Below are 72,089 nucleotides of genomic sequence, written 5' to 3' on the forward strand. Positions count from 1 at the left end.
CAGAATGTGGTGGTGTGGGTGTCGTAAAATCACAGCTGACTAATGATGTGTACGTGTGCCGTCAAGTCACAGCTGATTTATGGTGACCCCCATACGGTTTTCATGGCAAGAGATGTTCAGAGTTGGTTGGCCACTGCCTGCCTCTGCATGGGTTGAGAGAGTTCTGAGAGAACTGTGACTGGCCCAAGGTCACTCAGTAGGCTTCATGTGGAGGAGTGGGGAATCGAACCCAGTTCTCCAGATAGTCCGCCGCTGTTACCCTCTACACCACACTGGCTTATGATACAGCCTATGAAACCAATGATTGGCAAACTGACTTCTAAGCTTCCTCTGCCTTTCAAGATCTACCACTACAGGACCACAGTAGGGCTGTGCATATTGGCTTTACCGAACCAAAATTTATTCTGGACACAAAAAAGGGGGAATCCCGGCAAAGCCAGATAGCCCCTTCCCTAAATAGCCTGAATCCATATTCAGGTTTTTCAGGATTTGGCCATTCCTCCATCTGTCCTGTGAGCCTTCTCTGGAATGGAGAAAGCTCACAGCATAAATCTAAGCGAAGCCCACACTGTGCAGCTTCCCTGGAGCCTGGGGAACTGCACGGGATAGGTTTTTTGGGGTTTTCCAGCATTTGTTTTGGCTTTGGGTTTATTTACATGGTTTTTTTGGGAAAATTCAGGTTTTCTGGATTTTCCAAAAATTTCTGGGTGTGATAAAACCTGAAGCCGAAAAATACTGAAAAACCCCTCTGCACAGCCCTAGGCAGCAGGCTGCTGGCTTTGCAGATCCAGGAAGCTGATCTGGGTGTTGGGCGCACTCTCTTACACCAGAGGGGAGCTGTGGGCTGGGTGTGAGCTGAACTCTTGGGAATTAATGGAGGAACAGATAAGAACATAAGAAAGGCCATGCAGGATCAGACCAAGTTCCATCAAGTCCAGCAGTCTGTTCACACAGTGGCCAACCAGGGGCCTCTAGGAAGCCCCCAAACAAGACGAATGCAGCAGCACCATCCTGGCTGTGTTCCAAAGCACCTAATATAATAGGCATGCTCATCTGATCCTGGAGAGAATAGGTATGCATCATGACTAGTATTCCTTTTGACTAGTAGCCATGGATAGCCCTCTCCTTCACGAACATGTCCACTCCCCTCTAAAAGCCTGCCAAGTTGGCAGCCATCACCACATCCTGGGGCAGGGAGCTCCACAATTTAACTATGTGTTGTGTGAAGAAATACTTCCTTTGATCTGTTTTGAATCTCTCACCCTCCACCTTCAGCAGATGACCCCATGTTCTAGTATTATGAGAGAGGGAGAAAAGCTTCTCCCTGTCCACTCTCTCCATACCATGCATAATTTTATAGACCTCTATCATGTCTCCCTTTAACTGCCTTCTTCCCAAGCTAAACAGCCCTAAGCATTTGAACCAGTTCTCATAGGGCAGTTTCTCTAGCCCCCTCATCATTTTGGTTGCTGTTTTCTGCACCTTGATCGAAAGAGGAGATGAGGAAGGAGTGTGGGGCGCTGTCCCCTCCTCCTTTTCCCTTTCTGGGGAGGAAGCACACCCACAGCTTCTTTGCCAAGCTCAGGAGTTGGAGCCTCATGACCCAACTGTGAGAGAGCCTTGACCCTCTTTTCATTCATGACCCACCACTGGAGAACCATGGGCAGTAGTCCAAACTACAAAACATCACAGTCAGAGCATAATAGCCAGCATATATTTTACAGGCAAGCCTCAATCGCTGGCTACCCAAGCCAGCCTTTCAACAAAGGTCTTTCTGTGTGTGTGTGTGTGTGTGTGTGTGTGTGTGTCTTCCCAGGAAGCCATTTAGCAGACTACACTTGAAAGAAAATGAGTTCACCCCATTGTCATCCTCCTAAATCAACCATATCTTTCAGGCAAATATTAAATTGAAATCTTGTTCAAAACATCTATTAGCATTTCAGATGCCTGATCCAGTTTGTCATTCAATGGGAAGGACAGAGCAGAAAAGAAACAAGAAGAATAGAGGCTGGCAAGGGGCATAGTGCGGTGGCTAAAATAAATTGCTAGGAACCAGGAGGCCCCTCGTTCAAATCTTGCCTCTTCAGTCAATTGGGTGGTCTTAGTCACTCTTCCTAAGCAGCCCCCTATCTGTCAAATGGGCATAATAATGCTAGCCTACAGGAATATTGAGAGAGCCCCGCGAAGCAGAGTGGTAAGCTGCAGTACTGCAGTCCAAGCTCTGCTCACAACCTGAATTCGATCCCGACGGAAGTCGGTTTCAGGTAGCCGGCTCAAGGATGACTCAGCCTTCCATCCTTCCGAGGTTGATAAAATGAGTACCCAGCTTGCTGGGGGTAAAGTGTAGATGACTGAGGAAGGCAATGGCAAACCACCCTGTAAACATAGTCTGCCTAGTAAACATCGGGATGTGATGTCACCCCATGGGTCAGGAATGACCCGGTGCTTGCACAGGGGACTACCTTTACCTTTACAGGAATATTGAGAGGATTATAGCAAAATAATCTACATGGAGTTGCATTGAATATTGACAGTGCTGCATAAAAGTATTATGTTGCAGTCGTTTTGTGATTAATTAGCATGGATAAAAATATTGTGCGATCCAATCACTGGTCTGCTACATTGTGTTCAGATAACATCAACTAATGACTCTTTGGAAGAGCCCTGCTGGGTAAACCAAAGATCCATCCAGTTTAGCATCCTGTTTCCCCACAATGGCCAACTAGATTCCTCTGGAAAGCCCAAGCAGGTCGTAAAGGCCACGGTCTCCTTGTTATTGTCCCTTCTAGCAACTTCTGTTCAGAGATACACTACTGTTGAACCTGGAGGTTCCATCAGGCTATTATGATTAATAGGCCATCACTGGGGCTGTCCTTCATAAGATTTAATTCCCTTTTTGAAAAACAGCTAAACCAGTGGCCATTGCTACTCCTTGTGGCAGTAATTGCAAGTTACGTCAAGGGAAATTCGGTCTTAGAGCCAAACTGGACGTTACATGGGACGCAAGTTGAAACGGTGGGCCCGACCGAACCCGCTCTCACACAGAAGAACTGGGGGCATTGCCTTGAAAGTGCTCCATCACTACATTTGGCTGTGAAGCTCTGCAAAGGGGGAGCAGAGGCTTCTGGCTTCCCTACCGTGCCATTTTCGCCAGTGGAAATGGCTGTGGTGGGACCTGTTTGTCCCTTTCTCTGGCCTGCAGCCCTTTCTGCCAGTGAAAACTGTGTGGTAGGGAAGCTTCTGGGCATGGAGTAGGGGTCACTGGGGGTGGGGGGTGGGAGGGAGGCAGTTCTGAATGTCCTGCTATCATGATCCGAGAGAGAGACTGCTTTCCAAAATTTTCTATTGGAGTTTTAAATTTTCTCCTTAGTCCCTTTACTTATTTGACCTCAACAGAAATGAGACACTAGAGTGCTTTTCAAGTTAACAACCAAGCAACAAAGATTTATTCAGCACTGTACAAGGGATGAACTTGGAGGGAAAACGGCAGGTAGGGACGGCATAGAACCAGAGCTAGTTTATAAGTTTTACTACAGAGAAGGCATAGATCTTAAATGGCTTAGTTAGTACAAAATTACAATTCTTAAATAAAGTTTCCAAATTCAGTTCACAGAACTTCCTAAGGATGTTCCTATTCAGACTCTGCTGCCTCGCTAACAGGGAAGTATGGAGATTATACAATCTCTCCCCACCAGAGATCAAAGAAGTATGGAGATTGTTCCTCAAATCTCTCTTCCAGTTCTCTCTATAGATCTACCTCACTTTTGAACACATGAACACATGAAGCTGCCTTATACTGAATCAGACCCTTGGTCCATCAAAGTCAATATTGTCTACTCAGGCAGTGGCTCTCCAGGGTCTCAGGCAGAGAGGTCTTTCACAGCACCTACTTGTCTAGTCCCTTTAACTGGAGATGCCGGGGATTGAACCTGGGACCTTCTGCATGCCAAGCAGATGCTCTACCACTGATCCACACCCCCTCAGTGATCCCTTAACCAAACCCTGTATCTGGAATATCTCCTTCCCAGAACCTGTTCCCTTTCAGTGACCTGAGAAAGTGTCCCTTTCCTCCCAGTCTCTGCCTGTCACTCCACAGGAGTTGTTTCACAACTGCTTAGGCAAATCTGAACCCTCAGGTTCCCAGAGTCAAAATCAGCTACTGAACCAAAAACGGACTCCCTCCTGTTTTTCAGAAAAGAGAGAGTGAGCTCCTTAGCTCCACCCACTCCCTGCCAGTTTTTTCCCCTGAGCTTCTCTCAAAGATTAACTCTTTGTTCATCATGCCTGCTTTGTGCAGGGGGTTGGACTAGATGACCCTGGAGGTCCCTTCTATGTTTCTATGATTTCTAAGCTGGAAGCCCCTCCTTCCTCCTCGCAATGCCCCAGAGCTGAACAGAGCACCTTCGAGGTAAGTTCCACCATTCATACGCGTGCTAGTGAGTTGGGTCAGGCTCCTGCCTCCCGACTCATTCCACACGTAATGTCTAGTTTGGCTCTTAGTTGAACACAGGAACACTGAAGCTGCCTTGGTCCATCAAAGTCAGTACTGTCTACTCTACTCTGACTGCCAGCGGCTCTCCAGGGTCTCAGGCAGAGGTATTTCGCATCACCTACTTGCCTAGTCCCTTTAACTGGAGATGCTGGGGATTGAACTTGGGACCTTCAGCATGCCAAGCAGATGCTCTACCACTGAGCCACGCCCCCTCCCCTAATTCTTATGCTGTGCTGTCTCTCAGCTTCTCTCTCTGCAGACCAGTGGCTGACCAGCTCCTTCTTGTGTTTTCTTAGTGCCTCTTCAGCAAGAGTGCGGCCAGCGAAATGCCATCCAGCGACATTCGCAGTCAGCCTCTGTTTGTGAATAAGTGTGAGATAATACGAGTGGCCAACCCAGCCTGTCCGTGGGGAATCTGTGAAGGCAAAGGGCTGAGATGCAAAGGCAGAAACGGAAATAAACAAGGGGGGAAACTGCAGAGAGAAACTAAACAAAAGCTTTGCAAGTATTTGTTGCAGAGGATGCAATGAGCAACCCACACCTGAATGCATCTCCCCAGGTAATATATCAGAAGCAAACTCCTGTTAAGGAAGGGTGACAAAGGAGATGCTCGGCGATAATAACTCAAAGAGGATGGATGACTTGCGACTGGATGTTCTTTAAGCACTCAAATGTGAAACTTCATAACTATTAACAAAGAGAGAAGTAGTTACATTTGGAGGACTAGCTGGAAAAAGCCAGAGGGACCACAGTCCTGACAACATCATGTCCCTCTGAAAGTGGCAGAAGCTGGACTTCAGGGTTATTTTAAGCCACCTGTCCTCAATCCATGCAAGCTGCCATGGTGAACATAGAGATACAGTGGATGTTTTTCTAAGTGACATGAAGGAAGGGAAATCTCAGAGTAGGACAAGAGAAGGAAGGAGGGAAAATATGAAAAAGGATGAAAGAAGGAAGGAAAATGAAAGAAAAAGATGTAAGCTCTCATTCTGATGCCCTATTTTTTTCCATCTTTTTTTTTTTTTTTTTTTTGCATCCAGTTCTGTTCAAGAAACAAATACCAAAATTTATGTCCCACTGCTATGGACACTCTAGCACTGTCCTCCCAAAACTCTATGAACAACCACAGAGTTTTTTTAGGTGGGAGTACTAGAGCATCCCTGTCATAATGCTGGTGCTTCCGGAGTAAAACTGGAAGTGATGTCATCATGCCACTTGTGCAGATCGCTCCCCCCCTCTCAGCTGGCTTGCTTCCACCCGCCAACCAGCTGAGGTTCAGTGGGCAGCCCAGGCAAATGGGAGCCCTACCCTCTGCACAGTTTTTCTTCTGCTGCACAAAATGTGCCCAGTTGCCTTTAAGTCCAAACTGTGGTAGACTCAGGGCCAGTTGTAGAGAAAGAACAGCTAATTGAACGAGGCCCATGGAAACCAACAAGCTGGATACAGGCAGATGATCGAAGAAGAAGAAGAGTTGGTTTTTATATGCTGACTTTCTCTACCTTTTAAGGAGTTTCAAACTGGCTTACAATCTCCTTCCCTTCCTCTCCCCACAACAGATGTTGGGGGTGGATCCTGGGGAATGCAGGATTTGGGGAGAGGAAGGAGCTCAGCGGAATATAATTCCATTGAGTCCACTCTCCAGAACAGCCATTTTATCCAGGAGAACTGATCCCTGTAGCCATCTTCAGGCCCCACCTTAGGGTTGCCAGGTCCCTCTTCGCAACAGGCGGGAAATTTTGGGGGCGGAGCCTGAAGAGGGCAGAGTTTGGGGAGGGGAGGGACTTCAATGCCATAGAGTTCTATTGCCAAAGCGGCCATTTTTTTCCAGGTGACATGATCTCTATCAGCTGGAGATCAGTTGAATTAGCAGGAGATTTCCTGCTACTACCTGGCAGTTGGCAACCCTACCCCACCTGGAGGTTGTTAACCTTATATGGTGATGTCCACTACCTTTAAAATGGGTTCAGATCAATTCACAGAGAAGTCAATCAATGGCAATTAGCCCTAATGGTTCAGAGGTTGTATTCCTGATAGGGTTGCCAATCTGCAGGTGGTGGCTGGCAATCTCCCACTATTACAACTGATCTCCAGGTGATAGAAATCAATTGCCCTGGAAAAAATGGCCACTTTGGCAATTGCGTTCTATGGCATTGAAGTCCCTCCCCTCTCCAAACCCTGTCCTCTCCAAACCATGTCCTCAGACTCCACCCCCAAAAGCTCCAAGTATTTCCCAACTTGGAACTGGCAACCCTAATTCCTGAGGACTCGGCCTCTGTGGCTACTAAGTGGTTCTCAAGGGTATTTGGACAGCCATTACCTGAAACAGAATGCTGGACTTAGTGGATTTGGCCTGATCTGGCAGTAGGGTTGCCAACCTCCAGATTCCCCACTCCTCCACATGAAGCCAGCTGGGTGACCTTGGGCAAGTCACATTCTCTCAGCTCCACCTACCTCACAGGGTGTCTGTGGTGGGGAGGGGAAGGTGAGTGTAAGCCGGTTTGATTCTTCCTTAAGTAGTAGAGAAAGTCGGCATATGAAAACCAACTCTTGTTGTTGTTGTTGAGGGACCATTAAGAGGAGCTCAGTAAGTCCTTTGAAGGAACACTCTTCTTAACCTTCCAAACTGTTTTGGGGCGACAGCAGCTTGAAGGTCTGCCTTCTGTTGGCAACCAAGGAGCCCCTTCCCATTTTCTGCGCTTGACTCTGAAAATACTACCAATTGTGGACACCGCTCTGCTGATCTCAAAAGAGCTCTCCTGGTTTGCTCAAACTGCCTATTTTTATCCACAACATTCTGCAGAATTGTATGTCAGCAAGTGTTCCAGTCTTTTCCCGTAACAATGTCTCTCCAAGTCAGAATAACCTCGCTCATCTCCTCGATTTTCACCACAGGGTCAAACCATTGCATTGCTTGGCATCTTGTTTTGTTTTTCATTAGCATCTCCCCAAACCTATATGTCCACTAAAGACTCCTTCGGTCAGCCATCTCTGCCTGCCTTTCCCCTTTCTCCTGCTGTAAAATTCTGCATTCCAAACAGCTTGCTAAAAAAAATCATTCAAACACAATTAAGAGGATTACGCTCTGAGCAACCGACGTGAGGGAGTCGCAAAGATGGCGAATGAGATTCTTGGATTATCAGCTCTGCCACTGCTGGCCGGAATGAATAAGGAATATTCCTTGGCTTTGCGATAGGAGTCCTTGTTTTGGTTGTTGAAGGGCCTACGTTCAATTCCCGGCATCTCCAGTTAAAAGATCTCACCTAGCAGGCGTTGGGGAAGATCTTTCTCTGCCTTGAAGAGCTGCCGCCAGCTTCAGCAAACAATACAGAACTGGACAGACCACTTTGACACCATCAAATGCCCAATATCAAAGGTAAAAGCGGGCCTTTGCACCAAGCTGAATGCACACTGCCACCCATGGATGATTACCTGGAATTGCAAAAAGAGAGGAACATCAATACATGGATGTGTGTTAAGTGCCGTCAAGTCGCTTCCAATAGCTGGCAGGAAATGGCGGGTGAGCTGCGTGCAGCAAAGTAAGATTATAAATTATGCAGACTAGGGATAAAGCATTGGCAGCGCGGTCCTAAGATTTTTTTTATTTATTTGGCCTTCCAGTTGCAGCTGACTTATGACAAGCCCATGTGGTTTTTGAGGCAAGAGATGTGCCTAAGGTTGCCAGCCTCCAGGTACTAGCTGTAGATCTCCTGCTATTACAACTGATCTCCAGCTGATATAGATCAGTTCACCTGGAGAAAATGCCCTCTTTGGCAATTGGACTCTATGACATTGAAGTCCCTCCCCTCCCCAAACCCTGCCCTCCTTAAGCTCTGTCCCAAAAATCTCCCCCCGTTTGTGAAGAGGGACCTGGCAACCCTATATGTGCCATTCTTTGCCTCTGCATAGCAACCCTGGGCTTCCTTGGGGAGGGGCTGTGGCTCAGTTGTAGAGCCTCTGCTTGGCAGGTCCCAGGTTCAATCCCCGGTATCTCCAGTTAAAGGGACCAGGCAAGTAGGTGATGTGAAAGACCTCTGCCTGAGAACCTGGAGAGCTGCTGCCAGTCAGAGTAGACAATACTGACTTTGATGGACCAAGGGTCTGATTCAGTAGAAGGTGGCTTCAAATGTTCATATGTGAACTTCTATCCAAGTTCTAACCAAGGGCTGACTCCGCTTAGCTTTCGAGATCTGTCAAGAGGAGGCTAACCTGGGCTACACACCCTTATACATCTATTGACATTAATGGGCTTAGAAGGATGGAACTCCGTTGAGGAATGTGTTGTGAGGAGAACCTCTTTTGGAATGCTGTATAGAATTAATGGGTCAGCAGAACAGAGCAAACCACCCTAATGGGACATTGCTTCAGGTCGATCCCACCTCGTTACCTGAAGCTTCAGAAGGAAGAATGGGTTGAGCACCGCTTGTTCTCCTTCTGGTCCTTGTTTACAAGCTTGCTCTCACAGCAGTTCAATATGTCCTTCCTCAGTCTCCATTTCCACCTCGTAAAGGAAGCTGTCCAAACTGTGCCCATTTCCTTTCCCTTCCTTACTACTCTTCTTTTTATTCACTTTATTTTATTTACTTTATTTACAGGTTGAGCATCCCTTGTCTGAAAATACGAAATCCGAATGAGCCAAAATCCGAAACCTTTTGAGCGCCGACATGATGCCACCTGACCACATGTGATGGGTTGCAGTCAAAACGCAGGCAGACAGATTATTCAGTGTCTGCAAGGGGGAAAAAGCCCCCTGCGATATATCTTTTCCATGCTTATTCTCTGCTCAGTGGTGGGTGGCTGAGACAGTGACACCTTTACTTTCTGATGGGTCAATGTACACAAACGTTTTGCACAAAATTGTATAAAATTATCTTCAGGCTATGTGTATAAGGTGCATATACGTGTGGAAGAAAAAAGAGGGGAATAAGACCCAACCTAAAAACAGAAGAGGGGAATAAGACCCAATCTAAAAACAGAAGCTATATATTTATGTGTGTGTGTGTGTGTGTGTGTGTATAAATACTATAAATATAATGTATTGGAAGCACTATATAAAGGTTAAAAATATTTTTAAACATTAAAATAGCCCAATGGCATTTCCTAAGGTTGACGTCTGTAACCACAACCAAATGCGTTTCAGCCTAATGGGCCTTCATCAGTGGTTAATTAAAACCACTGCTCTACTAGGTTGATACCTGCACACATACTATATGAGAGACATATACTAACCAGTATTACAACTAAAACCAATCTGACCAGATGTCTGAGTAATTGGCAATAGATTTTACAACCTAAACACATGCCTGGTTGGGTTTGAACTATGTATATGTTTTTATTTATTTATTTCTGTCTGTGTGTAAGAAGCGAGCTCGTAAGTATTTGTTGAAGTAATCATATGTGTTTCTGATGATATTGCTTATTACAATAGCCAATCAGAATACTTAGAAGTAGTCACATGATTGTGTTTATCAGCTTTAGAGATTGATCAGATAGACAGATTTTCTTTATAAATATACTTGGTTGTGAAGAGCAAATTAGATTTCCTTGAACTGAGGCTCAGGAAACAGAGAGTGAAAAAAACCCTGATTGGTAAGACATCAGGACCTTTAGGCTTATTTGATATTCCTTAAGACCCCCGTGGTGCAGAGTGGTAAGTTGCAGTACTGCAGTCCAAGCTCTGCTCACGACCTGAGTTTGATCCCAACGGAAGTTGGTTTCAGGTAGCCTGCTCAAGGCTGACTCAGCCTTCCATCCTTCCCAGGTCGGTGAAATGAGTCCCCAGCTTGCTGGGGGTAAAGAGAAGATGACTGGGGAAGGCGCTGGCAAACCACCCCGTAAACAAAGTCTGCCTAGTAAATGTAACATCACCCCATGGGTCAAGAATGACCCAGTGCTTGCACAGGGGATCTTTACTTTTTTAAGAGCAATGGACAAGAAGACTGAAATCTGATATGTTTTAACTGTTACAACTAATTTTAATATGTATTACAATAATGCTAGGAATTCTAATCATGCTAGTCTGTATAACCACATTTTGTGTAGGTTCAATTATTTCACTTCTTTACTGTACCCTGTCTTGCTTAATAAAAAAGAATCTCCTCTTTTATCAATAAAAGAAAGATTCAAACAGGTGTTTGCTCATTTGTTGGCTGCTCAGATAAGAGGAAAAACAGGACACATGGTCCAAAAGTTTATACTGTATTCTCGAAAGTTGGAAAGGGTGATAACTTTTTCTGGCATGGTAAAGCAAGGATTGATATGAAGCTGTGAACTGTATCTAAAGCAGAGCTCTGGGGAATTTTCAGCTCATAATCTTTCTAAGTGTTGCGATCGGAAAAACCAAATGCTACATTGGTTCCCATCCCCAAGATATCTCATTATATATATGCAAATATTCCAAACATCCAAAATCCAAAATGCTTCTGGCCCTAAGCATTTTGGATAACGTGTTTATCCTGCCTTTTATCCAATGGGGACCCACAGTGGTTTACGCTATTCTCCTCTCCTCCGTTTTCTCCTTACAACAACCCTGTGAGGTAAGTTAGGCTGAGAGTGTGTGACTGGCCCAAGGTCACCCAGCAAGCTTCCATGGCACAAGTGGGGATTCAAACCTGGATTTCCCATATCCTAGTCTGGCAGTTTGACCACTACACCAGCTAGTTTGTAAACCAGTCCTTGCTCATTAATGGATCCATAGCTCAGGACTGGATGAATGTCCCTCTTTCTGTTCTATATTTGTTCCTCGGCTTTGCTGAACCAAGAGTTCCTTCCTTCCAAACATTTTGCTCTAACATTGCAAAGAGCAGCTCAGAATTCGCAAGATCAGCTCTCTCCCCAGCCATGGCTTGCTCTTATAGGTGATGTGTTCCAGAATTGAGTTGAAGAGGCCCCAATAATGGGAAATGAGGGGGCATCATTTTCAATTTGCACAGATCACCCAAGAAAGTTAGAGGCAACACAGGATAATTTTTAGTCTTCACCTTAAGTCCTTCTGAATTACAGGGGCTCATTCAGAAAGAGGAGGAGGAGGAGGAGGAGGAGAAGAGTTGGGTTTTATACCCTGATTTTCTCTACCTTTGAGGAGTCTCAACCCAGTTTACAATCACTTCCCCCCCCCCCACAACAGGCACTTTGTGATGTAGGTGGGGCTGAGAGAATTCTGAGAAAACTGTGATTGGCCCAAGGTCACCCAGCAGTCTTCATGTGGAGGAGTGGGAAAACCAACCTGGTTCACCAGATTAGAGTTCGCCGTTCATGCGGAGGAATTGGGAATCAAACTCGGTTCTCCAGATTAGAGTCCGCTGCTCTTTACCACTACACCACGCTGGCTCTCTAATGGGCCACCAAAATCCTGAACCTGGCATTGACCTAATTTGAAATCCAATGGTTGAGAGGTATGGTTGAGGCAGCTAATTTTACAATATGGTCCCTCAGACCCTAAATTCATTCTTTCTATTCACAGTTTCTTTCAGTTCATCTATACTTCCCTCCATCCAAATCCCTGCAAATTATATACTTCCATTCGCAGAAACGGAATCCTGGCTGACCCCTTTTTGGCATCCAATGATAGTCTTTGTTCTTTGGATTAAAGATATATTTAAAGAAAATGTGTTATCCTACAGTGCCATCAGCTTATTGATGAATCCTTCAGAAGCTGCGGTGTGTGAAATGGCAAGATGTGCTCTGTGTGATGCTGTAGCGTTCACGCATATGCATTTCCCCCAGAGATAAGATGCCTCCACCACCCATCAGAAATGTAACTTCTAGAGATTTGTGAGAAGGAGCTGAACCCAGAAGAATAACAACTCAGGTTTTTCACACTCATAAGATCTTTTTTAAAGTTTTATTAGTACAAATGGACAGTCAACAGTAAATATATACATAAATTAAACACAAATAGTCACATAATCACATGAAGTCCATACTTTACAACGCTGCATCGATAACCACTTCTTGCTTAACCGAAATTATATCTTATTATAAAATGGACATTTCAATTCTTTGAATGGTTCTTGTCTATAACAGGTCAACACTATTAATATCATTATTTTTTTGTTAAGTGGTTAGCTTCACTAAAATATATACCTCTTTTATTTTTGACAACCAATCATGTATCTTAGGGGAGGTTTTCTGGTTCCACTGCCTAGCAAAGATCATTCTAGCTGCAGTTAACATATGCAACTCTATTATCAGTTGGTCTCTCAGAATTTCAGGAAGATAGTTCAACAATATGATTTCTGGCTTAAATGGAATTTGTTTCCTCAACCCAATTGACATAATTTTTACAACCTGTTTCCGAAATATTGATGTCCTTATGCAACACACATATGAAAAAAAATCTGCATTGACTTCATTACAGAACCAACATCTGCTGGTACCTGTCTTATATATCTTTGCCATCCTCACACTCATAAGATTTTCAATAGGACATCCATGAAGGGTCAAAGAGAAACAAAGATTTACCAAAAAATCAGGACTGTCCTTGGTAAAAACGGGCAGCTAGATCTAACTCTGGGCTGGAGAGAGCAGAGTGGGGACTATTTCCCCAAGATGCTCCACTCTCTAAGCTTCTAGGAGATAATCGGCAACCTTCTGTGATTGTACATGCTCTCTCAAGCATCCAGGAGATGGGAGCACATTTCAGCAGAGGAGGTTATTGGATTATCAGACGATTAAATCCGCTAAGAAGCCACTCTTGCATAATCAACGTAGTCTATTTTGGCTGTCCTTCGGTGGTGACGATTAGGGAGGAGAGGCAAAGGTGGCACCACCGCTGAGCGGATGAAGCTGGTGTGGAGTTTTAAGTACCACCTGGAAGGCAGCGACAGAGGTAGTGCGTGGCACAGTGCTATGTGCAGCCACATGGCCGTTGTGGGGATGTGTGGCAAAATCTAGCATTCTAGAAGTAATCAAAAGGCATAGCATGTTGGGTTTTGCAACAATTAAAAGACTTTGGTTGGTTCTTGTAGGTTATCCGGGCTGTGTAACCGTGGTCTTGGAATTTTCTTTCCTGACGTTTCGCCAGCAGCTGTGGCAGGCATCTTCAGAGTAGTAACACTGAAGGACAGTATCTCTCAGTGTCAAGTGTGTAGGAAGAGTCAGAGAGGGGTTGGGTTTGAGCTGAGTACTGTCCTGCAGACATAATGCATTGTCCTGTAAGTATCAAGATAATGTACTAATGAGAGTGTGGTATGTTAATATGGAAGCATTGTATCCTGAAATGATCTGGTAATGTGTGAAATCTGCATGGCTATTGTTGACAGTAGCCTTTGTTAGTCTGGAGGTTTTTCAGGGTAGGAAGCCAAGCCTTTTTCATTCTTAAACTCTCCTCTTTTCTGTTAAAGTTGTGCTGATGTTTATGAATTTCAATGGCTTCTCTGTGCAATCTGACAAAATAGTTGGTAGAATTGTCCAGTCTTTCAGTGTCTTGGAATAAGACCCTGTGTCCTGTTTGTGTCAGTCCATGTTCAGCCACTGCTGATTTCTCAGGTTGGCCAAGTCTGCAGTATCTTTCATGTTCTTTTATCCTTGTTTGTATGCTGCGTTTTGTGGTCCCGATGTAAACTTGTCCACAGCTGCAAGGTATACGATATACTCCTGCAGAGGTGACGGGGTCTCTTTTGTCTTTTGCTGATCGTAGCATTTGTTGTATTTTCTTGGTGGGTTTAAACACTGTTTGTAGGTTATGTTTTTTCAAAAGTTTCTCCATCCTATCAGTGACTCCTTTAATAAATGGCAAGAATACCTTTCCTATGGGAGACTGTTTTTCCTGAGTTTTCTGATTTTTGTTTGGTTTAATGGCCCTTCTGATTTCATTCTTGTAATAGCCGTTTGCTAGCAGTGCGTGATTTAAATGATTAGTTTCTTCCTTGAGAAACTGTGGTTCACAGATCCGTCTTGCACGGTCCATTAATGTTTTGATTATTCCTCTTTTCTGTCAGGGGTGGTGGTTGGAGTTTTTGTGTAAGTAGCGATCTGTGTGAGTTGGTTTCCGGTAGACCTTGTGACCTAACTGAAAGTTTGTTTTACGGATGACCAAGAAAATACAACAAATGCTACGATCAGCAAAAGACAAAAGAGACCCCCTCACCTCTGCAGGAGTATATCGTATACCTTGCAGCTGTGGACAAGTTTACATCGGGACCACAACACGCAGCATACAAACAAGGATAAAAGAACATGAAAGATACTGCAGACTTGGCCAACCTGAGAAATCAGCAGTGGCTGAACATGGACTGACACAAACAGGACACAGGGTCTTATTCCAAGACACTGAAAGACTGGACAATTCTACCAACTATTTTGTCAGATTGCACAGAGAAGCCATTGAAATTCATAAACATCAGCACAACTTTAACAGAAAAGAGGAGAGTTTAAGAATGAATAAGGCTTGGCTTCCTGCCCTGAAAAACCTCCAGACTAACAAAGGCTACAGTCAACAATAGCCATGCAGATTTCACACATTACCAGATCATTTCAGGATACAGTGCTTCCATATTAACATACCACACTCTCATTAGTACATTATCTTGATACTTACAGGACAATGCATTATGTCTGCAGGACAGTACTCAGCTCAAACCCAACCCCTCTCTGACTCTTCCTACACACTTGACACTGAGAGACACTGTCCTTCAGTGTTACTACTCTGAAGATGCCTGCCACAGCTGCTGGCGAAACGTCAGGAAAGAAAATTCCAAGACCACGGTTACACAGCCCGGATAACCTACAAGAACCAATGAACTCTGACCGTGAAAGCCTTCGACAATAAAAGACTTTGGGTTTACAACTACTTATACTTTCAGGGAATACCTGGTATAGACCAGGTGTTGCGTACAGGCAGGGACCAGGCAGAGGTGCTTGGCTTCTGACTCCGCTCCCAGCAATGGAGAGTACTGGGGGGAGCAGAACCTGTCGCGGTTTACTCTTCCAGGTAGTGTGGGTGGACTGAGTGTGTAACCAAGGCAGCATTCTAAACAAGGAACAGGTCTACTCACCAGAACGAGCTCCTTTGAATCAAGGACTAGGCTCGGTCCTCCCAGGTTCTGCAGGGATACCAGAAGGGCACGAGCTGGTAGCTGGCACCTACGCGAGATAATACTGAGCACAGAGATCTCAGCACGAGCAGCAGCGCTTGCAGTAATTAGCAAAGTTGTTCCCACACTGACTGACTGGCCAGCCTAAGATTTATGGCTGTTCCTCCTCACTCCCTTCCCGGACCAGCTGTTCTGCATCACTCGCTGGTGTTGACTCCTGCAAACACCTACGACCAATTGCCTGCAATCTCGCGCTGCGACGCCTCTCCTGCAAACTGAGCCAAACCTTTGATCTTTGCCGGCTAACTGGGCTGGGCGAGTCTGGAGGTGATAACCTTCTCTGTTCCTCTGCTCCTTCCCAATATGTACCACCTTCTTCTGCAACTGTCGTCTTTGCTGGTTCAGACCTATGGTCCAGTCGCCCTGGTAAGACTTCCACTGGTGCATCACCCTGCTCTGCCACTCCTTCCTCCTCTTCTTCCGAGGAGAGTTCAGGCTGACTCATGACACCAGGGGTCCCCAACCTTTTCGAGCGTGTGGGCACGTTTGGAATTCTGATACGGCATGGTGGGCGCAGCAACAAAATGGCTGCCACAAAATGGCTGCCGCGGGAGGCAGAGCCAGCCACAAAATGATTGCCACAACTTTGGTAACACAGTGCAGATCCTTGTGCTGTGTTTAGCTGCTGTTAAAGCAACATCCCTGACCTGGATGGCCCAGTCTAGCCTGATCTTGTCAGATCTCAGAAGCTAAGCAGGGTCAGCCCTGGTTACTTGGATGGGAGGCCACCAAGGAATACCAGGGTTGCTGTGCAGAGGAAGGCACTGGCAAACCACCTCTGTTAGTCTCTTGCCATGAAAACCCCAAAAGGGGTCGCCATAAGTCTGCTGCAACTTGACGGCACTTTACACACACAAAGCAACATTTTAAAAAATCTGTACAGCCTACCTGGTCCACCCACTTCCTAAAAATGCTTGGCGGGCACCAGAAATGGTGTCAGTGGGTACCATGGCACCCACAGACACCATGGTGGGTACCCCTGTGGGACTATAGTCACACAACTAGGACTGTACCATGATGCCCCATGAAGGTATGCACAGGGAGGCCTGTAAGTCATCCAACACATCATGGAGAGCTCACATACCCATCTCTATGCAGAATTTTCAGTACAATTGTACTATTCGAGTCTTTCAATGTATAGACATAGCTATTTATGCATTCTAATCCCACCCTTTCTTCAAGGAGCTCAAGAGTCTCTCCTGCCACTCCACATTGTGTTCTCAAAACAACCTAGTGAAGTAGCTTAGATTGATCGTAAGTGTCTGGCCCACGGTCACCCAGTGTCACGGCTAAGTGTGGACTTGAACTCAGGTCTTCCAGGTCCAATCCTGCACTATGACCACCATACTACACTGAGTCCTTGCACCAAGTCTACATTGGCTGTGCTTACTCTACATGCCTTGACGACACGGGAGCTGTCTCCAGGGTAGTCTTCTTCATGCAACTTCCGTATGGAGATCGGGGATATTCCCAAGTCACTGCCTTCTGCTGGCCCCATCTGGATAATTTCCAGATATGCAGGAAGCTCTTTGGCATGAAGTCTGTTAAAAAAACAAAATAGCAGGAGCCATTATCACTGGGCTGCAATAAATCCTCTGAAGTAACACTTGCATGTATGCTCTTTTTTCGAAGAAGAAGAAGAAGAGGAGGAGGAGGAGGAGGAGTTGCTTTTTATATGCCAACTTTCTCTACCACTTAAGGAAGACTCAAACCGGATTACAATCAACTTCCCTTCCCCTCCCCACAACAGACACCCTGTGAGGTAGGTGGGGCTGACAGAGTTCTGAGAGAGCTGTGACTAGCCCAAGGTCACCCAGGTGGCTTTGTGTGTAGGAGTGGGGAAACCAACCCAGTTCACCAGATTAGAGTCCGCCGCTCATGTGGAGGAGTGGGGAATCAAACCCGGTCCCCCGGATTAAAGTCCAGTGCTCCAAACGGCCACTCTTAACCACTATGCTACGCTGGCCTGACTCATGAACAGAGCTGAGATTAAGCAGAATGCACAACACAGCTGTGAAAATCCTAAAACTGGTTCTGGGCAAGCAACGGATTTTCCCTCATCTATATTTAGTTCAAGGGGAAGTATACGAAGGCATTAGCTGTTCTGTGGAATGATTTCCTCTTCCTCATGTGGAACAGATTGCACTTTCATGCTACACATTTACCAATTGCCTCCAAATTACATTGTCTGCAGCCATGCCTGGCCACTGATGTTAAAATCCCTCAAGGCAGAAGAAGAGTACAACAGTGGGGCAACCTTCTATCATGCCAGGATTCAGCTCCAGCAGAGCACCCCTCAAGGGAGAAGAAGAATGGGGAGGGGCTATGGCTCAGTGGTAGAGTATCTGCTTGGCATGCAGAAGGTCCCAGGTTCAATCCCCAGCATCTCCAGTTAAAAGGGTCAGGAAGCATGTGACATCAAAGACTTCTACCTGAGACCCTGGAGAACTTCTGCTGATGGATTGATGGTCTGATTCAGTATAAGGCAGCACCATATATGTATGTAGGGATGTAGGGATGTATGTAGCAGAGCACCCCTCGAGGCAGAAGGAGAATGGGGAGGGGCCGTGGCTGGAGATGTCCTTTAGAATTGGTCCCACTGTTTGGATTTTATGCGGTTTTTAATTTTGCTTTATGTAGATTTCGTGGTCGACTGATGTTGTTTTAAGTATGCTTTTTTCGTCCTGAAACTTTTTAATGCTCTCGGCAATTGTTTGTCTCTTGCTTTCGGATAGTCTTAATAGTGTTAATTTGCTCTGAACTGCTGCAAGTCACCTTGAACACTTTTGTTTTGGAGAAACGACCAAGAAATGATCTACAAATAAAAGTAAAATAAATTCTTTCAGTCCCCACAAACAAAATGAAACATTTGGTGTCACATTTTTTTAAAAAAAGGAGGGGGGAATTCCTGCGCTCCCCAAAGGAGCGAAAAAAAGTTTTTTGAGACCTAAAATAGTGCGGTGACTGAAGCTTAATGGTTATAATCTTTTATTTTCATTGTTCCTCTTTCTGCTCGCGGGTTCTTTCTTGTGCAGTTAGTTATTCACTCCATAACCTTTTCACCGGCTTATCTGGTTGGAATAAAGTTTGATTTGGCTATCTGGTTGGCATGCTTTGTCCAGGGTAGATTCTCCTGTAGCAGTTTGGACTCAGATAAAGATACCTGAATGCACACAAAACATGCAGGTGGTGATGGTCACATTTATTTGCTCCTTGCTCTTCTCAAATTCACAGACGTGGGTGGCCAGATTCCCTTCTGGCCACTGCCTCAATATGAATAACACACACATTCACACTTCATAGTTGAGGCAACTCATAAGTATTGTTGGACGTATCCAAAACTACTGAAAGATCTAGTAGTAGGTGGTGTGAAATACCTCTACCTGAGCCATTGGAATGCCACTGCCTGTCAGAACAGATAATACAGGCCTTGATAGACCAAGGGTCTGACTCAGTAGAGTGCAGCTTCATGTATTTCATGCTGCAGACTACCTTGGATTCCTGGAAGTAGGGCTGTCAATTCGGTTCGGTCCGAACTGAAAATCAACCGAATTTCCCCTGATTCGGTGATTTTCAGTTCGGACGGATTCGAACTCAAATCTGGCGGGCAACGGGGGGGCCGAATTCAGCGAGTTCGGGAGTTCACGAATAAATTCGGCCAATTCGGCCCCCCCTTCAGGGCAGCCCGCTGAAAGGCGCGGGCTGCCCTTTAAACTGATCTGCGCCTCCCAGCTGGGAGGCTCAGATGAGTTTAAATGACAGCCCGCCCCCCTTCACGGCAGCCCGCTGAAGGGAGGCGGGCTGTCCTTTAAACTCATCTGTGCCTCCCGGCCGGGAGGCACAGATGAGTTTAAAGGACAACCCCCCCCCCTTCACGGCAGCCCGCTGAAGGGAGGCGGGCTGTCCTTTAAACTCATCTGTGCCTCCCGGCCGGGAGGCACAGATGAGTTTAAAGGACAACCCCCCCCCTTCACGGCGGCCCACTGAAGGGAGGCGGGCTGTCCTTTAAACTCATCTGTGCCTCCCGGCCGGGAGGCACAGATGAGTTTAAAGGACAACCCCCCCCCTTCACGGCAGCCCGCTGAAGGGAGGCGGGCTGTCCTTTAAACTCATCTGTGCCTCCCGGCCGGGAGGCACAGATGAGTTTAAAGGACAACCCCCCCCCCTTCACGGCAGCCCGCTGAAGGGAGGCGGGCTGTCCTTTAAACTCATCTGTGCCTCCCGGCCGGGAGGCACAGATGAGTTTAAAGGACAACCCCCCCCCTTCACGGCGGCCCACTGAAGGGAGGCGGGCTGTCCTTTAAACTCATCTGTGCCTCCCGGCCGGGAGGCACAGATGAGTTTAAAGGACAACCCCCCCCTTCACGGCAGCCCGCTGAAGGGAGGCGGGCTGTCCTTTAAACTCATCTGTGCCTCCCGGCCGGGAGGCACAGATGAGTTTAAAGGACAACCCCCCCCCTTCACGGCGGCCCACTGAAGGGAGGCGGGCTGTCCTTTAAACTCATCTGTGCCTCCCGGCCGGGAGGCACAGATGAGTTTAAAGGACAACCCCCCCCCTTCACGGCAGCCCGCTGAAGGGAGGCGGGCTGTCCTTTAAACTCATCTGTGCCTCCCGGCCGGGAGGCGCAGATGAGTTTAAAGGGCAGCCGCGCCTCTCCAGCGGGCTCCGCTGCAGAGGCGCGGCTGTCATTTAAAGTCATCTGAGCCTCCCGCCCGGGAGGCTCAGATGAGTTTAAATGACAGCCCGCGCCTCTCCAGCGGAGCCCGCTGAAGGGGGGCGGGCTGCCCTTTAAACTCATCTGCGCCTCCCAGCTGGGAGGCTCAGATCAGTTTAAAGGGCCCCCGCGCGCCTTCAGGGAATCCCTGAAGGCGCGCTTCGGCCGAATTTTCCCCCGAACTCCGGATCCCCCCGAATTACCGGGGATCCGAAGCGGGGGAGTTCGGACTTCGGACCGTACCGACCCCACAAGGGTCAAATTCGGCCGAATCCGAACTGTACCGAATTTTTTTTTTTTTGACAGCCCTACCTGGAAGTATCCAAATATCAAAGGGCCTTTACTCTTGCGTGTTTCAATGCCTTACCTTCAGCTCTCCTGGAAGGCAGGTATCTCCGTACTCCCTCTCATCAACGATTATGCCCAGGCAAAACAGAGAAAGTGGAAACAATAAAACATGTTCTGTTGCAATGTTCCTTCTACAATGACATAAGATCGCAGTACATTCTCCCCAAAATTGTCATTCTTTCCTGGGAGATTGGAAGAAGCTCAAGTTTCCCTTCTCTTAGCAGACTCCTCTCGGGAGATAACCACTCAAGTAGCCAAATTTTGCCTCTGGTCTAGTGGGATTCGTAAATGGCTGACTGAAAACCTTTCCCCATAGAAGATCTTTCCTCCTCTTCTTCAAATCATCTCTCACAGAACCATCAACTTTTATTATTTTAACCTAATTTTGATTTTTATTCAGAGCTGATATTGTATTGAAATAAAATTTGATTTGATTTGATGTATTTCATACATCTCTTTCACTGTAGCCGGTGTAGGCGGCTTTGTCCAGGTTGCAAACTGATTTCAGCCAAAGTTGATTTAAAAACCTCATGCGTCAATTCATCTCTAGGTGTTATCACCCTACAATCCCAGAGATATATCCTGTATTGGCTGGAGAGCAGTTATATAGCCTTTGCACCCCCCTGATGGCGTCTTCTTCCTTGAATTGCTGCAGGCTTATGGAGAGGCGGGTATTACAAAAAGAACGTTCAGTGCCAGCCATGTCCTTCAATCATAGTGGCTCTCTCCTCCACTAAAGTCAATGGGCTTGCTCTAGCGTGACCGAGAGGAGAACTGGACATGTCAAACTTACAGGAGATAATGAATCACGGAACACATCGAGCACGGTCTTGTAGCAGCCAAAAACAGCTTTGTGATGAGCGGTGAGAAGTGCTCCCTTTCTCTCTCACCAGAACACCATCATAATCTTTATTTTCTGCATCCCCTGCTGCCCAAGTCAAAACAGGGTGGCACACAATAGCTCCCCCTGGCATCCTAGGATAAGGAAATTCAAGTATTATATGGTGCACTTCCTGCCAAGGCAAGCAACAATTTCTGGGCTGAAGGCCTCCATACGTACTGTATGAAAAGACTTACATGTAATAATAGCACTGTTTTAGGGCTGTGCATGTCGGGTCTACCGTCCCAAAAATAAACCCAAAAATAAACCCAAAAAAGGTTTATTTGGGGGCAAATATTGAAATAGAAAATAAAGCCTAAGCCGAATAGCTGATTGCCGCATCAGCTGAATAGGTATTATTCAGCCTTCAGGTTCCCCAAGGCTTTCCTCCATGTATGGGGATTTATTTTGGGGACAGGGAGTTTAGTTCTTTGGGCCTCTGAAGGGGATGCCCCCTTCTCCATGGAAAAAACATTGTGAAGTTTTTTTTCTATGGAGAAGGGGGTGACCCCTTTGAGGGCCCATGAAATCAGACCCCCTGACCCAAAATTTACCAAACTTTGGGGTTCATGTAAAGAGTGTCCCTTGCGGCTAACTTGAAAATTTGGTAACTCGACTTCTAAAAATGTTCTCCAGACCTCTTCAAAAAAAATTTCCATGGGCTAAAATTGACCCTTTTTTGGGGGAAAACCTTTAAAAAAGCCAGAATACCCATTTACCAGTTTGGGTATTCAGCTTATTTCGGGTTCCTCCCCTCCCCCCCTGGGAAAAAATCGGGTCCAATAAACCCAAACCCTAAATTTACCAAGAATTTTTTTTTTGCAGAGCCCAACACTGTTTGTAGCTCAGTGATAGACCACAAGGGAGAAACCATTGCTTGCAGAGGTGTTGCCAGTTGTGGTAATAACAACAGCCTGAGACTACGTATGTATAGCTATTAAGAGCAGCAGCTAGGTAACAGCTTAGTAAGTATATTCTAGCCAGCTATGTCTTTATGTCTGAGAGCCAGCGTGGTGTAGTCGTTAGGAGTCTGACGGCACTATTTTATCTGGTTCTTGTTGATAATTTTATTGTAACTCTAAGACTGTTTTAACTGTTATATAGTTGTAAGCTGCTCTGAACCTGACCTAGTTGGGAAGAGAATCCTACAAATTAGAAGAAGAAGAATTGGTTTTTATATATATGGAGAGAGAATTCATTTATTTGTTTAGCCAAAGGCCATTACAAAATATCCTTACATATGTACAAAAAGCTTAAAAAGGGATAAAATTGCATCAATATACATTGCCTGGATAAAAACTATTTCAAGTTGGTTTTTATATGCTGACTTGCGCTACCACTTCAGGAAGAATCAAACTGGCTTACAATCACCTTCTCCCCCCCCCCCTACAACAGACACCCTGTGAGGTAGGTGGGACTGAGAGAACTCCAAGAGAACTGTGATTAGCCCAAGGTCACCCAGCTGGCTTCACGTGTAGGAATGGGGAAACCAACCCGGTTCAACAACCCGAACAAGCAAACACGTTTATGATATATTCTGAATGAACTAAATGATGGTTTTTCAATGGGGCGCATCCTCTCACTGGAATCCCGGAATCTCAGCTAAATGTACCGAACTGCTGGACATTTTCACAATGGGTAGCCTTGTTAGTCTGTCACTAGTAGTAGAAAAGAACAAGAGTCCAGTAGCACCTTAAAGACAACTGCTGGACATTTTGATCTTCCCCGTAGAAGGGTGGACACATACATGCTGTCTTTTCAGATTCTCTGTTGAGTCTCGCGCTACCAGGTTCTTCATCGAGAAGAATGAAAATGAGGATGCAATTACACCAACTAATGAACAGGCCCTTTGCTATATTGACGAGGGAGGGTTGGCAAAGCTCAGAAGAGGAGGCTTCTGTGGTATCTTCATAGCTCAACCTTGTTCTTAGGTGGCCTCATCAAAGGGACAGTCTCTGCTCTCAGGACATCATGGCCGCTCACTCCTTCCTCCTCCAGCACACATAGTTACTTCCGGTCCTTTCATGGACCACACAATTGCTGCTCGCCAGTCATTACCAGCCCCGGACAAGATTTTAATGAGGCCAGAGGTCCCTAGATGAAATAAGCATGAGGTCCCAACACCTTTTAAACGGAAGCTAATGAAAAATATATGCTTTCCCTCCTGCGCACCGGTGTCATTTTCACATCCCGCAAATTACCTCTGTTCATGCAAGCAGCGCCCTGCTCTTCAATGACTTCAGGCACTGAACTTTGGAGTCCTTTGTCACATTATCCGGCGCAGAGTAATTCCATACCAGAAGTCTGACATTTCCATTTGAGGGGGGGAAGAGAAAGAGATAGAAATTGATTAAAATTCAACAGGCATGGAGCGTTCGGCTTCTAAAGGTCGGAGAATCCAGCGGATGATCAACTGTAAAATAATTCAGCATTCAGAGAGGTGAGGAAGACTGGCGGTGTGGGGAAGAGGGAGACACCAGCCGATCTTTTGCCAGCCAGATAGGAACAGCAAAATCATAATTGCAGCCAATGCAATTATAATCGAAGAGAGAAGCTGCTCATTTACCTAGTCAGTCTGAAGTCTTCTGTTTTCTTCTAGGAAGGACACAATGGGAAGTTCTGATCGCAGACAGGAGAGAAAGTGTTCCCTGTTGACATTCTACGAGGGATAATTTCACATCTCTCTTCTCTGCTGTTTCACCCCCCCAGTTCCTGTTTCAATTCTGCTTCTCCCTTGTGCAAATAAACCCGTGATTCTTTATTTTCACATCATTTTCTGTTTCAGCGCGCTGAATGCGTCCTGAAAATGTATGCATTTTTCAACTTTACTTGTGCATCAATAAAATGGCATTATGTATTCATTTGCATCCTCCTAGGCAGCTCAGTCAAGTTGGAAGCCTCCCTCCAGCCTCCGGTGCCTGGCTGGTGAGAGCCAGCGTGGTGTAGTGGCTAAGAGCGGTGGTTTGGAGTGGTGGGCTCTGATCTGGAGATCCAGGTTTGATTCCCCACTCCTCCACATGAGCGGCGGAGGCTAATCTGGTGAACTGGGTTTGTTTCCCCACTCCTCCACATGAAGCCAGCTGGGTGACCTTGAGCTAGTCACAGCTCTCTTATCCCATCTACCTCACAGGGTGTCTGTTGTGGGGAGGGGAAGGTGATTGTAAGTTGGTTTGTTTCTTCCTTAAGTGGTAGAGAAAGTAGGCATATAAAAACCAACTCTTCTTCTTCTACTCGTTGCAATGGAAAGAGCAAATGGAGGCCTGCCTTGACAGTTCCCTCGGCCACTGATGGATCAAGCTTCTATTGGCAGTGGCTGTATGTAATGCAGCTTAATTGCCCCCCCCCCTTTCCCTGGGCACTGCAAGCTGCTTCTCGATCAACTTGCCAAACCTGCCATTTTCTCCAGGTGAACTGATATCTATTTGCTGGAGATCAGTTGTAATAGCAGGAGATCTCCAGCTAGTACCTGGGAGTTGGCAACTCTAGTCTGGAATAAGTAACTAGTATGACTTCATGCATTGTTGCAACAATTTTGTTTTGCAGTGTTTCTGAAATATTGGGGCACAGCAGGACATATACACTTCCAAGTTGCCGTTGCTATTCTCCAAATGATACAGGAAGATCTAGGCCCTAAAGAGAGACAGGAACAAAGTAAGCAGTTTGCTATTTGATTGCAACAGTCAACATTTGGCTCTAGACATACCTCGCCGTTTTCGAAAATAAAAAGTGTCGCAGCCATAGAGGTATCTTGGGTTGTCCTTTCCTTTATCCCTTAGAAGCTCCTTGATCCATTGATCTTGAGCAGCATATATCTAATGTTTGAGGAATATAAGGACTGAAACAAATCTTGCCACTGACAATGTAGCCTTGGGATCCCTGTCACTTAGTAAAAAAGGCATTATGTCAGACACAGAGGCATTATATTTATATGTTAAAAGGGGAGAGATATAATGTGATCGAAGTTCCTCGTAAAAGCGGCATTCCAAAAGGGCATGAGCTAATGAATCGATAGAGCCAGAAGAGCAAGGACAGGTCCTGTCTTGTTATGGCATATTCAAAATTCTGCCCTGCATAACCATAGAGGGGTTAGCATTCAGTCTAGCTAACCAGAAGGCTCTAGAAAGACGAGGAATTGTCAAATAATAAGTATAAGCAGGCAAACCACGTGGTGGTGGTATTCCAAAGAACTGGGATGGTCTCGGATTGTCAGGCTGTTGTTCTCGTGGTGGTAACAGCCCTGGGACTCGCTGTGGAAATCAAGCCCCAGTTCAGCAGGCCTTTGCTAACCATCTTTTCGAAAACCTTTTTGAAAACCAAGCCTGTGTGGATCCGGCGACTTTCCTCCTCCGTTTCCAATCCTCCCTCTGCTGGGACCGTTTCAGTATTGACAGAAGCCGCCATCTCCAGGCAGTTCTAAACACCAGGCCAGTTTAGAAAACTGCTCCGGTTTCAGCGGCGGGGAGAAGCCCGGCGCAAGGTGGCATTCGTCGCCCTCCCCGCGAGCTCCCTTCGCCGCTGGCAAGAACTTGGCATTCAATCAGGGATGCTCGGAGCCAGGACTTCAGAGGCACCCAGGAATGTGCTGGTTTGGAGAAGAAAGAAAAGCAATCAGCGGCGAGGCTTCAAGAGGACGGACGGCTCCGTGGGGGGAAATCTTCCTTGTGAAGAGTGAGCGAATTCTGCGTTCTCCAGTTGTCATGACAGCGGAGAGACAGAAAGGCCGACCACTTCAGCTGAATGCTTCTGGGCCTGACAGATGTCCTGGCAAGAAGTGAGGAGAGAAATTAGTATGCATTTTTGCATTTATGTTGCATTCGTTTTATTTGCATTTATGTTGCAACTGATATTCCACTCTTCTCCCCAATTGGGATTGCCAGGTCCCTCTTTGCCACTGGCGGGAGGTTTTTTTTGGGCGGAGCCAGAGGAGGGCGGGGTTTGGGGAGGGACTTCAATGCCATAGAGTCCAATGGCCGAAGTGGCCATTTTCTCCAGGGGAACCGATCTTTATCGGCTGGAGATCAGTTGTAATAGCAGGAGATCTCCAGCTAGCACCTGGAGGTTGGCAACCCTATCCCCAATGGGGACCCACAGCGGCTTGAAACATTATCCCTGCCTCCCTTTTATCCTTGCAACAACCCTGTGAGGTAGGCTAGGCCAAGCAAGGTTGACTGACTTCCATGGCAGAGTTGGGATTTGAACCTGGGTCTCTCTGATCTTAGTCTCATCACTATATCATACTAGCGTAAATCTTTAGGGTTGCCAGGTCCCTCTTCCCTACTGGTGGGAGGTTTTTGGGGTGGAACCTGAGAAGGGAGGGGTTTGGGGAGGGACTTTAATGCCATAGAGTCCAATGGCCAAATCGGCTATTTCCTCCAGGTGAACAGATCTCTATTGACTGGAGATCAGTTGTAATAGCAGGAGATTTCCAGCTGGTATCCGGAAAAACTTGGAAAAACTTGTAATCTTGTGTCAAGCCTTTTTTAAAGAAATATTTTTCCCAACACTACTACTACTAACATTTAAACCTAAACATATAAAAATATTCAATACAATCGTTACATTGTATTGGAGCTTACTTGAAATTATCCTTCAATTATTGCATTCCTAAACTTCTTTATCTCATCATCATATTTTTATAATATACATTTATTGTTCTTGAACATTGATGATTTTAACTTCTATTTCTTAGCTATTTAATTGAAAAACATATTCCATTTTTCATTCAATTCAAAAATCGATCTGTTATGTACTAATGATGTTAACTTTGCCATATTTGCATACACATTTAATTTGTTTATTTATTCATTCAAATCCGAATTTTCATCTGCTTTCCACTTTCCTGCATATAATACTCTTGCTGCTGTAACCATATACTTAAACAATTCATCCTATACTTTTGAGATATTGTTTCACATTGTGCCAAATCTTGTTCTAGGACTAAGGTCATGTGATCTTAAGAAAAGTCCTTGGATGCAGAGGAAACATGCATAGGTTTGCACTTTTTCAACCATATTTTTCCCCTTCTGAATTCTCCCTCTGCCCATGAGAAATTTTGCAAGACTTGATATACTACTTGAGAGCCATGTTCAGAAGTTGATAAGATAGGATGGAGCATGAAGCTAGATTTTATTTTATTCTCCTGTCCATGTGACATTAGAACTAGGGTTGCCAACCTACAGGTACTAGCTGGAGATCTCCTGCTATTACAACTGATCTCCAGCCGATAGAGATCCGTTCACCTGGAGAAAGTGGCCCCTCTGGGAATTGGACTCTATGGCGTTGAAGTCCTTCCCTAAACCCTACCCTACTACTTGGAGGTTGGCAACCCTAGATAGAGATCAGTTCCCGTGGAGTAGGGCTGTTGAATTAAAAAAAAATTCAGTATAGTTCAGATTCGGCTGAATTCGGCCCGTTTAGATTCGGGATATGCCGAAGTCTGAACTCCCCCACTTCGGGTCTGTGTAATTCAGCGAGAATGCAAAGTTCGGGAAAAAAATTCGGCCGAATAAAGCCATTAAAAACACAACCGCGCCTTTCCGCAGCTCTGGAAGGGCATTTTTGGGGGTAGAGGTCCCAAACTTTCAGAGGAGCTTCAAAGGACCCTTCTTGCCAGACCCCCCAAGTTTTGTAAAGATTGGGTCAGGGGGCTGAGATATGGGCCCCAAAAGGGGTCCCCCCACCCTTAATGTACATCTCTGAGCAGAGCTTGCTGCCCTCGCACAAAGCTCCCAGCCCCGACAAACAGCTGATGAGAGCAAGGGCGGGGCAGCTGCTAAGAACTTTGCAAAGCAACACAACTGCAAAGCAACACCTTTGCAAACATGCAAAGGGCGGGGCAGGTGTGAAGAATTTTGCAAAACAATACAACTGCAAAGCAACACAAGCACACAGTGCAAAGCAACACCTGACACCTGGGAGTTTGCAAACCATGGAAAGGGACAGAGGCAGCTAGCTATGCATAATGAGCAGGGGGGGTGGAATTTCTCCTTTTGCATTGGACTTGGGACCAGGAAGATGCATTCTTTAAGTCACCATTTGAAAACCAGTTTTGAGCAAGCATCAAAATAACCTAACTGATCTTATGAATGAGGGAAAACCTGAAGACATAAAAACGAAGCCCCCCCTCAAACCAGGGAGAGAGAGACTGGAGGGGGAACACACACCCCAGGCAGAACCAGCAAAAGCCCCCTTTGGCTTCCCCCCCCCACCCACAGAAACTGCTCCCTCCCCCCACACACACAGACTCTGCTTTCCCCCACACACAAACACACAGAAAAGAAAAATTACAGATTAAAGCCCCCAAAGGGGTCTTACTGTGGCTGTCTTCTGTTCCATCAGGAGGGGCTGGGAGGCTGGGTAATCCAATATGATTCCATTTGTATCCAATATGAGATCCATATGTATGCATCTCTCGAGGGTGATCGATTCATCCCAATAGGGAAAAGGGGAAAGCCCATATCTCGGGGGGCCCTGACCCAATGTTTACAAAACTTGGGTGGTCTCTTAAGAAGCCTTGTCTGAAGCTCCGCTGAAAGTTTGGGGTCGGCACACCCAAAAATGCGCCCCCTGCAGCCACGGAAAGAGAAAAGGGGGGAGCCGATATTTCAGCCCCCACTGAACCCATCTTTACAAAACTTGGGTGGTCTCTTAAGAAGGATTGTCTGAAGCTATGATAAAAGTTTGGGGGCTGCACCCCCCAAAAAGCGCCCCCTGCAGCCACGGAAATGGAAAAGGGGGGAGAGGAAAAAGGGGTGGAGCCCATATCGCAGGACCCCCGGACCCAATGTTTACAAAACTTGGGTGGTCTCTTAAGAAGCCTTGTCTGATGCTCCGCTGAAAGTTTGGGGTCGGCACACCCAAAAATGCGCCCCCTGCAGCCATGGAAAGAAAAAGGGGGGAGTCCATATCTCGGGACCCCCCGACCCAATGTTTACAAAACTTAGGTGGTCTCTTAAGAAGGCTTGTATGAATATCCCCTGAAAGTTTGGGGTCTGTATTCCAAAAAATGCACCCCCTGCAGCCACGGAAAGGAGCGAATGTGCACAAGTACCCCCGCACACACACACAAGGATTTCCCTCTCTCTCTCTCTCCCCGGCCGGGCCGCACATCAGCTGATTCCTCCAGTACTCAATCCTGACTGATTGGCTAGAAGAAGACCCAGCTTGGCCACCGATTGGCCGGGGGAGGAGAATTCTGCTTACTGAAGGTTATGCTGCTTACGGACGGCCCCGAATTGGCCGGATTTATTCGTGAACTCCCGAACTCGTTGAATTCGGCCCCCCCGGTTGCCCGCTAGTTTTGAGTTCGGCTCCTCCCGAACTAAAAACCACCGAATCAAGGGAAATTCGGCTGATTTTCAGTTCGGGCCGAACCGAATCAACAGCCCTACCGTGGAGAACTGCCCCATAATCTCCAGGAATTTCTCAACCCGGAACTGGCAACCCTATAAGGACGGCTGGCATTTATCAAGAAGAGCTCTTTCCGCACTGCCTGGTGTGCCCGGTTGACATTTAAGGCCCAGAGGCAGTGGCTGGAAATAATGGCTTTTTTTGCTGAGCTTCTTGCTAATCACAAGCCGCATTCATATTTGGAAATGAGTTCTGCTCAGGACTATTGATTTTGGCTCTTTGCTGTTTGGTATTTCACGCTGGCCAGGATGTTTAACCTTCCAGGGCTGGGATCTGCCACAACTCAGCCATCACAGGTTTTCTGATCTTAACCGTGAGATTTAATTACGGAGCAAAACAATCGGAAAGAGGAGGGGGCTGACAGAGGAAGCATTTCCCGAAAAAGCTGCAGGGGGGCATGAAACGGGGTGGGGGAGGTGAACCGGTAATTAAACTATAACTAGGCAACAACAGCAATGCTTAGATTTATTCTGACATGTCGCTGGACATGTTGTGCGCTGTAGGAACACAATTCTGGACTGTGGGGACTATGTGTTTGTGCAGTTAGCATTGGTAAAAGATAAGACTGCATCTTAAAAAGAAACAAAAGAGAGAGAAAAGGTGATAAAACAGAGAATGGTTGAAAATGGTTGAGAGCCAGCGTGGTGTAGTGGTTAACAGCAGTGGTTTGGAGTGGTGGACTCTAACCTGGAGAACCGGGTTTGATTCCCCACTCTTCCTTCCTTCCTTCCTTCCTTCCTTCCTTCCTTCCTTCCTTCCTTCCTTCCTTCCTTCCTTCCTTCCTTCCTTCCTTCCTTCCTTCCTTCCTTCGTCTGTTTTCCATCCTGTTAGAAGAAGTTCCAGGTTTTGTGCTTGCTCATGAGGAGGGGGAATGTCGAGGTACCTCTTGGTTCTGGGGCAGTGTGGGAGGAGCGGAAAATAAATTTAGAACATGATATGATGCCTATGCCCTGACCTGGATGGCCCAGGCTAGCCTGATCTCGTCAGATCTCAGAAGCCAAGTGGGATCAGCCCTGGTTAGTATTTGGATGGGAGACCACAAAGGAAGTCCAGGGTTGCTGTGCAGAGGAAGGCACTGGCAAACCACCTCTGTTAGTCTCTTGCCATGAAAACCCCCAAAAAGGGGTTGCCATAAGTTGGCTGTGACTTGACGGCACTTTACACACACACACACACACACAATTCCTATGCCTGGTATAGCATCTTAATATACCCAGTGCACATCCAAGCTGAAATAGGGGGTTAAAACTCTTCTGTTTCCATTTTAGTTTGTAATAAGGGAGCCACTTCTGAGTCCCTCCCGCTGAAAATGCAGCCTTGTTGCAGTTTAGTTGGAGGGGGCAGGCCAGCTCTTAAAGGGACTGCTCCCTGCTTTTGCAAAGCTGGGTATTCCTCCCCTCCTTTCTTCAACAGCTCCCTTCCAGGAGCTGCCTTCAGGCCTCTCTTTGGTTCATGCCTTCCTGCACATTTCATGAAGAATTTGGTTCGTGCCTTCCTGCACATTTCACTCCCTCTTTTGTGCTTCACTTTGAGGGACCAGGTTGGATGGGAGGGTCAGACATGTGGGAGGGAGAAGCCAGAATGGGTGTTGGGAGGGATACCCCAAAGTTAGGACTATGCATAGAAATGGCAGGGATTTGCCTCACTCTTGCTAGGGTTGCCAGGTTCCCCCTCTCCTCCGGCGGGAGGCTAGTCTACTATCAGGAATGTGCGTGCGCGCATGCACACGCTCTGACACATGCACATCACTTCCGCCTCGCAAGGGGCCTTATACCTCTTAATTTGAGTGGTAAAACAGCCCTTTACCACTCAAACTAAGAGTTTGAGTGATATAAGGCCCTCGCGAGGTGGCACTTCCAGTTGTAAACCGGAAGTGATGTGCGCGTAGTATGTACGCGCGTGTGCACGTTTGCCCGCCGACCCTCAGGTGGTCAGCGGGCAGAGGGATGAATTGCCGGGGGTTTGCCCACCACCAGCGGGCACCTGGCAACCCTACGGTCTTGCCTCAAAGCTGAACTTAAATTCGTTGTAAAATCCTAGAACTGTGGGGAAAGAACTAGGCAGGAGCAAAGTGACTTTGGAAGGTTGGTAAAATCATGAATAATGCAAAAGAAGCCTCAAAGCAATCCAGCAGGGATTGCGAGCTAAATACCCCAGCATAAATGGCCTATGAAGATCACTTCCCCTTGAGAGAATGGCTGTTTTGGAGGGTGGAGCCTTTGGCATTAAGTCCCGCCTTCCCCAGGCTCTTTCCTGAAAATGCCAGGAATTTTCCAACTCAGAGGTGGCAATCTTTGTGCTTTTCATGCTCATGGAAATCAGCGGTGTGGATTGCACTTGGGTTTGCTATTGCTTTGAAATGGTTTTATTGTTTTAAAGTCTATTTATTTTGAGAACACATCTGGTTGATAAATGGGTTCTTGACTCCCTGTGATAAATGAATGAATAAACCCAGGGGGTTGGGGATGATGCCACAGAGTTTGCGATGGCTGGGAAACCCTGCAAGCTGCACCGTTGCATTTTTGTTAAGGCAATTTCACATTCTCCTTTGTACCATTCCCAGTGGCTCATAGGACTGAGCTGTGATTTAGGTGATGCTGAACATCAATGCAAACAGCCTATATTTTTTCTCTCTCTCTGTATGCCATTTGATGTGCAAGGATTACAAACAGTTTTCAAATCAAACATGTGTTAAATGTCACCTTTTGGCTATACTCTGTTGCTAAAAAGATGTCTTTTTCTCCCTCTTCCGTCAGAGCTGAAATATAAACGAACAAGGAGATTTGGAACAGCGCACATTGCATGGCAAATTTCGGCTCATTGCAGGGGCTGTAAGACAATATCCAGTTTTCATTCTCAGATCAAAAGCTATTTGCACACCATTCATCTTTAGAGGGATGTAAACCGTTCCATGCCCTGACCTGGTTAGCCCAGGCTAACCTGATCTCGTCAGATCTCAGAAACTAAGCAGTGTCGGCCCTGGTTAATATTTGGATGGGAGACCTCCAAGGAATACCAGGGTCGTGGTGCGGAGGCAGGCAAATGGCAAACCACCTCTGAATGTCTCTTGCCATGAAAACCCCACCAGGGGTTGCCATAAGAAGAAGAAGAGTTGGTTTTTATATGCTGACTTTCTCTACCACTTAAGGAAGAATCAAACTGGCTTAAAATCTCCTTCTCTTCCCCTCCTTACAACAGATACCCTGTGAGGTAGGTGGGTCTGAGAGAGCTGTAAAAGAGCTGTGACTAGCCCAAGGTCACTCAGCTGGCTTCATGTGGAGATACTGCTGTTTTGGGACTATGTCTTGCTTTTAGGTTTTTGGGGATCATATTTTCAAATCTCTGCGCAGCAAGAAGAATTCTTAAAACCGCAGTCTGGTTCTGCAGATCAGAGTCTACCTCTCCAAACCAGTCTGGAGTGCCTGGAATCCTACTAATGTCTGTTCAATGGGGCTTTTATTTTTGTGCTGACAAGTGTCAGCCAACTCAATGACGACCTCATAGGATATTCAAGGCAAGAGACTTTCAGACGTGGTATGCCATTGCTTGCTTCTGTGTAGCAACTCTGGTCTTTCTTGATGGCCTCTCATTTAAGAACTAACCAGGGCTGACACTGCTTACCTTCTGAAATCTGATGAGATTAAGCTAGCCCGGCCGGGGCTTACGCCCAGGTAAATATTTTTCGGAAACCACTGTTAATGCTTGGAATTTTTGTATAGTCTGTTGCCAGAGGACAAGCTGGAACATGGACAGGGACAAGTGGGTAAATTTGGGCATGATTATGACCTGGAGTAGCAAGAAATGGGTAAACAAGACATAATGGTGTCTTATGTAATTTGTCTTGAAAAGTATAGTTTTCTCCAACTGGTAGCAGTTCTGCAGCAGAGGAAGGTCTTTCCCAACTCCAGCTATCTGAGATCATTGAACTGAAAATGTTGGGGGTCAAACAGGGGACCTTCTATATGCTAGGTTTGTTCTCCGCCCACTGCAATAATACCCCACTCTTGCCTACCCTACTTGGTGGCAGTTCTCCACGTTCTAGATAAGCAGTCTTCACATCCATCTTGAGATCATTTAATTGGTTTAACCTGTGTACCAAATGTGTGCTCTACCTATAAGGTTTACCTTTAGGGGTGGCTAGAGGAGGTGGGCCATGTAAAACCGCTGACGAGAAGAAGAAGAAGAAGGAGGAGGAGGAGGAGGAGGAGGAGGAGGAGGAGGAGGAGGAGGAACATGCCTATTATTTTGGGTGCGGTAGAACACAGGAAGGATGGTGCTGCTGCACTCGTCTTGTTAGTGGCCTCCTAGAGGCACCTGGTTGGCCACTGTGTGAACAGACTGCTGGACTTGATGGGCCTTGGTCTGATCCTGCAGGGCCTTTCTTATGTTCTTATGAGGAGGAGGTTTTTTATTTGCTGATTTTCTCTACCTTTTAAGGAGAATCTAACTGGCTTACAATCTCCTTCCTCTCCCTACAACAGACACCTTGTGAGGTAGGTGAGGCTGAGAGAGCTAGAAGAGAACTGTGACTAGCTCAAGGTCACCCAGCTGGCTTCATGTGGAGAGTGGGGAAACCAATATGCTTCACTGCTGCTCATGTGGAAGAGTGGGGAATAAAACCTGGTTCTCCAGTTTAGAGTCCACCACTCTAAACAGCTACACCACACTGGCTCTCCTACATTTAGAGGATATGGCTTACAGGCAGAAACATGGCATGGTCCACCACCAATGTGGGTGATGTTAAGCACATCTGGGGTGATTCAGTCCCTGTGTGGGAAATCTCCTGGGGATTCCATGCATACCCCCTGGAATTCAATGACTGAAGAAAGGTGGAACACCAATGCAATAAACTAGCTCTGATCTGTTTCAAAACGAAGCTGCTATGATTGCCATTTCACCATCGGGGACATGAGCTCTACATTTCACCTTCCTCTTTCCTTCACTGATCACATCCAATTCAATGAGTCACATTGGCGGTGTCATTACCCTCAGCGCTAATGATGAAATGATGACTTGCCGGCTCATCTTTCCCGCCAAGGCTGCCTGTTGTGCAGATGGCTCTTTGTATATCCAGGTAATAGATGCTCCTGAGATTTGGTCTCCGGGATAAGAGCATTTCCAAATATTAGGTATGGCTTTGCCCCCTTCCTTCTGTCTTGCCTTGCTAGATTACATATCCAAGCTTAGTACATGTGCAATTTCTGTTCCAAGATTACATATCCAGCAACAGAAGCTGCTGTGGGCTAGAGCCTGTTTCTCCAGGTGCAAGTCGTGGATCCTTGCTATGCAGACGTTTTAAGTAGGAAAGACTGTTTATCTTGAACTTGCAACTAATGTGTGTGCCGCCTCTCCTTACCCCCACACTGACTGGACATGGACAATCAGGACAATGAAGCGCAGTCACTCACCATGGAGAGGATTCTCTTTAGCATAAGTAGGCTCAGTACAGTCAGTGTATAAAACACCTCTTTACAAACTGTAAACAGGAGCTTCCATCACATGAACACATGAAGCTGCCTTGAAACTGAATCAGACCATCAGTCCATCAAGGTCAGTAGTGTCTGCTCAGACTGGCAGCAGCTCTCCAGGGTCTCAGGCAGAGGTCTTTCACATGGCCCATAATATGCCTGGCCCTTTTAACCGGAGAGGCTGGGGATTGATCCTGGGGCCTTCTGCATGCCAAGCAGATTCTCTGCCACTGAGCCACATAAGAACATAAGAAAGGCTATGGTGGATCAGACCAAGGTCCATCAAGTCCAGCAGTCTGTTTGCACAGTGACCAACCAGGTGCCTCTAGGAAAAAAAGATGACTGCAGCAGCATCCTGCCTGTGTTCTAAAGCACTTAATATAATAGGCATGCTCTCCTGATCCTGGAGAGAATAGGTATGTATCATGACTAGTACCCATTTTTACTAGTAGCCATGGTTAGCCCTTTCCTCCATGAATATGTCCCCTCTTAAAGCCTTCCAAGTTGGCAGCCATCACCACATCCTGGGGCAGGGAGTTCCACAATAACTATGCGTTGAGTCAAGAAATACTTCCTTTGGTCTGTTTTGAATCCCTCACCCTCCAGCTTCAGCAGATGACCCCGCATTCTAGTATTACGAGAGAGGGTGAAAAGCTTCTCCCTGTCTACTCGCTCCATAACATGCATACTTTTATAGACCCCTATCATGTCTCCCCTTAACCGTCTTCTTTCCAAGCTAAACAGCCCTAAGCATTTTAACCATTCTTTATAGGGCAGTTGCTTTAGTCCCCTGCTCATTTTGCTCTCTCTTTTCTGAACCTTCTCAAGCTCTGCAAGCCCTCACCATCATTCCCAGAAATTTCACTCTCCATCTGCCTGTGGTTTTTTGTTTGTTTTTTGTTTCTTAACACACAGCCTGAAGAAGAGTTCTGAGGAACCCAAAAGCTTGCGCTTATCGGGGAGGGGCTGTGGCTCAGTGGTAGAGCATCTGCTTGGCATGCAGAAGGGTCCCAGGTTCAATCCCCGGCATCTCCAGTTAAAGGGACTAGGCAGGTAGGGGATGTGAAAGACCTCTGCCTGAGACCCTGGAGAGCCGCTGCCGGTCTGAGTAGACAATACTGACTTGGATGGACCAAAGGTCTGTTTCAGTAGAAGGCAGTTTCATGTGTTCATGTGTTCAAGGTATTCTTTTCATGTCCCACGCAGTAGTTTTTTCTAATGGTTTAACAAAGTGACTTGTCCTTTTCATCTGCATCAAGGGACCCTGCTCTCACGTCTTTAGAGACAGTGCTCTTTGGACGTTCCTATGAGCTCCCCCCCATCTCGTCTGCTTGTTGTTTTAATCTTTCTGGCCTCGTCCTCCAGAGCATGAAGAGAAAACCTCTGATTGACAGCTTAACTGTCTGGGATCAATAGAAAGAGCACTCGGAGATTAAAGCAATTTAAACAAGGTGTTTATGTGGTTGGGAGCTAAAACTGCACTCGAAGAAAACGAGGCGAGAAGATGAAGGAAGCGGGTCAGGAGTGAAGCACGGGTTGTCGTGCCGGCAGAGGAGAGATTGCATAGAAGGATGAGCGAGGGATGGTTTTTTTCATCAAAGGAAGATCGCTGCCTTCCAGAAAGGAGCCCTAATCTTAAAATTGCCTGTGCTTTGGACTGATTGTTCCATCAATTTTAAGTACAACCTCCGTCCCCCCTGCCCCCTGCTCCCGATGTTCTCTAATTTCTGACACATCTTTGTCTTTCTCTCCAATCTCAGGATATTGTAAAATAGTTGTTGTGGGACTATTCATACCGCTGACTTTCCCCTTGGCTGGTCTTCTAACAGCAAAAGGCTCATTCTGGAGAGAGGGTGATCCAGAGTTTATACACTGCACTGGGAGGAAGGAGGAAGAAGAAGAGTTGGTTTTTATATGCCGACTTTCTCTACCCCTTAGGGAAGGTTCAAACCGGCTTACAATCACCTTCCTTTCCCCTCCCCACAACAGACACCCTGGGAGGTAGGAAAGGCTGAGAGAGCTCTAAGAGAGCTGTGACTAGCCCAAGGTCACCCAGCTGGCTTCATGTGTAGGAGGGGGAAACCAAACCAGCTCACCAGATTAGCATGCACCGCTCATGTGGAAGAGGGGGAATCAAACCCAGTTCTCCGGATTAGAATTTACTGCTCTAAACCACCGCTCTTAAACACTACACTGTGGACACCTGTGGTTCAGCTTCTAAGGTACACCTCTACCACAAAACTGAAGAGTTGTGATTGTTTATTGCTTAACAACCCTATGAGGTGGGTTAGGCTGAGAAAGTGTGATTGGCCCCAGCTCATCCAGCAAGCTTCATGATAGAGGTGGGCTTTGAACCTGGGTCCTAGTCCAACACATTAAATGTTACACTAAGCCAGATCTTGAGAGCCAGCATGGTGTAGTGGTTAAGAGCGGTGATTTGGAGCAGTGGAGTCTGATCTGGAGAACCGGCTGGGTTTGTTTCCCCACTCCTCCACATGAGCAGTGGAGGCTAATCTGGTGAATTGGATTTGTTGGCCAATCCTACAAATGAAGCCAGGCCAGCTGGGTGACGTTGGGCTAGTCACAGCTCTCTTAGAGTTCTCTCAGCTCCACCTACCTCACAGGGTATCTGTTGTGGGGAGGGGAAGGAAACGTGATTGGAAGCCGGTTTGATTCTTCCTTAAGTGGTAGAGAAAGTCATCATATAAAAACCAGCTCTTCCTCCTTTTCCTCCTCTTGTTGTTGCTGTTGCTGTTGCTGTTGTTGTTGTTCTTCTTCTTCTTCTTCTTCTCACCAAGCTAGTGATGTTGCATGAATAATGTGCTTGAAAATTTGAATGTTCCCCCACTTGTATGTTTCCTGCTCTCAAACCACTGACCTGCTCAGAATTTGAAATGAGCATTATTCTGAGTGCATATCTATTTGCACAGTTGGCAACATATACCACTACATGGGCAGCTGGCCAGAAGCTGTTGTTTACGATTGCTCAGAACTTACTGGCTTAATACAACATTATAGTGATGCGAGAGAAAGATAATTTTGGCTGGATTGATGTGTTTGGGACATGTGTTCTAACTGAAGAGTTAGACTCTCTGCTAAGGGCAGAACCAAAGGTCCATTTAGACCAACATCCTGTTTCACACAGTGGCCAACTGGATGCCCTGGAAGGCTCACTGTCGGGGCATAGAGGGCAAAGCCTCCACTTGCTACTAGTACCCTCAGCAATTGGCATTCAGAAGCACACTGCTTCTGAACATTCAGGTTTCGTTTACCGATCCTGGCTAATAGCTATTGACGGAGCTGTCCTCGACAATGATGTTATGGTCTCTTGGGGAGAAAGGGCTACAGAACTTCATGCAATGTATAATTCTGCCCTTGTAACCTCTGTGAAGACGGCATCTGCTTGCAAGAGGTTGGACTTGCCTCCTTTGATAAAGGCGCTTCCCAATCATAGGCATGCTTCCTTGGGAAACACACTGGCCGTTTATGCAGGGCTGTTTCCCCTCGCGGCCTCCCACCCTGATGACATCCTGCACACTTATCCAGCGAGCCAGCGTGGTGTAGTGGTTAAGAGCAGTGGTTTGGAGAGGTGGACTCTAATCTGGAGAACAGGGTTTGATTCCCCACTCCTCCACATGAGTGGTGGATGCTAATCTGGTGAAGTGGTTTGGTTTCCCCACTCCTCCACATGAAGCCAGCTAGGTGACCTTGGGCTCGTCACAGCTCTGATAGAGCTCTCTCAGCCCCACCTAGCTCAATGGGTGTCTGCTGTGCGGAGGGGAAGGGAAGGTGACTGCAAGCTGATTTGATTCTCCCTTAAGTGGTAGGGAAAGTCGGCATATAAAAACCTCCTCCTCCTCCTCCTCCTTCTCCTCCGCCTTCCCCTTCTCCTTCTTCTTCTTCTCCTTCTCCTCCTCCTCCTCCTCTAGATGACTGCATGGATATCCTTTCTCTGTTTAGACTCAGCCATTCAACTTTGCACCCTTAGGATAAGGTAATATTTTTTGTGTGTGGTGGGTATAACTATCCTTACTGATCCTGCCTCTCTCTTGTGGGGATTGCATGTTGTCTGAACTGTGGCTTGTGCCCCCCCCCAAAAAAAAACACAATTCTTGGGGAAAGAGTTTGATTCCTGTGCCTTTTGGATGGCTCCGTATTTGGGAGAAAATGACTAGGGCTGTCAATTCGGTTTGGCCCGAACTGAAAATCAGCCGAATTTCCCTTGATTCGGCGGTTTTTAGTTCGGGAGGAACCGAACTCAAAACTGGCGGGCAACCGGTGGTGTGCTGGGATGAGTGCGACTTTCTCTCAGGCTGTCCTGAGAGAAATCCAAGTTTGCGCTAATTTAGGGGTGATATATGCACCCCAATCCGACCCTTGCAAGTGGGTCGGACAGCAGGAATTCCCTGCAGCCCGCAAACGCAGTTTGACCTCCCAAAGACTCTGAGGGAGCTTTTATAAGTCCCCCAGAGCTTTGGACGCCGGTCCTGCGAGGGCAATTAGGGAAAGGAATCGCCAAAACGCAGCTTTGGCACAAGGCTCTACCCTCCACCACCTTAACACCAACATAAGGACTATTTTAAGAAAAGAACCTCACCTCTCGATGTCCAAGTGAGTACAAAGAACCCTTAGTTTTTTACTGGCATCACCGTATAACTGGGGGGTAGATGAAGATATTCCCAGTGCCCCTGCTCCTCCCTTATCTCAATCGGGAAAGTTTGATTCGTAAATTCCATCAGGATTAGCGGCAGGAGCCTTATCAGACAGATCAGCTTAAATCAAAACAAAGAGTTGGAAGGACGCTTAGATGATGGACTAAAATTTCCACCAATGAGAAGCAACTTCGAGGGAAGGGGAGGGTGAATTTCTTCCTGATTTTCTGGTGAAAAAGAGTTTCCTGCCACGTTAGCAGCAAGGGATTCATCAGACCGGAAGCCCCTCTATACCACCCTCTCTATCATCTGAGTCACAACAACAGGAAGCAAGCTGGAGGACCGGATACGCGTCGCACTTGAGTTACACAGAAATAGTTCCTAAAGGAAACAACCATCGAGATGAGGCGGTAGAAGGTCCACGGCAAATACAACTTCCGGAATACTTCCTGGTAGACCCGACCTAGAGCGTCCAATAAAACTCGTTGGTATTTCAAAACTTTATTAAGCTCTTTTTAAAGCCAAATTTAGCTCTTTTCAACCCGAAAAAATTATCAAGCTGATCATTGAACTACCTTCTATTAACTACCACCTGGAGGGCCCTGTCTGAAGACATGACTTTTACCAGTCTTATTCCAATGTAAATGTCTGGAACTCGACCCCGCTCTGGCTCATTGCATAGCCCTGCCTATACTAAACTGAAGGACTCAGTACAAGTTTTAGCCATGGATAAGAAATTACAAGATATGCTAGCCAAACAAACAGAGGCAACAAATAAGCAGCTTGAACAGATGTCTACACAGATGTCTACACAGATGGCACAGTTAACTTCTATGATGACAAACCTAGGTCAAGCATCTCAAGCTATTGATCACAAATTGGGTGTGATAACAGGAGATCTTAAAGAAGTAAAAACCCAAATGAGCACTATGCAGTCAGATATGCAAACAATGGACTTATCAATAAAGAAAGTGATGGAAGAGCATAAGGATACAAAGAAAAAATTAGTAAGCCAAGAAAAACAGATTGAAACAATACAATTAAATCAGATAACTGTAAAAGATCAAATAGCAATGATGGAGATGAGAGTGAGAGAGACCAACCTTCGTCTGCGCAACCTTCCAGATATGATGGGAGACAACAAAGAAACTGTAATCCCAAATCTGGCTTACCTGTTTCAGATGGATCAACAAGAATTGAACCAAGCTATTAACAGAGTATACAGAATACCATTACCTGCTAGAATGAAAAGATCTAAGCCAAGAGACCTGATGATAGTGTTTTATGACACTAGGATCAAGGATAAGATCATGAAGATGCATTATGACAACCCAGTGTCAGCAGGAGATATTCCTCTAATTTTATTAAAGGACATACCAAGACATTTACTTTCACAGAGGAATAATTACAAAGAATTTGTGTCTGTTTTGAAAGCTAATGGTATTAAATATCGTTGGATTATGCCACAAGGCTTGGCTTTTACCTACAAAGAAATGAAAATGACAATTACATCTACAGCAGATGTGGGAAAATTTCTGAGAAAATATAAATCAGATCTTAAAGGATTAACTGGGGATCAAAAGGAAGAGGAAGAAGAACAACAAGAAGAAGAAGAATCACAGGGAGCAGCAGGAGGAACTAAATTATAGACTGTATATTTTGCTTCAATAATCACTGTACCATGGCAAAAGTAATTTCTTGGAATGTGAATGGTTTGAATGAAAAAACTAAAAGGGCTAGAATTTTTAAATATTTACAGAAGTATAAATACTCCCTAATCTGTTTACAAGAGACTCATATAGCAAAAAAACACAAAAAATATTTGGATAGGCAAGTGCTTGGACAAGCATTTGTGGCATCGGCTGAAACAAAAGCTAAGGGAGTAGTAATATATGCTCATCCTAGCCTTAGTCCTGAACTACTATATAAAGACAACGAAGGGAGAATTGTAATTATAAAAACTAAAATATTGGGGCAAAAGACGATTGTGATAGGAATATATGCTCCCAATGAAGGAAAAACAAAATTCTATGGACAATTGCATGAACTGATCTCTCAGTTCGCCAATGACCAGATTTTATTGATGGGTGACTTAAATGGTGTTACTCTCCCAATTTTGGACAAAAAAACAAAAGCAAAAGACGAAAATGAAGGATGTTTACCTAAAACTTTCTTCACCATGGCTACAGAATTGGAACTACAAGACATCTGGAGAACAATGAACACTACAGCCAAAGAATATACCTTTTATTCAACGAGACACGACTCACACTCCAGAATAGATATGATTTGGTCTAGTAAATCAATATTCACGCAACTACGTAAAATACATATTTTACCAAGAACTTTTTCTGATCATAATCCGATTACATTTGAGTGGAACAATAAACAAGCATTTAGATGGAGATTGAATGATAAACTTTTAAAGGAAAACAAGATTCAAAAAGAATTATATGATCTGATTAAATATTTTTTTGAAGCCAATCTTAATGGAGAAACTACGTTGAATACAGTGTGGGATGCGTTTAAAGCAGTTCTAAGAGGATTTATGATACAGAAACATGCAGCGTGGAGGAAAACTCAACTACAACTTACCAACAATATACTTTGGGATTTACAAAATTTGGAACAAAAACTTGTTATGGTGTTACAAGAAGAAGAGAAAAATGAAATACAAATGAAGATTTCTGTATCTAAACATCAATTAAATTTGGTCATAATGGAGGAAATGAATAAGAACTTAAAATTTGCCAAACAAAAATATTTTGAACATGCTAATAAACCTGGGAAATTTTTAGCAACACAATTGAAAGACTTATTTCAGAAGAAGATTATAACAAAAATTCAAACTGCTAAAGGACCAGTTCATTCAACTATAGATATACAAAAAGAATTTGTTTCATTTTACACTAAGCTGTATCAGAAAGAAAATATCTCCAAACAGAAAATAGATAAGTTTTTAAGTTCAATACAGATGAATATTCTTTCAATAGACCAACGAAAATGGATAGACGCTCCAATTACAAGGGAAGAAATACAAGAAGCAATAATGAAACAAAAGACGGATAAGACACCTGGACCAGATGGAATAACTGCTTTATTCTATAGAACATTTAGTGACAACTTAGCAGACTTCTTTGTATCACTTTGCAATACAATTTTGGATAAGGGAGTAGCCCCAGAAACTTGGTCGCATGCATACATATCGTTGATACCCAAGGAAGGAAGAGACCCAGAAAGAACATCAAATTATAGACCTATTTCGTTGTTAAATGTGGACTATAAGATTTACGCCTCGATCTTATCGAATAGGATAAGAAAATTCATCAAAGACCTTATACATGAAGATCAGGCGGGCTTTGTTCCAGGAAGGCAAATTAAAGATAATATAAGAATCTTATTGGACTCATTAGAATATTATGACCAGAATATACAACGATCAGCCGCATTTGTATTTTTGGATGCGGAAAAAGCCTTTGATATGGTCTCATGGGACTTTATGGAAAAAACATTGGTAAAATTAAATTTTGGAGACCGTTTTTTGAAAGGTATATCAGCCATTTATACATCCCAACATGCGAAAATTTTGGTGAATGAATCAATGTCGGAAAATTGTCAAATTAAGAAAGGAACTAGACAAGGCTGTCCTTTGTCTCCGTTATTATTTTTGTTGGTGTTGGAAACACTATGTTGTAAACTAAGGAGTATGGAGGACATTCGTGGTCTAAAAATTAAAAAAACATGAATTTAAATTGAGAGCATTCGCGGATGACCTCCTGTTAATTCTGGAAAACCCAACACAATCAATGAAGTTACTACAAGAGACTCTGGACGACTTTGGGGAAATATCGGGATTTAAAGTCAATCAAGAAAAAACAAAGACAATATTCAAAAATTTATCAGAAATAGAACAACAGGAATTCAGTACGTTTACAGGTTGGGAGAAGGCCAATAAAGTTAAATACTTGGGAATCTGGATCTCAGCGAAGAACAAAGAATTGTTAACCAACAACTATCTTAAATTATGGGGTAAAATAAAAACTGATATGATTATTTGGTCAAATAAAAAGTTGTCACTATTGGGACGTATTTCAACAATTCAAATGAATGTGTTACCAAGGATGCTCTTCTTATTCCAAAACTTGCCTATAATATCACATGTTAAATACTTTGATACTTGGAGGAAAGACATTTTAAATTTCATCTGGCAAGGGAAAAAACCGAGGATTGCTTATAGATATCTGGTGGACCTTAAAGTTAGAGGAGGCTTAGCACTACCAAACTTTCAATTTTACGCTGAAGCGGTAGCCTTAACATGGCTAAAAGACTGGATAACCTTATCAAATACACGTTTACTGGAGCTTGAAGGCTTTAATAATATTAGTGGATGGCATGGCTATTTATGGTATGATAAAATTAAGATACAAGCATCATTTAGGAATCATATAATCAGGTCCTCTCTACTGCGCATCTGGATGAAATACAAACATATTTTGGAACCAACAACTCCGATGTGGATTTCACCGCAAGAAATGTTAACACTTCGACCACTTAGACCGGACAAATTCATAATCTACCAGGAATTAATTAATTGGGAGGGGAAAAAATGTTCATTAAAGGAATTTCAATTTCTCAAAGAGGATTTACAATGGTTGCAATATTGTCAGATTAAATCAGTTTTTGTACAAGATATGAAAAATGGATTTTCTAAAGAAAAGTCCCCTTTCCACAAGATGTTACTAGAGAACAATCTGAAATTGATCTCTAAAATGTACAATCTACTCTTAACATTATATTGTGAGCAGGAGACAATTAAACCAACTATGATTGATTGGGCTCAAAATATTGGACATGATATTCCTTTAAACAAATGGGAAAGACTTTGGTCAAAAGACTTGAAAGGAATAAATGCGCAATCAATTCGAGAAAACATTTATAAAATGATGTATAGATGGCATTTAACACCTAAGAAGATGGCAAAGATATATAAAGTGACATCCCCCAAATGTTGGAAATGCAATAAGGAAATTGGTTCCTTTCACCATATGTGGTGGACTTGTGATAAAGCTAAAGGCTTTTGGGATATGATATACAATGAACTGAGACTAATAGTACAAAAAAATATACCCAAAACACCAGAAATGATGCTATTAAGTATGATACCTGACGACTTGCTAATACAAAGAACTTTTTTGATTTACGCTACAACAGCTGCGAGACTGCTTTATGCAGCAAAATGGAAGGGGGCAGAAATTCCTGAGAAAAAAGACTGGATTGGGAAAATGTTCGAATTGGTGGAAATGGCAAAACTTACAGCCATTTTAAATGAAAAAGACAAAGTTCGATTCTTAGGGGAATGGGAGGATTGGATGAAATACTGTGAATATGAATTAAAACTGGGGAAAATGGAAGAATACTTATTAATATGATCTAGAAGATACAATTAATAGTAAGAGTTATAATCATTTAGATTAATAGAAAATGTTTTATGAAAGTTAAATGAATTTATAACAGTTAAGATCAGACCAATTACGATGGGATGAATATTTTATTAAGAGGCGGAGAGAGGTGATGGGGAAGTCATAAATTTTCCTCTAATTTGTTTTTTTTATTATGAATTCAAGAAATTATAACAACATAGAGTTAGAATTTTGATTTTGAATTTCATATTGCTTTTATTGTTGTTTACTATCATGGAAAATTTGTATTATAAAAACCAATAAAATTATTATTAAAAAAAAAACTGGCGGGCAACCGGGGGGGGGCGAATTCAGCGAGTTCGGGAGTTCGCGAATAAATTCGGCCAATTCGGGGCCGTCAGTAAGCAGCATAACCTTCAGTAAGCAGCATTCTCCTCCCCTGGCCAATCGGTGGCCAAGCTGGGTCTTCTTCTGGCCAATCAGTCAGGATTGAGTACTGGAGGAATCAGCTGATGTGCGGCCGGCCGGGGAAAGAGATAGAGAGAGGGAAATCCTCATGTGTGTGAGAGAGGGTGCTTGTGCACATTCGCTCCTTTCCGTGGCTGCAGGGGGCGCATTTTTTGGGGTACAGACCCCAAACTTTCAGGGGATATTCAGACAAGTTTTCTTAAGAGACCACCCAAGTTTTGTAAACATTGGGTCAGGGGGTCCCGAGATATGGGCTCCCCCCCTTTTTCTTTCCATGGCTGCAGAGGGCGCATTTTTGGGTGTGCTGACCCCAAACTTTTAGCGGAGCATCAGACAAGGCTTCTTAAGATACCCCCCCAGGTTTTGTAAACATTGGGTCTGGGGGTCCTGAGATATGGGCTCCACCCCTTTTTCCTCTCCCCCCTTTTCCATTTTCGTGGCTGCAGGGGGCGCTTTTTTGGGGGTGCAGCCCCCAAACTTTTATCATAGCTTCAGAGAATCCCTCTTAAGAGACCACCCAAGTTTTGTAAAGATGGGTTCAGTGGGGGCTGAAATATCGGCTCCCCCCCTTTTCTCTTTCCGTGGCTGCAGGGGGCGCATTTTTGGGTGTGCCGACCCCAAACTTTCAGCAGAGCTTCAGACAAGGCTTTTTAAGAGACCACCCAAGTTTTGTAAACATTGGGTCAGGGCCCCCCGAGATATGGGCTTTCCCCTTTTCCCTATTGGGATGAATGGATCACCCTCGAGAGATGCATACATATGGATCTTATATTGGATACAAATGGAATCATATTGGATTACCCAGCCTCCCAGCCCCTCCTGCTGGAACAGAAGACAGCCACAGTAAGACCCCTTTGGGGGCTTTAATCTATAATTTTTCTTTTCTGTGTGTGTGTGGGGGGGAAAGCAGAGTCTGTGTGTGTGGGGGGAGAGAGCAGTTTCTGTGGGTGGGGGGGGAAGCCAACGGGGGCTTTTGCCGGTTCTGCCTGGGGTGTGTGTTCCCCCTCCAGTCTCTCTCTCCCTGGTTTGAGGGGGGGCTTCATTTTTATGTCTTCAGGTTTTCCCTCATTCATAAGATCAGTTAGGTTATTTTGATGCTTGCTCAAAACTGGTTTTCAAATGGTGACTTAAAGAATGCATCTGCCTGGTCCCAAGTCCAATGCAAAAGGAGAAATTCCACCCCCTCCTGCTCATTATGCATAGCTAGCTGCCTCTGTCCCTTTCCATGGTTTGCAAACTCCCAGGTGTCAGGTGTTGCTTTGCACTGTGTGCTTGTGTTGCTTTGCAGTTGTATTGTTTTGCAAAATTCTTCACACCTGCCCCGCCCTTTGCATGTTTGCAAAGGTGTTGCTTTTCAGTTGTGTTGCTTTGCAAAGTTCTTAGCACCTGCCCCACCCTTGCTCTCATCAGCTGTTTGTCGGGGCTGGGAGCTTTGTGTGTGGGTGCAAGCTCTGCTGAGGGATGCACATTAAGGGTGGGGGGACCCCTTTCAGGGCCCATATCTCAGCCCCCCCTGACCCAATCTTTACAAAACTCGGGGAGTCTTTCAATATACGTCCTTTGAAGCTCTGCTGAAAGTTTGGGACCTCTAAGCCCAAAAATGCCCCCCCCCCAGAGCCGCAGAAAGGCGCGATTGTGTTTTTAATGGGTTTATTTGGCCGAATTTTTTTTCCAAACTTTGAATTCCCGCCGAATTGAACGGATCTGAAGTGGGGGAGTTCGGACTTCGGCACGTACCGAACCCACATGGGCCAAATTCGGCCGAATCCGAAGTGTACCGAATTTTTTTTTTTGACAGCCCTAAAAATGACCACTGGCTGGACATCTTTGTGAATGGCACCCTCCCTCCCTCAGGGAGTTCCTTAACCTGTTTAAAATGTGCGAGGCTGCCTAGTTTATGAGGAAGCAGCCTCAGTAATTTAGAAATGGGCTGTGGCTCAATGGTAGAGCATCTGCTTGGCATGCAGAAGTGCCAGGTTCAATCCCTGGCATCTCCAGTTGAAGGGTCTAGGCAAGTAGGTGATGTGAAAGACCTCTTCCTGAGACCCTGGAGAGCCACTTTCAGTCTAGTAGAAAATAGAGTAGAAAATACTGACTTTGATGGACTGTGGGTCTGATTCAGTATAGGGCAGCTTCATGTGTAATTCATGTGCTCTGGTACTTCATTTTGATTATGCATGCCTTTCCCGACCGCCAGAGGTCGCCTCGCTCTCCCTGCACGTTTCCAAGTGTTTTGCTGCGTTTTTTCAGATGCTGTTTTAGTGGGAATCCAGAAAACGCAGGCAAAATGCGCAGAAACATGTGGGAAGAGCGAGGCGACCTCTGATGGGCGGGAAAGGCATGCATAATCAAAACAAAGCACCGGACCAGTTGACGGGGGTGACCGCGGGGCTGCATAAATGGCCTCTGACATTTGAAGCTGCCTTTTGCTGAATCAGATCATTGGCCCAACAAGGTCAGGATTGTTGACTCAGACCGGCAGCAGCTCTCCAGGGTTTCAGCTCAAGCTCTTTGACCTCACCGACTACCTGATTCTTTTAACCGGAGATGCCGGAGACTGAACCTGGGACCTTTTGCATGCCAAGAAGACGCTCTGCCACTGAGCCATGCCCTCCTCCCAGTAAATACAGCAGCATCTACTTCTGAGTAAACACTCCTATGACTAAATTGCAAATCTCTTTTGCACCCACTCATTTTGTGGATGGCGTGAGCAATCTCTCCTTTGAAATTTCGGATCTTTGAGCTGACCCATCTCATGGCACTCACTGCGCCGTCCATCCTGTTCGCAATCCTTGAGCACGTTGCTGTATTTGGGGGGGAAAGACATTCTGGTAATTAAGTACTGGCAGAGACTTTATTTAGCAAGGCCATTGCAGATGTTCCGCAGAGAGTGCTTGGTTTGTGTTTACGCACATCCAGATGTCCCCACATTGCATGAGTCACTTTCAAGGCACTGAAGAATTCTTGGGACTGTCAAGTTGATCAAGAAGCAGCTTGCAGCACCCAGGGAAGGGAGGGGGAGGAATTAAGCTGCATTACATACGGCTTCTGCCAATAGAAGCTTGATCCATCAGTGGCCAAGGGAACAGCCGAGTCAGGCCTCCGTTTTCCCTTTCCGTTGCAGCGAGTCAGCATCATTTGTTTCCAGCAGCAAACAGGAAAGGCCAGCCTTCAGTTTTGGTAAGCTGCAGTACTGTAGTCCAAGCTCTGCTCACGAACTGATTTCGATCCCAATGGAAGTTGGTTTCAGGTAGCCGGCTCAAGGTTGACTCAGCCTTCCATCCTTCCGAAGTAGGTAAAATGAGTACCCAGCTTGCTGGGGGTAAAGGGAAGATGACTGGGGGGAAGGCACTGGCAAACCACCCCCCAAACAAAGTCTGCCTAGAAAACGTTGGGATGTGACGTCACCCCATGGGTCAGGAATGACCCGGTGCTTGCACAGGGGACCTTTACCTTTAACTTGGTGCAAAACACTGTATAACCTGCAGCTGGAACACATCCTGCCAATTTAACACTCTGCATTGGTCGGTGATGGCAGAAAGTGCCGTCAAGTCCCAGCCGACTGATGGCGATCTTGTATTGTGCTTGAGGCAAGAGGTAAACAGAAGTGGTTTGCCATTGCCTGCCTCTGCAGAGCAACCCTGGAGTTCCCCGGTGGTCTCCCATCCAAGTACTAACCAGGGCTGACCCTGATTAGCATCTGTAGGGTTGCCAGCCTCCAGGTACTAGCTGGAGATCTCCCGCTATTACAACTAATCTCAATAGAGATCAGTTCCCCTGGAGAAAATGGCTGCTTTGGCAGTTGGACTCTATGGCATTGAAGCCCCTCCCCTCCCCAAACCCTGCCCTCCTCAGGCTCTGCCCCCAAAACCTCCCGCTCGTGGCAAAGAGGGACCTGGCAACCCTAAGTGTCCAGGATCTGATGAGATGAGGCTAGCCTGGGCTACACGGGTCAGGGCTTGCATTGGTTACCAATTGGTTTTTCAGGCAAAATTCAGAAAGCTGGTTTTTCTCTTTAAAGCCCTAAGTAGGATATGAGAAGGACCATCTGTTTCCATGCTGGGGTTGCCAGGTCCTCCCTTTCCTCCTGCAGGAGATTTTTGCGGCAAGGATCGCATGCGTGCAGCCTCAAGTGACACAATCCAGTCCCTTCTGGTTTACTTCCGGAAGCGCCGCTGTGCAATGGGACAATTTACCACTCAGATCCCCATTTGAGTGGTAAATCGTCCCTGTGTGCTGTGGCGCTTCCAGAAGTAAACCGAAAGTGACAGGATCCTTGCTGTGAGCCGTCCAATTCCAAGCCACCTGGCAACCCTATTCCATGACAACCAATCCATCAATTAAGATCTGTTGTATGCCACCTCTCACCTTTTGGTGTAAGCTGGCAACTCAGTGGTGGAATACCCACAACACAGCGGTTTGCCTGGTGCCTAGTTTGTTTAGGTGCCAGGTGAAAACTTTATCCAAGCATTTTGCTATTGTGGGTGGGTCTTTTTTCCTGTTTTTATCTACTGTTTTAAACTGTTTACCTACTGCTTTCACCAGCTCTTTATGTGTTGATTTTTTTATTTTATTTTTAAAATAGATTTGCATTGCTTTAGGCTGTATGCTGCCTCAAACATGTTTAGAGAAGTGTGGCTTACAAACGGTTTCAATAAATATGGTGCATTGATTGAATATAATTGTGATGCTTTGATTGCCCCCCCCCCCATTTTTCTATTCCTATTACATACAAAATAATAATAATGAACAGCTCATGTAAACAAAATGACAAAATTCAAGGGGGGAAAAAAGAGATATTCTTCCTCTCTGTTAATGTATGTATTAACGTAATACATTAATGTAGTATACGAATAATAAATATGATTAGGTGTGCCAACTTCGCAGTTTTCAGCAATGTCTTACTTGCTTTCAAGCTGGAAATATATGGGGTGTGTGCGGGCAATGGAATTGGTTTCCAGTATTTGGCAACACATATTTTTGCTGCTGCCCATAAACAAACAAAAAAGAGCATTTTTTCATATTTTTTCTCCGTCTCACACACATAAAACGAATACTTGTGGATCCAATAGAGGCAGGGTAATGAAGCGATTACTAATTCATCTAAGTAACCAATAGCGGCATCTACTAGACAGGTTTATGATCTGCTTCCTTTATACAGCTTGATGGCAGTAAAGAACCAGACCAAACTCTCACCCTTATGAGCAAGGGAGATCGACACTCCATATGCTGCGCAGGTCTGGTGAAAGGAATATATTCGGTGCTGAGTTAAGAAGGGCCAGTACATAATATCAACTCAGAAAATTCCAGCACAGAGGTGAAACCTCTCTTCTGGTCAGAGCTCTCGCTGGCCAAACTGAAGGAATGTGAATGCTAGAAGCCAGTGTGGTGTAGTGGTTAAGAGTGGTGGACTCTAATCTGCAGAACCAGGTTTGATTCCCTGCTCCTCCACATGAGCGGTGGACACTAATCTGATGAACTGGGTTCGTTTCCCTAGTCCTTCATATGAAGCTTCTGGATTACCTTGGACTAGTCACAGTTCTCTCAGAACTCTCTCAGCCCCATACAGGCCCTCTAGTCCAACTCACTGTTCAATGCAAAATCAGCCTAAAGCATCCCTGACAAGTATTCGTCCAGCCGCTGCTTAAAGACTGCCGGTGAGGGGGAGCTCATCACCCCCCTAGGCAGCCAATTCCACTGTTGAATTAGTTTTACTGTAAATATTTTACTGTAATATTTCCTAATATTTAGCTGGTACCTTTCCACCCATAATTTATACTCATTATTGCAAGTCCTATCCTCTGCTGCCTAAAGGAACACCTCCCTGCCCTCCTCTAAGTGACAGCCTTTCAGATACTTAAAGAGAGCAACCATGTCCCTCCTTAACCTCCTCTTTTCCAGACTAAACATTCCCAAGCCCCTCAGCCTTTCCTTGTAGGGCTTGGTCTTCAGGCTCCTGATCATCCTTGTTGCTCTCCTCTGCACCCGCTCCATTCTGTCCACATACTTTTAAAAGTGAGGCCTCCAGAACTGCACACAATACTCCAGGTGCGGCCTGAGCAAAGCAGTGTACAGTGGGACTATGTCATCTTGCAATTTGGATGATATGCCTCTGTTGATACACCCCAAGACCGCATTAGCCTTTTTTGCTGCAGCATCATACTGACCACTCATATTTAGCTTACCGTTCACATGTACCCCAAGATCTTGTTTGCACACACTGCTACTCAGAAGTGTATCCTCCATTCCAGTATGTGTGCTTCTAATTTTTGTTACTCTGCATTTATCCTCGTTGAACTTAATCTTGTTCACATCCGCCCACTTTCCCAGTGTGTTCAGATCTCGTTGAATTCTATCTCTGTCTTCCAGGGTGTTCATTACTCCTCCCAGTTTGGTGTCATGGACAAATGTAATGAGTAGTCCCTCTACCCCCTCATCCAGATCATTTTTATATATTTTAAAAAGTACTGGGCTCAGAACTGAACCCTGTGGTACCCCATTGGGCACCTCCCTCAAATCAGATGAAATGCCATTGACAACTACTCTTTCTTTGGGTGTAGTTTCCCAACCAGCTTCCTATCTACCTATCCTATAGTCCGCAGTGCTCCCATTTACCCATCAGAACATCATGAGGAATGCTGGCAAAAGCTTTCCTGAAATCCAGGCAGACAACGTTAACGGCGTTCCCATGATCCAGTAAGCTCGTCCCTTGGTCAAAGAAGGAAACGAGGTTGGTCTGGCAGGGCCTGTTGGGGACAAATCTGTGATGACTTCCCCAGATCACCAAGTTGTCCTTCAGATGCTTGCAGATTCAAAATCTGCTCCAGTATCTTCCCTGGGACGAAGGTCAGGCTGAATGGCCTGTAGTTTCCCGCGTCATCCTTCTTCCCTTTTTGGAAGTTTGGGATGACATTCGCTCTCCTCCTCCATGTGAAACAGGGTTGAGAATGCCTGAGAGAACAGGGAATGCCACACATTCCAAGTACGGTAATAGTAGGAAATACTGCCCTTATACTGAGTTGTTTTTGTGATAGCTGATCTAGTCACAGTAAGCGGGACACTTCCTACACTTGTAATTTGGGTGGGTGACAACATCCTATAGCCAAATCCAACTGGATACGCAATGACATAATCCTGAATGATGCGATGATGTTGCTTGTGTGATCCCTGATCGGCTAGGAGGGGTTCAGGCAAATTTCATGGGTTTAAAAATGGTATTGAAGCAGCTGACTGGAGAAAGTGATAGGTACAAATAAGTGATAAGCAGTGCACAAAACTGGTAATTAAGGGGGTTTCAGGGGAGGGAAGGCTCAGTCTTTAGTAAAGCCCGATCTTGTCGGAACTTGGAAGCTACGCAGGGTTGGTACTTAGAAGGGAGCTCTCCAAGGAAGACTCTGCAGAGGAAAGCAATGGCAAACCACCTCTGCTTAATCACTTGCCTTGAAAGCCCCTCGCTAGGGTCGCCATACATTAGCTGAAACTTGACGGCACTTTACACACACACAAGAGGGTTTCATGAACCTCCCCCCCACAATATACCTCTCCCCTCCTAACTTTTCAGTAACAAAAATTCTGTTGCACTTCTAGCAATCAACGTGTGCTTCACTTTTCCATCTAGACCGGATGGTGGATCGATGCTTTGGAGAAACTTATGAACCAAACCAATTTTTAAAAAACAAACAAACAAACAAACCCACTGCTCCAAAGCTGGCAGCTGACTACCCTTTTAAACATTTTCTGGAAGGGAACAGCAGCTGCATTGAGCATCCAATGAGAGGGGGGTAGAAAAAAGGTTTTGAAATTTGTTGCCTCTGACTTTCACAAAGCAAGTCGCAAAGAAGAAGAAGAAGAATTGGTTATTATATGCTGACTTTCTCTACCACTTAAGGAAGAATCAAACCGGCTTACAATCACCTTCCCTTCCCTTCCCCACAACAGACACCCTGTGAGATAGGTGGGGCTGAGAGAGTGTGACCAGGCCAAGGTGACTTCATGTGTGGGAGTGGGGAAACCAACCCAGTTCACCAGATTAGCCCCCACCGCTCATAGGGAGGAGTGGGGAATCAAACCTGGTTCTGCAGATTAGAGTCCCCCACTCCAAACCACCGCTGTTAGCCATTACACCATGCTGGGGGTGGGGTGTTTTTTTTGCCACTCAGAAAGACAGCTGCCTGCCTGCCTGCCCGCCCACCACTGCTTGCTTGGGTCTAAACCCTCCGGGAGCCCATCGTCAGACATCAGTTGCAAACGTCACCCTGTGTGGAGCCAGTGTGGTGTAGTGGTTAAGAACGCAAATTTGGAGAGGTGGAGTATGATCTGGTTTGATTCCCCACTCCTCCACATGAGCGGCAGAGGCTAATCTGGTGAACTGGATTTGTTTCCCAGCTCCTACACACGAAGCCAACTGGGTGACCTTGGGAGAGTCACACTCTCTCAGCTCCACCTATCTCACAGGGTGTCTGTTGTGGGGAGGAGAAGGGAAGGTGATTGTAAGCCAGTTTAATTCTCCCTTAAGTGGCAGAGAAAGTCGGCATGTTAAAACCAACTCTTCTTCTTCTTCTTCTTCTTCATTACAGATGCTGGCGCTGTTGGTTTTCCTTTCCTTTGGCTCTTGGGTCCACATCCTTCGGGAAGTCGATAGCTTTGGCAGTGACAGATCAGGCGAGTTGGAGGAAGGCCATTTGGAAGGCGGGCACTAGAGCTGTCGACAGAAGGCTGTTCTTGCCAGCCAGCATGCCAACAGCAAACAGCTCAGAGAAGAGCCATCTCTTTCCTGGGGTGGTGAAAGACCAGAATAAACAAGACAAGGCGGCTGGGGTGGGGGAAGGAGTAAATGCAGGCCCTGAGAAAGTCATCCCTGAAAGATTCATGCATTCCTCGCGTCATGTTCTCAAAGTGGTGTCCCTCCTTCCTTTTTTTAGTACCACATCAAATTTATTATGTTTTGATGAGGGGAGCTTTCTCTAGAGTAGGATCGACTATAGTCAACCTTGGCCAAGCTGGGGGAGTTTTAATTCATTTACCAGATCTGAAGAAAACACATTAAATCTAGGCCCCCAGCAAGTCACCCCTGAAAGATTCATGCGTTCTTCACGTCATGGTCTCAAAGTAGATTCCCTCCTTCCTTTTTTAGTACCACATCAAATTCATAATGTTGTGAGGAGGGGAGTTTTCTCTAGAGTAGGATCATAGACTCATAGACTCATAGAGCTGGAAGGGACTACCAGGGTCATCTAGTCGAACACCCTGTACATGGCAGGAAATTCACAACAACCTCCCCCCACACCCCAGAGACCCCTACTCCATGCCCAAAAGATGGCCAAGATACTGTCCCTCTCATCATCTGCCTAAGGATTGAGTACAGTCATCTTTTGCCGAGCTGGGAAAGTTTTAATTAATTTACCAGATCTGAAGAAAGTGTATGAAATCTAGAGTGGGTCTAGTTCCACTCTGCGCTACTTCCAACACAGTGACTCTCATCTTTGCAGATCTAGAAGCCAGCTTTGCACCTCAGCCCGAAACATATGGGACCAGTTTTAATTTGTTTTTCAGAATTTTTAACTAGGATCCCAGGAAGCTGCTTTGAGAGCCTGCACTGTAAAGAAGAAGAGTTGGTTTTTATCTTCCAACTTTCTTTACCACTTAAGGAAGAATCAAACCGGCTTACAATCACCTTCCCTTCCCCTCCCCACAACAGACACCCTGTGAGGTAGGTGGGGCTGGGAGAGTGTGACTAGCCCAAGGTCACCCAGCTGGCTTCATGTGTAGGAGTGGGGAAACAAATCCAGTTCACCAGATTAGCCTCCGGCGCTCATCTGGAGGAGTGGGGAATCAAACCCGGTTCTCCAGAACAGAGTCGACCACTCCAAACCACCCCTCTTAACCACTACACCACACTGGCTCTCCCAACCCAGCCAAGAGCTGGCAACCCTACTAGTTAGAGCATCGGACTAGGATCTAACAAAGGAAACTTTGACTCTGGAAATCTCATATCCTGAAAATTTTATTGGTCTCTAAAGTGCTACTGGACTCAAATCTAGCTGGACTAGGATCTGGGAAACCTGGGTTCGAATCCCTCTTCTGCCATGGAAACTTGCTGGGTGACCTTGGGCCAGTCGCACACACTCAGCTTAGCCTGCTTCACAGCGTTGCTGTGTGGCTGAAGGGGAGAATGTTATAAGCCACTTTTGGTCTGCACTGAGGAGGGGAGAAAAGTAGATTATAAATGAAGTAAAATAAATGTATACCATTGGCACAATTCTGCCTATGCCATGTTCTCCGGGAGAGAAATGCTTTCCACAACACCTAACTGGAGATATCAGGGACTGAATCGGGGATCTTCTGCATGCAAAGTTGATGCTCTGGCACTGGTAGGGTTGCCAGCTGGGAAATACCTGGAGAATTGGGGGTACAGCCTGGGAATGGCAGAATTTGAGTAGGGAACTCAGCTGGGTACAATGCCATAGAGTCCACCCTCCAAAGCTGCCATTTCCTTCCGGAGGACTCTGATATATCTGTAGTAGGGTTCTCCGGTCCCTCTTTGCCACCAGTGGGAGATTTTTGGGGTAGAGCTGAGGAGGGCAGGGTTTGGGGAGGGACTTCAGTGCCATAGAGTCCAATGGCCAAAGCGGCCATTTTCTCCAGGGGAACTGATCTCTCAGCTGGAGGTCAATTGGAATAGCAGGAGATCTCCAGCTAGTACCTGGAGGTTAGGTACCTCCAGCTAGTACCTGGAGGTTAGAAGACACCATCTTCTCCCATTAATTGTTATTTTGTGATTTTTTGACTACGTACCATTCATTGGACAATTTTGCAAACTCTAATTACTATCAAGATATACACACCAAGAAGATTGCAATTTTTTTGTTGCACAGAGACTGCATCAAACGTGTTGTACATATTGTATATATTTCTGATATGTTCTTATTTATGTATTCCACTGCTGTTTGTCATTTAAGCACAAAACAGAATTTTGCTACTTTTGTACACTTGTTCTCCAGTGCTGTTTTCCTAACCTAATCGGTATAAGCACGGAGGTGCCTCTTCTTCGGATAGTACCTGGAGGTTGGCAACCCTAATATGTAGTCTGGAGATCAGTTGTAATTCTAGGAGTTCTCCAGGCCCCACCTGGAAGTTGGGAACCCTATCCGTCACTAAAGCACAGCCCCTGCTTCCATTCACGAGAGATAAACTGGTACAGAATCACTATTAAGTTGGCATAGATCCCCATTTCTTTCTTCCGCCTGGCTTTCTGCTCTTTCTCTTGTTCAAGGAAAAGTGGTCTTGAAAACGTTTTCTTTTCTGTTTCTTGAATAGCTAGCAATAGTGGGGGGGGGGGGGGCAGGGGAGGGATTTTTTGTTGGAAAAACTGCATGGGAGCAGTGGATTCTTTCCCCCTTCCCCCCCATCTGAACTGATTCAGAAGCCAAATGACTTCCGTCAAGTGGGCAGGATCTGATCAAGCATTCTCCCAGCGTCTCTTATCTTTCGACTCCCCTGTTCAATTATGCCCGTTAGGCCGATAGCATGTGTCGCCGGCTGCTCTGTGCCACTGTTTCCCCCATCCGGAAATCTTGGTGTGGGGTTGGGTTGCGATTCTCCGACCAAGCGGTCCATAAACAGGATGAGCGGCGGGGCGGGGGGGGGATGCTTTTGCCCCCGGCTGCTACAATGGGCCTGCTGAAGACGGCGAAGCGTGAAACCGCAAGCCCTCAATCCTCTGCAATCACGCTCTTAATGGCCAAAAAATTATAGAGCACCTTTCCTACCCCAGCCGAAATCGATCACACCCCTTTCTCCCATGGCAGTGAATTACACAGGCTGAGTTCATTGCTTTCAGCCTGTCTTCACTTTCATCTGGCCATTAATCCAAGGGAAAAGGTCCCTGGCTCTTCATTGCGGGCAGGGCTAGGGTTGCCAACCTCCACGTACTAGCTGGAGATCTCCTGCTATTACAACTGATCTCCAGCCAATAGAGAAAATGGCCGCTTTGGCAATTGGTTTCTATGGCATTGAAGTCCCTCCCTTCCCCAAACCCCGCCCTCCTCAGGCTTCACCCCAAAAACCTTCTGCTGGTGGTGAAGGGGGACCTGGCAACCCTAACACCTGCTAATGTCTTTTACTTGCTCTTGCTATTTACATGCGATTACCATTGGGTGTCTAATTCACTCGTCTCTACTTAAGGATTGATGGACTCACATTCTAGCTGTTATCTGGAGAAGTGAGCTGTGACTCATGAAAGCTCATACCCTGCCAGAAATGTTGTTGGTCTTTAAGATGCTACTGGAGGCATCTGTCTAACTGTCTTCACTCGTTCTCAGTTCCACAATAAAATGTTTCTTTATGCCACTTGGCTAAGGGAGATGCCCAGGAAGACTTGCATAAGGTCAGAGGTTTAGGCAAATTTGGGGAGGGGTGCTTGGGGGGTAGGGTTGCCAACCTCATGGTTGGGTTTGAATATCTCCTGGAATTACAACTGAATAGAAGAATCATAGAGTTGGAATCATACAGGCCATCTAGTCCAACCCCCTGCTTAATTCAGGATCAATCTAGAGCATCCCTGACAAGTGTTTGTCCAGCCTCTGCTTAAAGACTGCCAGAGAGGGGTATCCAGGCTGGTATCCAGGCTGTAGAGATCCATTTCCTTGGACGAAATGGAAGCTCTGGAAGGAGGACTCTATGACAACACATCCCAGCTGAGCTCCCTGCCCAAACTTTGCCCTCCATAAGCTCCACCCCAAAACTTCAGGAATTTCCCAACCCAAAGTTATCAACCTTGGTGGGGCGGGGAGGAATCGGATAAGTAGAGTGTGTTACAGAATTCTATGTTTACCTACTGGCCTAATACAAAAGATTAGGGGTGTGCATGGCATTTTCTATTTTTTAAAAAAATTCAAATACTTTTTGTTTTTGTTTTTGCAGTATTCATTATCCCCATTGGTTTTTCTTTAAACTGGTTTGAGCCGGGACAGCTTAAGAATCCGTTTCTCATCCCTCACTCTCTCCTGACTCCCCACTCCCATCTCTTCTCTTGCAAACAATGTTTGATTTTGCTGATTGGAAAGCTTTCGTGTCAAAACCAATCCCATTTCTTCTGTTGCAAGCAATGTTTGACTTTGCTGATTGGAAAGCTTCCATATCAAAACCGGTTCCCCTTGTGAAATGATGAAGATGGTTTGCCATATTTTTTGCAAACCAGCACATCACATTCAAACAAAATAAAAATGCCATTAAAAAACATAAATGAATTGGGAATGCCAGCAAAGTAAAGAAGTAGGGTTGCCAGCTACAGGCTGGGAAACTCCTGGAGCCTGGGGGGAAAGAGACCTCAGTGGGGTACACTACCATAGAGTCCATCCTCCAAAGCAGCCATTTTTTCCAGTGGAACTGATCTCTGTAGTCTGGAGATGAGCTGTAGTTCCAGGGGATCCCATGCCGCACACTGCCAGCTAACCCCTGAATAGCCAAAGTGCTTGTAACAGACCGGGGTTGCCAACCTCCAGGCGGTAGCTGGAGATATCCCGCTATTACGACTAATCTCCAGGAGGCAGAGATCAGTTCACCTGGAGAAAACGGCCGCTTTGCAATTGGATTCTATGGCACTATACCCCATTGAAGCCCCTCCTCTCCCCAAACCTTGCCCTCCTCGGGCTCCACCCCTAAAATCTCCAAGTATTTCCCAACCTGGAGATGGCAATCCTATCACAGACCGCTGGCTGCTCACAGCTTCATGCTTCCTAAATTTGACCAGCCTCTGGAAGGCGATGCCCACACTATCCACATGCCCTGCCCGGGAAGGAGAGGCCAGAGCTGGAGCGGTGACATAGGGCGAAAACGCACGGTCGCTTTAGCCTCCTTTATTCCCTGTTTCAGCCAGGATTCAGCCAGGATTGAACTCATGCGATTCGCTGAACGTGCGTTCGATCCTGGCTAAATCCTGGCTGAAAGAGGGAATAAAGGAGGTTAAAGTGACCATGCATTTTTGCCCATAGACAACGCAGCAAGGACGGCGACAGCCGAACCTTCCATCAATGACCTGTAGATGGGGCTAGAGCGGCGTTGCAAATTACCTTGTTTCTACCTGTGGAGGTATGGAGAAGAAGAGTGAGGATGGTGTGTGTGTGTGTGGGGGGGGGATCTGCAATTTCTTTAATGGCTTTCTTTGGCTTGATAGGTATTGAAGGAAGGCGCTTGTTGCTAGGGCAATTTCCATGGAGAGATAATAAGAGATCATTTGGAAAGTGTGCGAAAGTAGAATGGCGCAGTCTGGTAATGAGGGAGTGGGGAGAGTAATGACCGGAGACCTCAGAGGGAGAACACGCAGTGGGAACGGCACATCACACTGTCTCGCAGAGACAGTCCCTTAGATAGGGTTGCCAACCTCCAGGTGCTGACTGGAGATCTCCTGCTATTACAACTGATCTCCAGCCGACAGAGATGAGTTCTGGAGAAAACGGCCGCTTTGGCAATTGGACTGTATGTAGGGTTGCCAACCACCAGGTACTAGCGGGAGATCTCCTGCTATTACAACTGATCTTCAGCCGATAGAGATCGGTTCCCCTGGAGAAAATGGCCACTTTGGCAATTGGACTCTATAGCACTGAAGTCCCTCCCCTCCCCAAACCCCGCCCTCCTCAGGCTCCATCCTTAAAACCTCTCACAGGTGGCGAAGGGGGCCTGGCAACCCTACCTCTAGTCATTGAAGTTCCTCCCCTCCCTAAACCCCACCCTCCTCAGGCTCCGCCCCCAAAAATCTTTAAGCAGAGGCTAGATGGCCAAGACTAGATTAATTCATGCCACCATATTCCCTATTACTATGTATGGGGGTGAAAGTTGGAAAGTGAAGAAAGCTGATAGGAAGAGAATAGATTCCTTTGAAATGTGGTGTTGGAGGAGAGTGTTACGGATCCCGTGGACTGCTAAAAAAACAAATCAGTGGGTTATAGATCAAATCAAGCCTGAACTGACCCTAGAAGCTAAAATGACTAAACTGAGGCTGTTGTATTTTGGTCACGTCATGAGACTACAAGAGTCACTGGAAAAGACAGGCATGCTAGGAAAAGTTGAGGGCAGCAGGAAAAGAGGAAGACCCAACAAGAGATGGATTGACTCAATAATGGAAGCCACAGCCCTCAATTTGCACGATCTGAGCAAGGCTGTCAAAAGATTTTGGAGGGCTTTCATTCATAGGGTCGCCATGAGTCGGAAGCAACTTGACGGCACTTAACACACAAAGATGGCCATCTGTCAGCAATGCTGATTCTATGACCTTAGGGAGATCATGAGAGGGAGGGCATCTTGGCCATCTTCTCAGCATGAAGTAGGGATCACTGGGTGTGTGTGTTGGGGGGGGTAGTTGTTAATTTCCTGCATTGTGCAGGGGGTTGGACTAGATGACCCTTGTGGTTCCTTCCAACTCTATGATTCTAATCTCCAGGTATTTCCCAACCCAGACCTGGCAACCCTACCGTATTTGTTTCCCCACTCCTCCACATGAAGCCAGCTGGGTGACCTTGAGCTAGTTACACTCTCTCAACCCCACCTACCTCACAGGGTGTCTGTTGTAGCGAGGGATAGGGAAGGTGATTGTAAGCCGGTTTGATTCTTCCTTAAGTAGCAGAGAAAGTGGGCATATAAAAACCAACTCTTCTTCTTCTTCTTCCACTTAAAGCCAGCTGGGTGACCTTGGGCTAGTCACAGTTCTCTTAGAGCTCTCTCAGCCTCATCTACCTCACAAGGTGTGTGTTGAGGGAAGAGGAAGCAAAGGAGATTGCAAGCCAGTTCGATTCTCCTTAAAAGGCAGAGAAAATTGGCATATAAAAACCAACTCTTCTCCTTTTCCTTCTCTTCCCCAACAGTTGGTATTCTGAGGTATGCTGCTTCGAAACATGGAGGTTCCATCAGTCATCGAGAAAGAGAGTGAACCCGAGCGCTCAGCATGCGCATGACATCTCAACGTGAACGTCGAGGTAGAGGACAATTGAAAGGATGTTTCGCTGTTCATGCAGCCCTGTGGAATAAGAGACAACAGGAGTTCTGTTTTGCCAAAGACTCTCCAAGGCATTCTGGGAGGATCCCGTTCGGGGAGAATGGCTATTCAAGGGACACGCCGACAAGCCACATTCGAGGAGTCTGAAATCAACAGGAAGGCTCCAGTGTAAATTGCTCCCCATCCCAGGGGGCATGAGGTTGGGGGGGGGGAGGCTTCCCTCCAGTCTAGTTGAGAGCTGTTTTAGCTAATCAAGGCTCTCTCTTCAAAACCGGAGACAATGTGTCCAATTAACATTAAGGTGCTCTGCGCTGATGGGGCCCTCGGAGAGTGGCAACTTGACAACCGTCGCTAATAAGTCTTAACATTTAAAAGCCACTTGCAAAACAAAACAGGACGGGTGAGCTTCGTGATGGGGTTGAGCGTTCCTCGCTTTTACGAGCGACGGGGCCAGACGGACAGCTCCCCGTCGCTACAGGCCTTCGCCGTTCTCGGCTTTGTTGCGGAAACTTGCTTGTAGCCCATCAATACATCCAGATTTCCACAGTTGGGGCAAACAGCAGATCTTGGGGCCCTTTTCAGATTGAGAAAAAGGCCACAGCCTCTGTCTAAAGGGAGTCCCCGTGCAACTGTGGGTTATAGTCAGCGTAAGAACATAAGAAAGGCCCTGCTGGATCAGACCAAGGTCCATCAAGTCCAGCAGTCTGTTCACACAGTGGCCAACCAGGTGCCTCTAGGAAGCCCACAAACATGACAACTTCAACAGCACCGTCCTGCCTGTGTTCCACAGCACCTAATATATTAGGCCTGCTCATCTGATCCTGGAGAGAACAGGTATGCATCATGACTAGTATCCATTTTGACTAGTAGCCATGAATACCTCTCTCCTCCATGACCATGTCCACTCCCCTCTTTAAGCCTTCCAAGTTGGCAGCCATCACCACATCCTGGGGCAGGGAGTTCCACAATTTAACTATGTCTTGTGTGAAGAAATACTTCCTTTGATCTGTTTTGAATCTCTCACCCTCCAGCTTCAGCATATGACCATGCATTCTGGTATTATAAGAGAGGGAGAAAAGCTTCTCCCTGTCTACTCTCTCCATACCATGCATAGTCTTATAGACCTTTATCATGTCTCCCCTTAACAGGAGGTGGAAAGGAACGGAGAGAATTTCTTCTCCCCTTCAAAAGACTAGAACTTGGGGTCACCCAATGATGAGCATTAGATTCAAGATAAGAAAGTACTTCACACAATATATTATTATCATATGGAATCTAGTGCTGCCAGATAGGGGCTTAAATGGTTCTGCAAGGATATTAGACAAATTAATTGAAAATAAATCAGCTGCTATTGATCATGGGTGAAGAAGACGAAGAAGAAGAGTTGGTTTTTATACGCCAATGTTCTCTACCTTTTAAGGATAATCAAACTAGCTTACAATCTCCTTCCCATGGTAGAGCCAAATGGAACCTCTAGATTCAGAGGCAGCATACGTCAGAACAAAAGATTACTGGAGACAAAGAATGGGGAGGAGGTGGTTGGCTTGGCCATAGTCACTAGATTATCACTTCCATGTGTAAGAGCAGTATACCATTGCACACCAGTTTCTAAGCGGCACATAGGATGAAGGAACTGTTCTATTTGCGGCCTCTTCTGGGGATCCTGGAAACATTTGGCTGGCCACTGTGGGAAATAGGACGAAGGAGGAGAGGGCTCTTGTCCAATGTAGCAGGACTCTTCTTCTACTGTTTTATTTACGGATGGAGTTTGTGTCTGTAGCGTCTGAGTTAAAGAGTAATGGGCTTAATTACCGGCGCCTTACAAAAGGCCATCTCCCAAGGGAAATGGTCATCACCAGCTATTTTAAGTGGCCCTGGCATGGCTCCGGAACAGTTTCTCTGAAAGCAACCCGAGAGGTCATTCACTTTTCCATTCTAAAACCCCAACGGTTCAGAAATATGACACTCTGTAACCATATTTCATTAACTGCAGGCATGAAGGAAGCAGTCTGCAGAGACGAATGCCTCCCAAGCAACCTCTTACTCCCAGTTCCAGGCATCGATTCCTGCGTCATGCTCAGAACAACGTAAAGAAACTTGGACGGGCCAGAGACCTTGTGCTTGTCCGATGATGTCTAGAGGGCAGGGTTGCAAACCGCCTAAACTCGGCTTCTGTCACTAAAGGATAATTGCCTCTTTTCTTCTCTTTCGGATGTCCAGCAAATCGCTTCCTCTTGCTATGAGTCACCACCCGTTTAAGATGAATGAGGAGTTGTGGCCGTGCGCACGGTCCGTCCCCAGCAAGAGATGCTGCAAGCGCAATAGCGGTGTGCTCACCAAAGGGTCGTGACATCCCAAAGGTTACGGCGAGCATTGACGTGTGCACAGAGCACTCGAGTAATTCGGATCGTGGCTCAGCAGTGCGAGGGATAACATTGCTACAGCTGGCAGTGAGTGCTGTTAGGCGCCTCGAACAAAGGAAGATGCTTTTTTACTGTGTCAGATTGGTGCACCTAGCTCAGGGTTGTCACCTCTGATTGGCAGTTGCTTGCCAAGGTCCCACCCAGTCCAACTAACCCCAGATCCTTTCACTGGAGAGGTCAAGAACTGACCAGAAGATTTTCCGCTGGCAAACTATGTGTTCAGTGACTGAGCCAGCATGGTGTAGTGGTTAAGAGCGGTGGACTCTAATCTGGAGAACCGGGTTTGTTTCCCTAGTCCTCCACATGAAGCCTGCTGGGTGACCTTGGGCTAGTCACAGCTCTCTCCAAACTCTCTCAGCCCCACCTACCTCACAAGGTGTCTGTTGTGGGGAGGGGAAGGGAAGGCGATTGGAAGCTGCTTTGAGACTCCTTAAAAGGTAAAGTGGGGTATAAAAAGTTGGCATATAAAAACCAACTCTTCTTCTTCTTCTTCTTCTTCTTCGCAAGAGGTAGCAAGGAACCCTGGCATCCTCTGATGGCGAAGAGAGTGCTGACTCACCCTCAGAGCTCCCTCCGCCCGGGTCCAACCTGACACAAAGGGTGCCACTGGGACCGGGGTGGAGCCGGCGCGTCACATAAATAAATAAATAAACCAGCTGTCTCTTGAAGACCAAAAGAGAGTCATGAGGGGTGAGCCCGTCGGTGGCTCTCTCTGGGCCAAGTGTGGCCCCCCCGGTGGCATTATCCTCCGTTCAGCATCCCTGTCAATACTACCCACAGAGTCCGATGTCACAACAAAACAGCAGGCTGCCCTCTTGCCCACCTGCCCTTTCTCTGCCAAGCCCTTGCCAGCTGTCCTCGTTTTGAAAAGGTCACGGTGCCAGGGACCAGTCAGGCTAAAGCCCTGACCTTTTCTGCAGGGAGTAAATTCTGACAGTTCGGAGTGTCCAGGAAACCTGTCAGAGCTCTGCTCCCCTAGGAAGGGGCGTGTGCATATGGGTAATTGGCTCTGATCTAGTCTGCGTGGTCCAGACAAATGAACAAAATTGTTTGGTTGCTGTCGGGACACAGATAAAGTCACAGACAAAAAACGAGATGGAGAACAAACTGCAGAAAACTACGTTTGGTCCCTTCTGAAGCAACTGGATTTGGAGTTCCTCCTCAGGCCTTTGTAAAGTCTCTCGTCTTTGACCTTCTAAGAAGGTTGAGGTCCTGAGCCCAGGATGCTGGCAGAGGGACCCGGGCATCTTATTTGATATGCAAAGCTCTCGGAGCACATGATTGAGCTTGGCTATGGGCCCTTCTGTGTGCAAAGCATGTACTTTGTGGCTGAGTTGCAGCCCCAACAATTAGGAAGTTGTCTTGGGCCAAGCGAGTTGGTCCACCTAGTTTAGTATGGTCTAGTCCAGTTCAATGTGGTGTCTGCCAGTACTTGCCCTGGCATGCGCTGTACTTTCCATCTTGGAACCTTTACTAACTTGATTGTATCCAGCTGGGAACCTTTGCAAGTCAGCCCAGAAAGGGATTGGAATTTGTAACATGAGGTACAGAATGGATATGAAGAGGGACTGATGAAGAATTAGAACCTGAAGCAGCTGTCTTCCTCTTCCTCCCTGACAAGGGGAGCACACCAGAATATATCCAATAAAGAAAAGTCTCTGACCTGCACCTGTAAAACAAGAAGATTTGAGAGAGTGTGTCAGACATGGCACTTTCATAATCATATTTATTTAGGGTTGCCAACTGCCAGGTAGTAACAGGAGCTCTCCTGCTAATACAACTGATCTCCAGCCGATAAATATCAGATCACCTGGAGAAAAATGGCAGCTTTGGCAATTGAACGCTATGGCATTGAAGTCCCTTTCCTCCCCAAACCCCGCCCTCCTCAGGCTCCACCCCAAAAATCTCCTGCCGGTGGTGAAGAGGGACCTGGCAACCCTATATTTATTGCATCTCAGTGTTTGTATATAGTTGATTTAAACTTGCTTTTTTGGCATGTAATACGTTTTTGCATTTTGTTATACTCCTTGTGCATATTGGTTTCTGTGTATGACTTTGTACTATGTACTGATACACATGGAAGTGTCACTTTGTACACAACCTCCAGGTACTAGCTGCCGGAGATCTGCTGCTATTACAACTGATCTTCAGCCGATAGAGATCAGTTCACCTGGAGAAAATGGGAGCTTTGGCAATTGGACTCTATTGCATTAAAGCCTCTCCCCCAAACTCCACCCTCCCCATGCTCCGCCCCAAAAACCTCCCACCAGTGGTTAAGAGGGATCGGGCAACCCTAGACTTCAATGCCATAGAGTCCAATTGCCAAAGTGGCCATTTTCTCCAGGGGAGCTGATTTCTGTTGGCTGGAGATCAGTTGTAATAGCAGGAAATCTCTAGCTAGTACCTGGAGTTTGTCAACCCTACACATTAGTCTGTAGCAGCAAGAGAAAACAGAAGTCCAGTGGTACCTTAAAGACTCACAACATTTCATTCCTTTATTCCATTGGTCCTGTTCTTTCTGCTCGTGGACCAACAGATCACGGGCAAAACAAAATCAATAAATTCAATAATACAGAAATACAGAAATAACCAGACATACAGAAATACAAAATCTGAGGTATACAGTTAAAAGGAAGTATCATTAAAAGCCATCGATAATTTTTTTTCCACGGCGAGGGTTACATTTGGATCAGTATCAACCAATAGCTTTGCAACTATCTCTTGCTTTAGGGCAGGTAACTTACAACGTTTATTCCAGCATAAAGCTTTTAAGAGTCAGCAAATTCAAGATTATTTATCTGCTCCCCGCTCCGGTTTTAAGAGACCTGGGATTTCTCACTCCCCATAGGTATTTATAGATTGCATGTTCCGTCCCTTAGAGATGTAAATTAATTCAGCAATATCTCTGTAACTTTCTATTATATCTGCTTATCTTGCACTAGATTTAATGTTAATTCTGCTTTTCCTGTCTAGTAATAGCTGGCGGGCCCTGACCTAGATGGCCCAGGCTAGCCTGATCTCATCAGATCCCAGAAGCTAAGCAGGGTCGGTCCTGGCTAGTACTTGGATGGGTGACCAGCAAGGAATACCAGGGTTGCTGTGCAGAGCCAGGCAAAGGCAAACCACCTCTGACTGTCTCTTGCCTTAAAACCCCAACTGGGGGGAAGGGGGGGGGAGATTAACGCATGGCTAGGTTCTTATTTGTTTGTCCCTGCTCTGTCCCACACTTTCTTTTCCCGTGTTCAAACATTGAACGCGTGGGGACATGAACAGGGACAAACAAATGGAACAAACAAATGGACAACAAATGGAAAAGGGAGAAGCAACTGCCGGGAGAAGCAACTGCCCACCCCTGACTCTGCACCATTTTCTCCAGGGGAAGTGGTATGTGTGTCCTGGAGGTTAGTTGAAATTACAGGAGTTCTCTAGGGCCCAGCTGGTGGCTGGCAAACCTATCTCTACCACAAGCTCAGCTTCAAGGAAAGCTGCTCTCTCTCAGCCCACCCCCTTTCTAGATGTGGGGATAATAATACTTAAAATCCCAGGTTCAGATCCTGACTCTGCCATGAAGCTTGCTTGGCCAGTCCCAGTCTTTCAGCCTAACCTACCTCACTCAGTAATTGTGAGTGTAAAATGTAGGAGAGACAGCATGGTGTAGTTGAGAGCGGTGGTTTGGAGCGGTGAACTCTAATCTGGAGAACGTTATTTGATTCCCCACACCTCCACATGAGCGGTGGACCCTAATCTGGTGAACCGGGTTGGTTTCCCACTCCTACACATGAAGCCAGCTTGGTGACCTTGGGCTAGACACAGCTCTCTTAGGCCAAAAACGCATGGTCCCTTAGGCCAATTTTTTCCTTGTTTCAACCAGGTTCAAATTTACCCTGGCTGGGGGGAAACTGTACGCATTACCTTGAAAAGCAGGGACGAAACTGTGTGCAAATCCATCCATGTAAACAGAAAATGCGGGAGCCGTGCACAGTTCCTCTTTAGCTTGCAACACCTCCACCCCCGGTGATAGGTCGTTTCCCAGGGCAGGGAAGGCCCTCATTGGTCAATTTGAAACAACCAATCACCGGGGACGTGGGGTGTGTGCCAAACTAAACAGGAACTTCATGGCTCCCAAATTTTCTTTTTACATGGATCGATTGGCACAGTTTCGTCCCTGCTTTTCAAGGTAATGCATACAGTTCCCCCCCCCCCCCCAGCCCGGGTAAATTTGATCCTGGCTGAAACGGGGAATAAAGTGGGTTAAGGGACCATGCGTTTTTGGCCATAGAGCTCTCTCAGCCCCACCTACCTCACAGGGTGTCTATTGTGGGGAGGGGAAAGGAAGGTGATTGTAAGCTGGTTTGATTCTTCCTTAAGTGGTAGAGAAAGTCGGCAGATAAAAAACAACTCTCCTCCTCCTTCTTCCAGAAAAAAAAATAGAGATCAGTTGTAATTCTGGGAGAACTCCAGGCTCTAACTGGAGTTTGGCAACCCATGTGCATGCTGGGTGAGCTTCAACAATAGTGGTGTTTGTTTCCTGCATTGTCTGTCCCTTCATGGCCTGTCTAGGCAAGCAGCAGCATGGATTGGTGTCAGGGTCTGAAGTGCAAAGAGCAGATCTCAGAAGATAAAACTTCTTTGTGCCGAGACCGTGTTCCAAAAGGTGTGTGTGTGCTAAAGGAGGCTAAAAAAAGAATCCGCTCCCCCCCTCCCGCCGTGAGCTTATTTTGGTAAAATTGGCTCTCTGGCCACAAAAGATTAAGTGCAGGCTTGGTTTAATTTGTGTGCTACATTCTTGTTAATAACAATATCTAATTAAGGCATCTGGTGACAACTCCATGTGGAGAAAAAGATCAAGAGGGGTTTTATTGGATTTTTTCAATAGACTCTGGCACTGCAGATTTGAAGGAATCCATCGCAGGGGATGACCTTTGTTTCTCGAAATCTGTCTTTTCCTCCCAGCAGTCTATGCTCTGGGTATTTTTTTTCCCCACTTGTCTAGAATCCAGCCCTTAAAATTAAACTCATCCTTCTTATGAAGATGGCTGCTGAAAGAGAAGTTAACCCTCATAACTCGGGGGGACTGGCGGCCCCAGTTTCTCATGCTGTGGTAGGGGTGTGTGTATGTGTGTTAGGATGTGGGCAGAGTTCCTTAGTCTTAATCAAATCAATATTTTAAAGTATCTGTAATGATTTCAAAATGATGATGATGATGATGATGATGATGATGATGATGATGATTGCCGGATCCCTCTTTGCCACTGGCGGGAGGTTTTGGGACGAAGCCTGAGGAGGGTGGGGTTTGGGAAGGGGAGGGACTTCAATGCCATAGAGTCCAATTGCCAAAGTGGTCATTTTCTTATGTTCTTATGTTCTCCAGGGGAACTGATCTCTGTCGGCTAGAGATCAGTTGTAATAGCAGGAGACCTCCAGCTAGTACCTGGAGGTTGGCAACAACAACAACAACAATTATTATTATTATTAGGTCGCTCTATCTGACAAATCGGGCTCAGAGCTGCTTACAACACAGTTATATAGTTAAAAGCAATACAATATATAATTTATGCTTGCCATTGGCTGTAACAAACAAACAAACAAACAATATATAATTAAGCTGAAATATCAATTAAAATCAACAGCACCCTTTATTTATGGCATCCCAACAGTAGGGGAAGAATAGGGGGAAGGATAGGGTTGCCGACCTCCAGGTACTACTGGATATCTCCTGCTATTACAACTGATCTCCAGCCGAGAGATCAGTTCACCTGGAGAAAATGGTCGCTTTGGCAATAGGACTCTATGGCACTGAAGTCCCTCCCCAAACCATGCCCTCCTCAGGCTCCATCCCAAAAATCTCCAGGTATTTCCCAACCTGGAGCTGGCAACCTTAGTATCACTGCTCTAGAAAGTCACTGCTGATCAAAATAAGCAGAACTGGGCTATGTGGATCTCATTTCTCAAGTAACGTGTGGGACACTCTTTGCCGTTTGGAGGTCCCAGATTCCAACCTCCAGTAAAAAGATCCCAATTTAGCAGGGCAAATTCCCGCCTCTGACTGAGACCTCGAAGCCTTGTTACGTCACAGGAGATGCCTGGGGGCTTGAAGGGCTGGTGGTTTGACTCACCATAAGGAAGCTTTCGACATGCTCAACTGCCCAGAGATGCAGTTGCAGTTTCTAATTTTAGTTTCTAATTGAGGTAGAATTGATGGTTTGGTGTCAGATGAAGCTGGAATTGATATGACAAGAAGAGAAGGCGTAATTATGATTGTGGCCCTTGCATTACTGTTGAATGGTTTCTTTGACCTTCTGTCTGAATTTGACACTTCTGCTTTAGACAGACCGGATGGGGAGGAAGGACAGTTATTTTTTTCCCAGGGATGAGGAAGAAAGAGGGGAGAATTGGTTAATCCTGGAGAAGCAGCTGGTTGGTATCTTATATTAGGGTTGCCAGCCATAGAATCATAGAAGTTGGAAGGGACCACCAGGGTCATCTAGTCTAACCCCCTGCACAATGCAGGAAATTCACAACTACCTCCCCCCCACACACCCAGTGACCCCTACTGCATGCCCAGAAGATGGCCAAGATGCCCTCCCTCTCATGATCTGCCTAAGGTCACAGAATCAGCATTGCTGACAGATGGCCATCTAGCCTCTGCTTAAAAACCTCCAGGGATGGAGAGCTCACCACCTCCCAAGGAAGCCTGTTCCACTGAGGAACCGCTCTAACTATTAGAAAATTCTTCCTAATGTCTAGATGGAAACTCTTCCTAATGTCTAGACGGAAACGAGTGGCCCATTTGAAGGACTCAGAAACATCAGGTGAATAATAGAGGTGAAAGACTTCTGCCTCAGAACCTGGAGAGATGCTGCCAGTCTGAGCGGACCATATTGACCTTGACAGACCAACAGTATAAGGCAGCTTGGTCAGTTTGTGCATTCAGATCTGACTGGCAGCTGCCCTTCCAAGGAGTCAGGCAGAGAAAGGCCTTTCCCGCAAGACTGGCTATCTGAGATACTTGAAACTGGAGATGACAGGATTCGAACCCGTGACCTGCAGTGTGCGAAGCAAGACCTGTAACCCTGAGCTGTGGCCCCTCCCCAGTGTGTAGTCTACAATTTTTAGCCCTTTATATAATTTCCGTTGTGCTACGAACAGGTGAAATTACTTTATACCATGCCGGATTGTCTATCCAGCTCGTTTTTGTCTACTCTGACTGGCAGCAGCTCTGTGAAGTCTCAGGCAAAGAAAGGTCTTTGCCGGCACCTGCTATGTGAAAGCTTTCGATTGGCGATGCCAGGGATTGAACCGGAGATCTTCTGCATGCAAAGCAGTTGCTCTGTTGATCTATAGCCCTTCCTCCTTCGCTTCCGTCTGTCAGGGTGTCTTATCTCATTCAAATACGTTATGTCCTTGCATGGTTAAGCGGAAACTATTTGAGAGGAGCTCCATTGCCCACCGTGCTAATATACTACTCCCGGGAACACTGATCCATCACAAAAGAAAAAAGAAAAACCCATCAAATTCATGCAAAAAGAAAGGGGGAAGGGCATGAGCATCGGTCTTCAGCATTTCTCTTGTCCTTTGCTCCTCTATGGAAATTGTGGGCCGGAAAAAAAAAAAGTATTATTACTTTCCAAATCGTATCAAATATTTATCAGATTAATTCTTTCGTTATTCCCCGTCAATTGCAGAGACTTTGCTGTGTAGTAAATCACCTTACCGGCATTGTGGAGAAGGTA

Source organism: Euleptes europaea, chromosome 14, assembly GCF_029931775.1.
Source record: "Euleptes europaea isolate rEulEur1 chromosome 14, rEulEur1.hap1, whole genome shotgun sequence".
Lineage (NCBI taxonomy): Eukaryota > Metazoa > Chordata > Lepidosauria > Squamata > Sphaerodactylidae > Euleptes > Euleptes europaea.